The sequence below is a fragment of the Neovison vison genome, chromosome X (assembly GCF_020171115.1).
Source record: "Neovison vison isolate M4711 chromosome X, ASM_NN_V1, whole genome shotgun sequence".
Classification (NCBI taxonomy): domain Eukaryota; kingdom Metazoa; phylum Chordata; class Mammalia; order Carnivora; family Mustelidae; genus Neogale; species Neogale vison.
This window is the reverse complement of record NC_058105.1, coordinates 83,844-155,932: the sequence shown is the minus strand read 5'-3', so window position 1 is coordinate 155,932 and position 72,089 is coordinate 83,844. Positions and strand designations below refer to the sequence as shown.

Genomic DNA, 72,089 nt, shown 5'->3' with positions numbered 1-72,089 from the left:
GAGAGAGAGAGAGAGCATGCACAAGCACACACAGAAGCAGGAGGAGCAGCAGAGGGAGAGGGAGAAGCAGGGAGCCCGATGTAGGGCTTGGTCCTAGGACCCTGGAATCATGACCTGAGCAGAAGGCACATGCCTAACCAACTGAGACACCCAGGCACCCTGAAACAAATTTTTTTTTGGAAACAAAATACTTCATGAGGAAGTTAGCTAAGAAGATACTGAAACACTGCAATCAGGCATTGTTAACAGCTTTGTGGTGAGTAAGTTATGGTTGTAGAGATGTAAAAAAGCTAATCAATTGGAGAGATTTTAAGAATCTCTCTTTCATTGTATATATGGGTTGAAGGAGAAGATGAGTTTAATTTATAAGCTTATGGCTTGAGTAGTTGAGTTGACAGTATTAGCATATTTGAGTCTGAGACCCCCAGAAGATGAGCAGTTTTGAGGGGAAAAAAGATAATTAGTTCAATTTTGAGCATACTGAACTTGAGGTAACCAAGATTCATGCAGATATAGAGTATGAAGTTGGATATAGTCTTGAGTTTGAAAAATAGTGGATTCTGGAGATACAATTGTGAGATTCATCAGCATATTGATGGTGGTTTGTCATAAGAATGAGTAACAGACATTTCCTAAGTAAAGGGTGTAGAATTGAACAGCAAAGGGCCCTGGAAGAGTCCTGAATATCCAACATTGTAGGGCCATGTTGAAGAGAAGGACTTAGAAAAAGAGACTGGGAGGTAACTATATAAATAGGAGGGAAACCAGGAAAATACAACTTAATGGAAGCCAAGGTATAAAATAACTTCAAGGAAAGAAGGGTCAATTGTGCTGAAAGTTTATAGATCTGATAAAATGAAAATTCATGTTTAATTTTTGTATATACATTCTAAGTGGATATAACTAGCAAATAAGGTATTGTTGCAAAATGCAAAGAACATGATGTTTGACTGAAACAAACCTGGTTTTAAATCCTCAGGAAAGTAACATCAGCAATGTGGTGGAACAGGAGTTTTAGCCCTCATCCCCCACAAAGAAAGATTTTGACAACCACCCATGGACAAGAATACCTTTGTGGATGTACAGAAATCCACAGAGAGGTTCTAGCACCTTACTGTAGTTAAAAAATCCGAGAATAGACTCATTGAAGAAGATAACAAGAACACTTTTACTTTACCTGTGTAATCCCTCCCCAAAGGCAGCACAGCTCAATGCCAAGAGAGAACCCCTCAGCTTGTGATTTTTCCTATGCGGGAAAGTGAGTCTCTGACTTCCTTAGCTGCTCCATTCTCATCCTATCCACAACACTCAGGACATTGGCATATCTGAGTAGTCAGGGGGCAGCAAGGAGCAGGGAAAAGGGGTGGAGACTCAGAATAACTGGAGGGTTGAAGTCAATAAAGAGTCATGATTCTACAACTCACCTCACATAATCTGCCAAGAGGCCCACTTGTAAACCTTGTATTATACATCACCTGTAGTCTCTCCCAATTATTCCACAAGTGACAACTACATCTCCATGCATCCCTCACCCCTTTGGAGCTGGTGCTGACCCCCTACTCCCACAAAATACACATGCAAGCCTCTATGGATTGTGCACAAGCACATACTGGTGGCTCAACTCTGCTGGGTTGGGAGATGGTACATAACATTAAATGCTTCAGGGCACTGACTAGGGAAAATAAATGGGAGGCTCTCATTACATGGCTTTGTAGAACTGAGAAAGTGCATACAATCCTAAAACTAACCCCCAAGAGAGATCAAGAGGAGTGGTGTGGGTACATCCATAAGAAAGGACCGAGAGACCCCCAGACTGCCTAGCTAGGCTAACTGATGAAGGTCTTTCTCTCTCAGAGCCAATCAGTAAAGACCAGAAGAGGTGACTGCTTTAAATGCAAAGATGGCAATGCAAGAATTCAATAAATATGAAAAATCAAGGAAACATAGCACTACTAAAGGAATGTAATAATTTCCCAGTAATCAACCCCTCCAAAAATGGAGATCTATAGTTTAACAAATAATTCAAAAGAATTGTTTTAAGGAAGGTCAGAAAGCTACAAGAAAACAGGTAATGCAATTAAATCTGGAAAACAATTCATGAACAAAAGAATTTTAACAAAGAAAAAATAAAATCATTAAAAAAGAACCAAATAAATTCTGGAGCTGAAGATTATGATGAAAGAAATGAAAGATACAATAGGGCTTCAATAGCAGACTTGTGAAATGGAAGAAAGAATTTATAAACTTAAATCACTTGAATTTATCCAATCAAGAGGGAAAAAAGAATGAAGAAGAGTGCAGGAAGCCTATTGGATCTATAGGGTACTATCAAATGAACTAATATATGCATTATGTGACTCAGAAAAGAGAAGAGAAAAGAGCAGATGGATTATTTAAAGAAATAAAGGCAGAAAATGTCCCAAATTTTGGGAGGAACATGGATATCCAGAGGCAAGAAAGTCAAACAGTCAAATAGGATCAACCCAAAGATTATACTGAGACACATAATAATCAAATTCTCAAAACTCAAAGAGAAAAAGAAATTTAAAAGCAATAAAGCAAAAGCAACTCATCACATACAAAAGAAACCCCATTAGACCTTATAGACCAGGAAAGAGTGAGATGATACATTCAAACTGCTGAAGGAAAAAAAAAAATCTGCCAAACAAGAAATGGAGAGATAAAAACTTTCTCAGAAAAACAAAAATTGAGGCAGTTTTTCACCACAAGATCTGCCTTACAAGAAATGCTAAGGGGGGTTCCTTTGGTTGGAATGAAAGGATGCTAACTAATAATATGAAAACATAAAAAATTATAACTCAATGGTAAGGGTAAGTATACAGTCAAATCAGAATACTCTAAGACTATAATGGTGGTGCTTAAATGACTTTTAACTCTAGTATAACAGTTAAAAGACAAAGGTATTAAAAATAACTAGAAATTTAAATAGCTAGAAAATAAAATAACTAGAAAACAAATAAATTTAAATAACTTTAAATTTGAGTAACTAGAAAATAAAATAACTAGAAAATAAATAAAATTAAAATAACTAGAAATTTGAATAACTAGAAATAATTTGAAAATGAACACACATTATAAAAAGATATATACTGTGACATCAGTAACATAAAATGTGAGGTAGGAGTAAAAGTATAGAGTTTTTGTATGCAACTGAAGTAAAGTTTTTATCAGCTTAAAACAGACTAGAAGACATTCTTTGTAATACTAATACCACAAGGAAAACACTTCTAGTAGATACACAAAAGATAAAGAGAAAGGAATGAAGGCATACCACTACAAAAAAGCAATCAAATCACAAAGGATGACAGAAAGAGAGGAAGAAAAGAAAAAAGGGAAATATAAAACCATCATAAGACAATTAAAATGGCAAAAGTCCTGACCTACCAATAGTTACTTTACATCAATTTAGATTACTTCCAGGGCAGAGGTCACCGGCAGACCTGACTAGACCTGGGCTTTGGTCTGTGAAGCATGTTCGGAGTCCATGAGTACCTTCTTTCAGGCAGTGAGCATCAAGAAGGTCCATTCCACCAACTTCAACTGCTTGGTGATTGTGTGGATGTTCTGTTCGGAGTAGGCATTGCCTGATTATGTATAGTGACCACCTCATGGCCCAGGAAATGCTCATCACCTTGCCCCTCACATCCAGGCCAGGGCTGCAGCAGAAGAGGGGACAAGCCAGGTGCTGGTACCAGGCACTGATAGTGCAGAAGAGACCAGAAAGCAGATTTTAGCTTGAGATCGCTAGGACACGTCCCTAGGGCCACAGAGCAAAGAAAATAAAAAGAGCAAGAAAGCTAGCTAGTGTGAGCCAGAGCATTTCTGGGACAAGACACATTCAGAGAGGGGTCTCAGTCATCTTTCTGTATCAGTAGCATGTGCCACTTTTAATCCACTCCCTTGTGGAACTTCTCTTCTTTTTTTTTTTTTTTTCTTAACCATGAAAGTGTACTACTCTAATCCTTCATTTTCTTCTCTATTTCTGGGGTATCTCATTATCATAACTTGAACTACCCTCTTGGGTTAAATCCTACAATTTTGTTTGGCTTTAATTTCAATTACTGAGCTATAGTCAGATTACGTACTCCAAATTTCCTCTAAATCCCACCAACATTCTTTGTCCAAAACAGAACTGATAATCTTACATGCACATATATTTGCCTCTCCCCGACTTCCCCATTCCTTTTAAAGACACTTCATCTGCTCAGCCACCTAGGCTGGAAACCACAGCATTATATCTGGTTCTGCCCTCTCTCTTTCGTGCATATCTAATCAGTAAATTCAGAATATTCTATCTTACACAAAAGCTTTGGAAATGTTCTCTCTATTCCCATTTCACCCTACTGTTGTATTTTCCCACCCAGTCTCCCTTTCTCTGATCATTTTTGCTGCTGTTTAATTTCATCTTTCAAAGTACATCACTGGTTTTATGTATCTCTACTACTTGTCGCACACTGTGCCTAATGTGTTTTTCATACTGGGTTACCACCAACTTAGTGTGGATCATGAAATCAATTTAGGGGATTAAATCAGCCTTTAAAAAACAAAGTAAAATAGAATAAGAAGTATCAGAGTGCATGGCACAGGGAATGGGAAGTATTCTTTTAAGAAATTTAACTTTTCAGCATATAATCATGAATATATATGTAAAATATGAAGTATGTGTATGTGTGTGTATACTTGGTTGAAGGAAAAAATGGTTAATGGCTACCGGTTTAGAGAACTTCAAAATGCTCAGCCTGGCAATCAATGATCTCTAGACACTGGTCACTGTGTACTTTGCCAAACAAATACATTTTCCATGACTTCGCTACAGCATTACTGTACTTCTTCTCACTTAAAAGGGTGTTATCTTCAAGAGCTGACCCTAACCCTTTAAAAAAGAAACTACCAAAAAGCAAACAAACAAACAAAAAGCCCCATAGGAGGTAGTATAGTATAGTAAAGAGCCAGAATTCCTGGGATTGAAATCCTAGCTTTGCCTGTAAGTAGCTCTGTGACTGTGAAAAAATTATTTAGTCTCTCACTGTCTGTTTTCTCATTTATAAAATGGGTATGATAGTACCTATCTCCTAGGACTGTTCAGAGAATTAAATGAGTTGATTTCTGTAAAGTGCCTAGATCATTACCAAGAGCATAGTAAGTGTTATCTAGGAGGCCTTATGCTATAAGGATACTGACAGCCTAGATTTGAGTTCCCCAGCTGCATGCTTAACTAGCTGTTATTTCTGGCCAGACTGTACCACTCTCCTCATCTGTAAAAATGGGGATGGTTCAAACATTGTTGCAAAAATAGAACGCTGGCTATGTGAACTTGAGGTTTGGGTTGTTTTCTCTGGGTCCCCAGCACTTTGCATAGTGCCTGATACACAGAGTGCAATAAACATTTGTTGAATTTACAAATTAAAAAATCTAAATTGATTAAATTTTTCCAATCAAAAGACACAGTGCCTGAAAGGATTTTTAAAAACCCACATGTACTAACTACAAGATACTCACTTCAACTGACAACTGACAACTGACACACATAGGCTGAAGGTGAAAAGATGGAAAAAGATACTCCTTGAAGATACTGAAAGAGAACAGGGGTAGCTATACTTCTACCAGGAAAATAGACTTTAGGTCAAAAACTGTCAGAAGAGACAAAGAAACTCATTACATAATGATAAAGGGGTAAATTTATCAAAAGGATATAGCAACTGTAAATACATAAGTATCCAACACTGGAGCACCTAAATATGTAAGAAAATGACTGTGGACTCTGAGAAACAAACTGAGGGTTTGGGAAAGGAGAGGGATGGGGGTTAGAAGAGCCTGGTGGTGGGTATTAAGGGGGGGCATGTATTGCATGAAGCACTGGGTGTGGTGCATAAACAATGAATCTAGGAACACTGAAAAAATAAAATTAAATTAAAAAAGAAATGGAGAAATAGTAGTAATAAAATAATAGTAGGAAACTTCACTTTGAACAACAGATAGATCTTCCAGATAGGAAATGGATAAGGACACAGAACACTTGAATAACACTATAGACCAAATGGGCCCAACAGATATATACAAAACATTCCATCCCTGGCAGAATAAATATTCTTCTCAAGTGTACATGGGACATTATCCAGAATAGATATGTTAGGCCACAAAACAAGTTTTAATAAAGCTAAGCAGATTAAGATCATATCAGTACCTTTCCAACTACAATGACATGAAACTATAAATCAATAATGAGAGGAAAACTGAAAAATTCACAAATATGTGGAAATTAAGCTACACATTCCTAAACAACCAATGGATCAAAGAATTTAAGTGGGAAATCAAAAAAATATCTTGACACAAATTAAATGGAAACACAAAATGCCAAACTTATGGGATGCAGCAACAGCAGTTTTAAGAAAAAAGTTTACAGTGGTAAGTGCCTATATTAAGAAAAAAAAACTCAAATAAATGACCTAATTTACTCCTCAAGGAGCCAGAAAAAGAACAAACTAAGCAAAAAGTTAGCAGAAGGAAGAAAATAATGAAGATTAGAGCAGAAATAGATGAAATAAATTAGGAAACAAAAAATAATCAATAAAGGTAGGAGTTGTTTTTTGAAAAGATAAACAAAATTAGTAAGCCTTTAGCCAGACTACCAAGAACACATAGCCAGACTACCAAGAACACAAGAGATAAGATTCAAATAAATAGAATTATAAATGAAAGAGTAGACATTACAATTGATACTACAGAAATACAAAGGATCATATTAGACTACTCTGAACAATTACAGGGCAACACATTTGATAACCTAGAATAAATGGATAAATTCCTAGGAACATACAACCTACCAAGACTGAGTCATGAAGAAATTAGAAAAATCTGAATAGACCAATAATGAATAAGGAGATTGAATCAGTAATCAAAATCTCCCAACAAATAAAGTCCAAGATTAGATGGCTTTTACTTGTATATTCTACCATAGATTCAGGAAGAATTAATACCAATCATTCTCAATCTCTTCCAAAAAAATTGAAGAGGATGGAACATGGCCAAACTCATTTTATGAGGCGAGTATTACTCTAATATCAAAGCCAGGTAAGGACACTACAAAAAAAGAAAATTACAGGCCAATATCCCTGATGAACATAGATGCAAAAATACTCAACAAAATACTAGCAAAATTAATTAAATAACATATTTAAAAGATCCTATACCATGATCAAGTGGGATTGATTTCTATCCCAAGGATAGCAAGATGGTTCAACATATGCAAATCAATAAATGCAACACAGCATAGTAACAGAATGAAGAGTACATATTATATGATCATCTCAATAGATATAGAAAAAAGCATTTGACAAAATTAAACATCCTCTCACAATAAAAGCCTCTCAATAAATTAGCAATCAAAGGAATGTATATTGGGGTAGGTCACTGAGAGGGTGTGATCACTGGTTGATCCATGAGCTGGATCCTAGCAATTGAAGGGTCCTCATCCCCTCCCCAGTCCTTTGAATGTGCATTCTGCTTGCCTTCCTTGCTCCCAGAAGCTGTCCTAAAGACACAGCCTTGAGATAGTGATATGGTATTGAGACCATCTGGAGAGTATATTTGACTGAACTCAGTTAAGGCATCTATATAAAATTTCACGATTTGGCAGGTAAGATCTACTCATCTTCAGACAAGCCTCCTATGTAACTTCCCTTGCTTATTAAATCTTCCACATACCAATCTGGAGTGTTCTGACTCTTTCTTTGGTCTCTCCCTGCCCTCTGCACATAGGGGCTGGTTTCAGATTATACCCAAGAAGTTCCTGAGGTTGTGAACCAACAATGTATTTCAACATAATAAAGGGTGTATATGACAAGACCATAACTAATATCAGAGTAAACAGTAAAACAGTCAAAAGCTGAATGCTTTTTCTCTAAGATCAGGAAGAAGACAAGGATGCCCACTCTCACCATTTTAATTCAACATAGTACTGGAAGACTCTGCCAGAGCAATTAGGCAAGAAAAAGAAATGGAAGGGCACCTTGGTGGCTCAGTGGGTTAAGCCGCTGCCTTCTGCTCGGGTCATGATCTCAGGGTCCTGGGATCGAGTCCCACATCGGGCTCTCTGCTCAGCAGGGAGCCTGCTTCCTCCTCTCTCTCTCTCTGCCTACTTGTGATCTCTTTCTGTCAAATAAATAAATAAAATCTTTAAAAAAAAGAAAAAGAAATGGAAGGCATCCAAATAAGGTAGAAGTAAAAATATACTTTTTTGTAGATGACATGATTTTATATAGAGAAAACCCATAGACACCACCTAAAGAACTAAACAATGAATTCAGTAAAGTTTCAGGATACAACACTGACATAAAAATCAGTTGCATTTCTATACACAACCAAATATCCCAAAATGAAATTAAGAAAACAATACTAGTTGCAATAGTATCAGAAAGAATATCTAGGAATAAATTTAACAAAGGAGGTAAATGATCTGTACACTGAAAACTATAAAACACTGATGAAAGAAACTGAAGAGGACATAAATGAATACAAAGATATCCTGTGTTCATGGATTGGAAGAATTAATATTGTTAAAATGTCCACACTACCTGAAGCCATATACGGATTTAATGCCATCCCTATGAAAATTTCAATGATATTTTTCATAGACATAGGAAAAAAATCATAAAATTAATATGGAACTATAAAAGACCCCGAATAGCCAAAATATGCTTGAACAAGAAGAATGGAGATGGCGGCATCACACTTTCAAAAGGTATTACAAAGCTACAGTAATCAAAACAGTAAGATACTGACATTAAAAACAGACATCTGTATCATTGGAGCAGAAAAGAGATACAAGAAATAAATCCATACATCTACAGTCAACTGATCTTTGACAAGGGTTCAAAAACACACAATGAGAAAAAAAAATCTCTTCAATAAATGATGCTGAGAAAACTGGATATCCATAAGCAGGATAATGAAATTGGACTCTTATCTCATGCTATATACAAAAATTAACTCAAAATGGATTGAATACTGAAACATAAGACCTGAAACTATGAAACTACTAGAAGAAAACATAGGGAAAAAATTTCTTGACATTGGTCTGTGCAATGATTTTTTTGGACATGACCCTGTATTAGTCAGGTATCTCCAGAGAAAGAGAACCAATAGGATAGATAGTGACATAGATATAGATAGAGATGATACAGATGTGCATATAGAGTATAGTAGTTTGGGGGTGGAGTCTTTTGGGTTTTCCATATAAAGAATCATGTCATCTGCAAAGAGAGAGAGTTTTAACCCACTGAGCCACCCAGGCGCCCCTATTAAATAAAATTCCAACAGTTTCTGTTGTTAACTCTGGTAGGCATTACTACAAATTGAAAAATTTGATCTTAGTTTAGGATTAAATCTGATCCTAATTTGAATTTGAGGGATTAAACAGTTTTTTCATAGTCTTTTCCAGTATTTTCTAAGCTTATCTACATCACCTAGGTCCCTTACTACAAATACAGACCCTCTTATCCCACTCTTAAAAATGTGACTTTGTAGGCCAGGAATCTATATTAACAGCTAACACCTTCAGGTGATTCTGATGTAGCCCTACACATATACTGGTGTCAAGGAATCAGTGTTTTAGTCCAGTGGTTCTGGGACGAAATCACCAAACTCTTGGTGAATGGACATTTACATTTACTTCTTCATGATCCTATAATGAACAGAATTTCTCAAGGTATGGCCTTCCTTGGGCAATACAAACATGGCACAATTTCTATTTGTATCAATGCCAGCAGCTGCCAACCAAGAGAAAGCAAATGATAACAGTATTATTCCTCAGCATCAAGTTTCAAACATTAGAATGCAGCAAAATTTGAAAGAGAAAAGCATTACGACACAACACATACCCTCCCCAAATGAGCACTGGGTATTATATAAGACTGATGAATCACAGACCTGTATCCCTGAAACAAATAATATGTTATATATTAATTAATTGAAATTAAATTAAAAAAGAAAAATACAAATGAAATGAAATGACATGAAAAAAAGAAAGAGAAAAGCAATCACTTAAAGCAAACTTTTTAACAGATTTCAATACAGCATAATCATAAAAATTTATCCTAAAGATCAGCTAATACAACCTCATAATTTTACAGATGAAAGTCACAAAGGTGAAGTCATATGAAACATATTACAACCAGAATTGTTACATATTCAGGACACAATGACTCTTATACTTGCATTTTTGTTTGTTTTTTAAAATTTTATTTTATGTTTTCAGTCTTCCAAGATTCATTGTTTATGCACCACATCCAGTGCTCCATCTAATACTTGCCCTCCTTAGTACCCACAACCAGGCTCATCTAATCTCCCACTCTACTTCCCTTCAAAACACTCAGATGCCATGATACTTTATATGGAAAACCCAAAAGACTCCACCCCCAAACTACTAGAACTCATAAAGCAATTCAGTAATGTGGCAGGATACAAAATCAATGTACAGAAATCAGTTGCTTTCTTATACTCTAACAATGAAAATACAGAATGGGAAATTAAAGAATCAATTCCATTTACTATAGCACCAAGAACCATCAGATACCTGGGAATAAACCCAACCAAAGAGGTAAAGAATCCATACTCAAGGAACTACAGAACACTCATGAAAGAAATTGAAGACACAAAAAGATGGAAGACCATTCCATGCTCATGGATCAGAAGAATAAACATTGTTAAAATGTCTATACTGCCTAGATCAATCTATACTTTCAATGCCATTCCGATCAAAATTCCACTGGCATTTTTCAAATAGCTGGAGCAAACAATCCTAAAATTTGTATGGAATCAGAAGAGACCCCGAATTGCTAAGGAAATGTTGAAAAAGAAAAACAAAAATGGGGGCCTCACGTTGCCTGATTTCAAGCTTTACTACAAAGCTGCGATCACCAAGACATCATGGTACTGGCATAAAAACAGACACATAGACCAGTGGAACAGAGTAGAAAGTCCAGATATGGACCCTCAACTTTATGGTCAAATGATCTTCAACAAAGCAGGAAAAAATACACAGTGGAAAAAAGACAGTCTCTTCAATAAATCGTGCTGGGAAAACTGGACAGCTATATGTAGAAAAATGAAACTCGGCCATTCTCTTACACCATACACAAAGATAAACTCAAAATGGATAAAAGACCTCAGCGTGAGGCAGGAATCCATCAGAATCCTAGAGGAGAACATAGGCAGTAACCTCTTCGATATCGGCCACAGCAACTTCATTCAAGATATGTCTCCAAAGGCAAAGGAAACAAAAGCGAAAATGAATTTGTGGGACTTCATCAAAATCAAAAGCTTCTGCACAGCAGAGTAAACAGTCAACAAAACAAAGAGGCAACCCATGGAATGGGAGAAGATATTCACAAATGACAGTACAGGGGCACCTGGGTGGCTCAGTGGGTTAAAGCCTCTGCCTTGAGCAGAGAGCCTGCTTCCTCCTCTCTCTCTCCCTGCCTCTCTGCCTACTTGTGATCTCTGTCTGTCAGATAAATAAATAATAATAAAAACAACAACAACAACAAAAAAAAACAAATGACAGTACAGAGAAAAGGCTGATATCCAGGATCTGTAAAGAACTCCTCAAGCTCAACACACACAAAACAGATAATCATGTCGAAAAATGGGCAGAAGACATGAACAGACACTTCTCCAATGAAGACATATAAACTGTTAACAGACACATGAAAAAATGTTCATCATCACTAGCCCTCAGGGAGATTCAAATTAAAACCACATTGAGATGTCACCTTACACCAGTTAGAATGGCCAAAATTAACAAGACAGGAAACAACGTGTGTTGGAGAAGATGTGGAGAAAGGGGAAACGTCTCACACTGTTGGTGGGAATGCAGGTTGCTACAGCCACTTTGGAAAACAATGTGAGATTCCTTAAGAAATTAAAAATAGAGCTTCCCTATGACCCTGCAATTGCACTACTAGGTATTTACCCCAAAGATACAAATGTAGTGAAAAGAAGGGCCATCTGTACCCCAATGTCCATAGCAGTGATGGCCACAGTCACCAAACTGTGGAAAGAACCAAGATGCCCTTCAACGGATGAATGGATAAGGAAGATGTGTTCCATATACACTATGGAGTATTATGCCTCCATCAGAAAGGATGAATACCCAACTTTTGTATCAACATGGATGGGACTGGAATAGATTATGCTGAGTGAAATAAGTCAAGCAGAGAAAGACAATTATCATATGGTTTCACTTATTTGTGGAGCATAAGGAGTAACATAGAGGATATGGGGAGGTGGAGAGGAAAAGTGAGTTGGGGGAAATTGGAGGGGGAGACAAACCATGAGACTATGGACTCTGAAAAACAATCTGAGGGTTTTGAAGGGGAAGGGGGTGGGAGGCTGGGTAAACCTGGTGGTGGGTATTATGGGGGGCACGTATTGCATGGAATACTGGGTGTGGTACATAAACAATAAATTCTGCTACACTAAAAAGAAATTTAAAAAATAAATTTAAAAAACTTAAAAAATCCCTCAGTTTGTTTCTGAGAGTCCATAGTCTCTCATGGTTTGTCTCCCCCTCCAATTTCCCCCAACTCACTTTTCCTCTCCACCTCCCCATGTCCTCCGTGTTATTCTTATGCTCCATGAGTAAGTGAAACCATATAATTGACTCTCTATGCTTGGTTTATTTCACTCAGAATAATCTCCTCCAGTCCCATCCACATTGATAAAAAATTGGGTATTCGTCCTTTCTGACAGAGGCATAATATTCCATTGCATATACGGACCACATCCTCTTTATCCATTCATCCACTGAAGGGTTCTTTCCAGAGTTTGGCGACTGTGGCCATTGCTGCTATGGGCACTGGGGTACAGATGGCCCTTCTTTTCACCACATCTGTATCTTTGGGGTAATTATCCGGTCGTGCAATTGCTACTTGCATGTTTTTAATGAATCAATTATGTCTACTACTTGAATTCCTTAAGAGAATGTATTTCTAGTACCTAGCATACTTTTTAGCACATCATGCCTCCGTAAAAGTTTGTTAAACTGTTCTGTTTAATTTCAGGAAGTCAAAATAGAAGTCATGGTGATAACAGGAGACAAACCATAAAAGACTCTTAATCTCATGAAACAAATTGAGGGTTGCTGGGGGCTGGGGGAGTAGGGATGGGGTGGCTGGGTTATGGACATTGGGGAGGGTATGGGCTATGGTGAGTGCTGTGAATTGTGTAAGCCTGACGATTCACAGACCTGTACCCCGGGGCTAATAATACATTATACGTTAATAAAAAATTCTATTTAGAGTATTTGAAAGCTGTAAATACATATGCAACACAAAGAAAACCAAGGGATCTATATCTATATCATCTATATCTATATCTATATCTATCTGTATATCTATCTATCTATCCATCTATCCATCTCTTTTAGGCACTGAAGCCCAGGAGATAGGAGCAGAAATGGAGGAGGATTAGGGAAGCAAATAGATTGTGTACAGACCTAGGGACTGTTCGATTTAGGTAATCAACACTAACTGCTCACCCCTCTTTTTGTTCCCTCTTTTTAAAAAAAAATCTTTTATTAACATGTATTGTATTATTAGCCCAGGAGTACAGGTCTGTGAATTGCCAGGTTTATACACTTCATAGCACATACCTTCCCCAATGTCCATAACCCCACCACCCTCTCCCTTCCCCCCTTTCGTTCCCTCTTAAAGGGCTTCTGAAATTTATGCAAGAGGGGCAGACAGGAAACCAAGACCTCCATAGACAAACCTTGGCCCCACTCAGTTTGTGTGCTGTTTGGAGCCTCCATTTCCTTTTCTGGAAAATGAGGTTGACAATAATAATAATTAGTTTGCAGCATTACTAAGATGATTAAATGCAGTAATATATATTTACCATAGAATACTATTTGGTACCAGAGAAGTGTTAGCTCTTCTTCTTAGCATGCATTCTTTCAACAAACTGTAATTGAGCATCAACTCTATGCTACCTTGAGGAGGTACAATGATGGACAAGAACAATAAAGTTCCTTCCTGCATGGAATTCATATGTTCTATTATTGAATAAAATTAAATGGGGGCAGACAATAAACAAGTTAAACATTGAAAAATTATTTTGAGCATATATTTTGTAAAGAAGACAAAACAGAAAAAAATGTTTATTGGTCATGGAGAGTCCATCTGAGGAGGGGCCATATAAAGTTGGGACCCAAATTACAAGAAAGATATGTGCACAGATCTGGAGGTTCAGCCTTCAGTGCTGAGTAAACAGCTGGTACAAAAAGTCAAAGATGAGAACATACTTGATCTGTTCCAAGGTGGAAATCATGCACTTGCAATATGATCATGCCTTGGAGATGTATTTTTACCCCTGCACATGTGAAGATAATTTATATGGGCATCTTCATCCTCACCAAGTAAGAGTTGGAGAATGAGGAAGATGTAGCTATATGTCTTGGATGTTCTCTCATTATAAAACGAAAAAGGTCAGCTTATGTAGAGAAGTAATCCCAATCCCTTCCACCAATGAATGATTAGTTAATTGCTGAAAGCTTGAAGAGTCAAAATCCTGAAAAACTGGGATTGAGTCAAGGTGGAAAAAACCAAACGCCAAGTTACAGGTCTCTTACCTAGGGACACCGGGCTTTTGGTTTGCTACTCTATTAGACTGTGGATTCTTGAATTTTAAAGGAGGATAATTTCCAATCAGTGCTTTATATCCCTCCATTTGATCAGTTTTATAACTTAAACCTAATCACTCACTATCTGATAGCAATATCTACCTCAGAGTCATTAGTATCCCTTATTTTTGACTTGGTTATAAAGATAAGATAACTCAAATTAGCCCTTTTTGTAATCTGACATCAGTTTTCCTTTAGAAACTTTAAAACTGAAGAAAACGAGTCTTGTTAGTGCTGCACTTCCATGTTCTGCACCAAACCTCAGGCTTGCCCTTGGTTTGGTTCTTTTTAGAATGTTCACGTTCTGTGAAGCAGGCCTTTTCTGTTACATACCATTTGGAGTTAGTCATGCCATTAAATATAAAATTTGGTGAATTTAGTGAAGAAAATTTCTCCAGAACTAAAATTTCATGGATAAAAGTCAAAAAGTGAAATGGTTACAAAGTTTAGAATTTCCTTAGAGTATTCTGTATGTTTCTTGGAAACATAAATAACTAAATAAAGCATAAATGAATAAAAGGGAAAAAATAAAAGTCAAACAGCCAAGGGAGGTAAAATTGATAACAGAACAAGAGGAGGAATATATACCAACTTAGTAAATAAAATGCTTAAGTTATTTTGCCAGACCAGGGCAGATATTTCTATGTATGGATGCTCAGGGGTTTTCAGAAAAGGCTAACGAAATTGCTCTCTAGGTGCAAGTTGATGTCAACTCTTTATGGCTGACAACAATGTTCCCAGCATTTTCACAGTATCATATCACATCACCTAAAAAGTAAAGCATCTAAAGTAACTGCTGAAGATTGTCTTGAAAATGAGAAGCCAAATCTGAGTAGATGCACTCATGGGGGTGCATCTCTGATGAACCTCTATAATCTGCAACCAAACTAGAGGCACACTGTGACAGAAGAATGTTGTCCTGGAGAAAAAAAAAGATATGTAAAGAGAGATGGGTTATCAGCTTTACTTTGTTACAGTGCTGGGAGAAGCAAGAAATTAGATTCATGGAATCTGTAATTAGATTATATGGAACTTTGAAAACCCCCTTTGTATATATAAATTTCCTATGTGTATATAAAGTTAACAAAAATCCACTGACATCTGGCAGGTTGTTTGGGAAATGGCTCTTGGCAATTAGAGAGAAAAATGTCTTACCAGAAAACATTCTATTACTGATAGCTGCACATAGATACAGGAGGTTTAAATTAAAACAGTCTATAGGGTTTTTCCCCCTCTTATTACCATGGCTATGTGTAGCCATTAGACTGAGAAACAATAATTCATCAAAAGCTGGATGCTGAAAGTGTCTGTTCTAATGCAGATGTAAATAAATGGCGAGAAACTTCATTGCTGTGTGGGAAAGACACCTCAGCACTAACTAACTAACCCTAACCTGGTGTTGGAACCAGTGATGGCTCAGAGAAACAGAGCAGGATAAAAGTGATGACTCTGACTGAAATGATCCACAAAGAAAAAAATGAACTCTCCCATACTCAAATGTCAATGATTTTGTAGATATTGATAATGTGTTAGCTCCCTCTGCTGATTGGAATTTCAAAGGAGAACAGGCACTCTTGAGGTAGGACCATTTTGAACACAAAACAAAAAGGAAATTTGCCCAAGACCAAATATCCAGGAGAAAAGAAGCATAAACAGCCCTGTGGATCAGTGATGGAATGCAACAATGTACATGATTTTGATGTCAAAGCAACAGTCACTGGATTTGTCTGTGAACCACAAAATAACACATCAGGGTTCAATCCTATTAAGCGGAATGTAAAACCAGGGTCTCCCAGATAGGGTTAGCACTAGCCCAACAGACATTTCTAGAGCCTCTAGTAGTACATGAGAGCTGGTTTGTAATCCAGACTCCATTGTTTCTTAGCTTTGTAACCTTTGCCAAGACCAGAAGATCTCATGTACAAAATTAGGAAACTGGATTAGGTTATCTAAACCATTAGTTCTACAATTCCAGGCTTCGTAGCTGCAGGAACTGAAATAGAAGTTGAAACCTTTACTCCATACACTCAAACAACCTAAAATCATCAATCATAAAGAAGTGATTCCATTCTTCAATAACTTGATGAAATAGTAACAGAATCTGAATTTGAAAACTATAAAATTACAAAGCCACTATTTAAATAGTTCTGTATGCACATTAGTGTATATATCCAGAAGCATTTTTCTTGGAAACTACCCAATATATTTTTAAAACTGTAGATATTAATTTATTACCAGGATAAATGGTGTATTGGCATGCTAAATAAGGCTAATTAAAAAAAAACTTATATAAGATCATATCGCTGCTCTGCTCTAACCTCTCTAATGATTTTCTGTTATAAAAGAATAAAATCCAAATTCCTTCCAACTTCCACAGTCTTGCAAGACCCTATGGCCATAAAATAAGACATAACAGAACTCCAAGCACAGAGATCTAGTACAAAGATCATAAAATGGGAAGGAGCTCACAATATTTAAAGACCAGAAAGAAACCTGGTGTGATCTCTCCTCCTCCCACTCTTCACTTCTGCTACCTTCCAGTCACTCTGGCTTTATTTCTGTTCTCTCTTACATTCTTGTGGCTGATTCCTTCTTGACTTTCAGGTTTCAGCTTAAATGTTACCTCCTGAGAGAGACCTTCCCTGATTTCCCAATGTAAAGGCTTGCGCTAGAAATACAAATTTTGGAGCACAGATATATTCCTTTAGATAAGCTATATTACTTTAGATAGAGCCCTAAAATCTCTAAATTGAGGCAACATTTAGGGTTCACATAGTTCTTAACTCAGGACTGTCTGGTTCCAAAACTCGTTCTCTTTCTAGGACACTATTCCCTCTCACAAAGAATAGGTACTAAATAAAATTAATACTAATATGAAAAGTAAACCTTTGCAGTGGGCAGATAAAGGTGAAAAAAGAAGAAGTATATACTTTAATGAAAAATGAAGAAGTGATATTTGAGATAGGTATTGAAAAATAAATAAGATTTAGACAGGAGAGGCAGCATGTACAAAGGCACTGAGACATGAACGAGCATGGTACTGAAGTGTTAGCTCCATGTAGGCAAGGACATTGTCTGTCTTTCTCACTGTTATATCTCCAGGATATATCATAGGCCTGGCTCACAGTAGGCACTTAGTAAAGTAGGCACTTAGTACATATAGTGGAAGGAATGGAAGGATACATGAATAGTGAATGCCACCATAGAGAAGCAGGCTTGAACACAGAATGTTTTGGTGAGAGAGACAGAATATGAAGCAGGAGAGGTAGAGAGAGGCCAGATAATGGAGGGCCTTGAATTCTCTGTTAAGAATTTTAGACCTTATCCTCTATATAATGGGGATCCAATGAAGGTTTTTTTTTTTTTTAAAAGAAAGACTTATTTATTTATTTGACAGAGAGAGATCACAAGTAGGCGGAGAGGCAGGCAGGGAGAGAGAGAGGAGGAAGCAGGCTCCCTGCCGAGCAGAAAGCCTGATGCGGGGCTCAATCCTGGGACCCTTAGATCATAACCTGAGCCAAAGGCAGAGGTTTAACCCACTGAGCCACCCAGGCGCCCCTCCAATGAAGGTTTTAAGTAGGATTTCAAAGTGATCAGATTTTGTTTTAGATAGAATAATCTTAAGTGACAAGAAGGGGCGGGTGGGGAGATTGTGAAGGAGACACTATCGGTACAGAGACAATCCTTCTGATTTCTGGTGCCCTGATCATTTTAGTTATGATTCTCTTAATGTACTTCAATTTGTCTATAGCCCACCCGGAGCTGATAACAATAACTAAGGTATGGTATATTCTGCACATATTATTAGAACCATGTGTATAGTGCCTCATGACCAGTACTTTTTTTTTTGACATGCTTGGAAAAATACAGAGGAATGGAGTAGAGGTAATTTGCACAAACTATCTCACCATTTATCATTTTTCCTTTTCTTTCTCCCTGATTATAAACTAAATAAAAGTAAATATTAGTTATCATTTTGTAAGACCAAATGAGGGAGAACCAATGACAAACACAGTGCTTGTTTGATAAATACTTACTGACATCAAGTGCTTACTCTCTACCTGACACTAGTGTTCATTAATCATTGCAACAACCCTTGAAGACAGGTGCTGTTATTATACTAATTTTAAAGATGAGAAAACTGAAGCTTTAAAAGTGAGGCAGTTAGGAGATAGAATTAATATGTCTTGCTGATTGTTTGGATGTGAACTTTGAGGGAGTGAAATCACTCAAAATGATGGCCAACTTTCTAGTGTGAGCAACTGATTTTGCACGGTTGTGCTATTCACTGAGGTGGGATTAGAGGAGAAGGAGAAACAGGTTACAGGAGAGGGTAGAGTTGAAATGTACTAGGTCATCTGAGGACTACATTAAGTTTTAAGTGCTTGAAAGAGATGCCCAGCTGTCATTAAATATTTCAGTCTGGGTTACAGGAGTCTTTTTCTGGGCTTCCTATATGTGGGAATCCTCAGCATACAGATGATAACCAAATCTGTGGGGATGGGGAGATTACCCAAGAAACGTGTGAGCATAGAGCAGAGCACTATGGGTCATGAACATTTCAAAAGAAAATGAGGAGCTGCCATAAAAGTGGGAGGGGAATGAGGAATGTGAATCATCTTAGAGATAAAAGAATAGAAAGTGCTATGAAGTGAATGTTTGTGCCTCTACCCAATTTATATGTTGGAGTCTAGCTCCTCAATGTGATGGTAGCTGGAGGTGGTGTCTTTCTGAGTTAATTAGGCCAGGAGGATGGAGCCCTCATAAATGAGATTGCTGCCCTTGTAAGAGATGTGTGAGAGCTGATGTCTCGCCTTCATGTAAAGATACAGCAAAAAGACAACAGACTGTAAGTCAGCAAGCAGGTTCCCACCAAAACTTAACCATACCAGTATTCTTGTCTGAAACTTCCCAGCCTCCAGAACTGTAAGAAATAAATTTCTGTTGTTTAAGCCATCCAGTTTGTGATATTTTGTTAAAGCAGCCCATACTAAGAGGATTTAAAGAGGAAAATAATCAATGTAGAATCCTGCAAGTATGAAGTATGGTAATTGTTGAGAAGGGTCTATTGTTTTAGCAACACAGTTGAGAATTTTGACTGGAAAAGAGAGGTGGGAAAAAGACCACAGGTTAAGTTTGTGCGGTGACAGGTTTTGGGGGGTGTGGAGTTGAGAAAGGTGACTTCGAAATGTTTTAGATGAGAGAAATTCTGCCATTCTTTAAATGCTGATAATAAAGAGCAAGTAAGCAGGGAGCCATTTGAGAAGTCATGAGAAGGAAGGGTTCATCAGTGGAGCTAGACTCAGCTGGCAAGAGAGAACAGGAATGTAAAGGGGAAGGGGCGAGGGGGCTTAGATCAAACGAGAGAAGGCGAAGGAGGAACGGTTATTATTATTATTATTATTATTGCAAAAGAATGGGAGAAAGGATTATTGAGGGGTCTAAGGAGGTTAGGAAATTTCGTGGCGAAAGTAGGGAGCTCCTGCGACACGAATTCTACTTTGTGCAATAACAGGAGACGTTACCTGTTTAGAATAAGCACAGAGATGTCGGGGCAAGCTTCACTCTTCATCTATCCCACCAACTCAATGCTGGTGAACTCTTTGTGGCCCTGCATCCTTCCTTTTGCCGGAGGAACTCCTTGATGATGTTTACCACAAGTTATTGACTGTGAGACAGACAGAGCGATACGCCAGTTGGAACTACCACTCCCAGAATGCAGTGCGGCTACTGGGAAGTGCCGGGGCTGGGAATGCAGCAGGTCCCGCCCTACAATCCATTTTCATTGGAGGAACGCTCACATTCCCAGGAGGCCGCGCGCGGGCGGGGCGCTTTACGCGGAAGCCGGTGGCGTCCGGTCCCAACCTCCTCCGGGAGCGGGCAGTCGGTGGTCCGCCCCTGGCTTACGCCGCTCGATTTTGAGCCTACGCGCTCTTAGGGGGGTGCCCGGACAGGTAAATGGTACAGGGCGCGCTCGGCAGAAGGCGGGGAGATGACGGCGGAGGGAGGGCAGAGGTGTGGACGAGAAGGTGGTGGGGTGGAGTGAGGAGGCAGTGCAAGGGTGACTTGGGCTTCTCTGGTGTCGACGGTTCGAATTGTCGGGCAGGTTCAGTTTTGTGCCGCTGAAAACGTCTCGAATTAAGGAGTGTTAGAATGCGTCACTTAAGTTGTTGCAGGAGGGAGAAATGTTAACTTTCCCTCAGTTCGCATTCTGCAAGACCTTTCTTGAGCATTTGAATCTTGAGATTCAGTCTTTAGATCTGAGTCTTCTAAAAACTAATCTCTACGCCCTTGTTTTGATGACGTCACTTTTGGGTTCACCTACTTCTGAGCTCCTTCGTGTGTTTGTACACCTCCGCGTGCCCTTCACCACGCATTGTTTCATTCCTCTTCTTCGGTTTGGATAAGGACTCAGTATCTCTACCCAAACCTATTTCCACAGCTTCAGACCTGTGTGTTATTGTAATAATTGGCCAATATTTAACAAACTCGGACCATGTACTAGACTCTTTCGTAAATGTCTTAGATCTCCCTCTCTCATATCCACCCACAAATGATCAGTTGTCAAGTCTTTTTCTTTCTCTTATTAATTGCGCTCAACTACCTATACCTCCATTGTCCCACCCTTGATCCGAGAGACATGTTAGGCCTTGGAATAGCTGTGGCTGAGAGCAGACTCACACACATGTTTAATAAGTATTTATTGAACAGCTAGTATGTCCTAGAGACTCTTCTATGGTTAAGGGATATAGCTAGAAACAAGTCGTAAGAGATCTCTACTCTTAAGTAGTTTACATGTTTGTGTGTGTGTGTGTGGGCGAACAGGAATAATCCGGATGATGTGATGTGGTAGTGATGGTTAATGCAAAATAGAACAGGTGGTTGACTTGACAGGGTAGGCTCCTATCCCCAGAAAGTCAGAGGGATTGAATTTGATCTCAGAACAGCACCATAAAAGAATATTTGTAACACCAGCAAGAATACAGCAAGTCTGTAACCAGACTTCAGGCTTTTCATAAACACCTCTTCTTTTCCTCTGCCATATCAGTATTTGTTCTTCATTCTTCTGTCTCCTCCAAGGTTATTACATCAGAATTGGTGGTTTATCTGTCATTGGATTATTTCCTCCTAAAACCCTGACAGAAAGTTGGGGATTACAATAGATTAAAGCAGTTGAACTGTTTTATCTTAATTAAGGAGGTAATTTAGTAATCAAAATATCCTTCTTGGGCGCCTGGGTGGCTCAGTGGGTTAAGCCGCTGCCTTCAGCTCAGGTCATGATCTCAGGGTCCTGGGATCTAGTCCCGCATCGGGCTCTCTGCTCAGCAGTGAGCCTGCTTCCTCCTCTCTCTCTCTGCCTGCTTGTGATCTCTCTCTGTCAAATAAATAAATAAAATCTTTTTTAAAAAATATCCTTCTTACCAGGTCTTACTGAATATAAAGTTACTGTTGTTTAAACCAAAACATGATCAGTATTCATTCATTTATTTAACAAATATTTGAGGGAAAATTATATGCCACGCACTGTGCTGGGCACTGTGAGCTGGTGAGGATAAAACGAACTTTGCCCTCTCTTCCAGAGGAGTAATTATAACAGTATGTGGAGGAAATTCCCAATAAATAGGCTGACACCTGCATTTTTTCTTTACCCAGTGAAATAATCACAAACTTCTAATAAGTCTGAATAAATTTGTACATTTTTAGATTATTCACTAGTTACACTTTATTGCAGTTATTTATGTCTGTCTTTCCCATTGTACGATGGCTTCCTCTGTTACTGGGCTTCATATCTCCGGTGTTTACTCCTTTGGCTGTCATATAGTAAATCCTCAAAAAATATGTGTTGAACTGAATTAGAAAAATGATTTGATCCAATACATTGATTGTTTCATTTACACAGGCCTTCTTTATACAAGGTCATTGTACTTATTCCTAAAACTTCTCATTCACCAAATGTGGACCATTCCATCTCATCAGGCCAGTTTACCTTCCCTGGTTTGTTCTCACTTCTGTGCCTTCTCTTGTTCCATACCTCTTCCATAAAATGTGTTCCCATCTCTTTCCCGAGCACTTTCCATGCCCCCTCCCCATTTAACTTAATGGGCCAATTTCATAGTATGTGAGGGTGGAAGCAATCTAATGTTTCCTTTGAAACATTCTGCTAATGAACTGTTGCAAGGATTAACACAATACATTCCTTTGCAATAATATAAATAATGATACAGAATGCATTCTTTTGATTTTGTATTGACTGTTACCATGTGCTATGTGAGAAGTTAATTCTTCCCCTTTTTTCTGTTTGGACAGTTGCACAACCTTTATTCATACAACACGTTTTAGTGTCATTTGGTTTCCATGTAATACAGACACATCTTTAAATATTATTTTCTCCTTAGCCTGAGATAATTATTATTTTGTCCCTCTGTCACTTTCTAAATGTCAAATCTTAATTCTTAAATAAAAGATTTCTATTATGCAGAGATCTTTCCGTTGTAAATTGTTTTTTTTTTTTTAAAGATTTTATTTATTTATTTGTCATAGAGAGAGAAGCGAGAGCAAGCACAGGCAGACAGAGTGGCAGGCAGAGGCAGAGGGAGAAGCAGACTCCCTGCCAAGCAAGGAGCCCGATGTGGGACTCGATCCCAGGACGCTGGGATCATGACCTGAGCCGAAGGCAGCCGCTTAACCAACTTAGCCACCCAGGCGTCCCCCGTTGTAAATTGTTACAGTAAAAGATAAATTTTGTCTTTGATTAAAAAACACAACAGGAATACAAGAGTGCTTGAGTCATGATTGTGATAATGATTTTAGGATGTGCCAGCCTAAGAGCAGCCAGATATGCTTCTAAGACATTAAAAATTCGGCACTGTCATTTTAGAGAATTTCTTAGCTTTTTGGCCTTTATAATGCAAATGCAGCATGGAATTGTGTGTCATCATTTATAGGGTATACATGTATATCTGGAATATTAACAGACATTTTTTAATGTTATCAAAATAAGAATATAGAATTTAAAAAATCCTAAGAACACATAGACTTGAATGTAGAAAAACTGACTTGGCCCTTTTCTTTACTCACTTCCCTAAAACTATCTTCATCGTCTATTTGAAGATGCCTCCACTGAGGAGCAGTGTTTTCATTGTTGCTGTGTTATATGTAACTTGTTCTTTATTTTTATTTTTATGTATTTTTTTCTAGAGAGGGACATGGGGAATGGGGAGCAGTTTTTTTTTAAGATTTATTTATTTGAGAAAAAGAGAGAGAGAGTGTGTGTATGTGGGTGTTTGTGTATGCATGCGCGGGCATGCGCGCGCGCGCGTGTGTGTGTGTGTGTGTGTGTGTGAAGGATAGAGGAAGAGAGAGTCTTAAGCAGACTCTGTGCTGAGTGTGGAGCCTGACATACCATGACCTGAGCCAAAACCATGAGTTGGTTGCTTAACCAACTGTGCCACCCAGGTGCCCCAAGCAATTTGTTTTTAACACAGGTAATCCCTTACTTACAAATGGATATATTTCAAAAATTCCTTTTTAAAATTTTTTTTGAAGCTTCATGCCTTTTTCTTTGTAAATAATGCTGTTCAGGGCATTTCAGTTATTATGCCAATTGGTAACATCTTAATCTTCAATTTGATGGACTTGAAAATCTTCACAGTTTAATAATTCTTCTGTAAAAAAACTACATCTAGAATTCTCAGTTGGATTCCCCCATGACATATCTTTTTTTTTTTTTTAATCCTGGCAACTGAAACAAAAGTGTCCTTTCCTTAGAATCTTCTTGTAGAAGTAGAAACAGGCCTTTCTAACTCCAAGTTATTGGAGGTGGCCCTTCTCTCTATGGACAGGTTTCTAATGAGAGTAAGGAGAGAGTGGTGTGAATATATGGAGAGGGAAGAGTAAGAATGATTTGGGAGGAACAGTGAGGTTCTCAGATGTTTTGTGTCCTCAGAAAAGATACGTTGAATCTTGACAGATGGTACCTGTGAATTTGACTTTATTTGGAAATAAGGGTCTTTGCAGGTGTAATTAAGATGTAAGTTAAAATGACGGTCATAGTGGAGTGGGTGTCCTAATAAAAGACAAGACCCAGAGATTTCTATATGAAAACAGGACACGCATGAAGAATACCATATGACTGTGGAGGCAGAGATTGTGAAGTGCTGCAGCTGAAAGCCAGGGAATGCCAAGGATCGTCAGCAGACTACCCCAAGCTAGAGAGAGATAAGAAAGGATTGTCCACTATAGATTTCTGAGGGAGCCTGGCCCTGCCGACATCTTGATTTTGGGCTTCTGGCCTCCAGAAGTAGGAGACAATAAATTTCTGTTGTTTTAAACCTTTGTGGCTTTTGATACTTTGTCAAGGCAGCCACAGGAAACTCATACAGGATTCTTAGCAGGAAGGAAGTAAAGCTGGGATAACGGCTCTGGGACCAAGCAAAGCATCAGTAAGAGAATGGAGGGACAGTGTTGAGACACGTCTTTCCTTTATATATCATTTTTTTCCTTCTCTTTCTTCTCTGGCCTATCTTTTTCACTCTTTTTTTCTTGCATATTATATTTATATAGCATTTTATGGTTTATTACACTTTCACATACTGCTAGTAATTAGCAGGGGCAGGTTTTCACTTTAAATGTAGTATTCTTTCACAGTTCTTTCCATTATCCCAATTTTCAAGCGAAATGAGAAAAAAATTATCATATGATCTTGCTGATACGTGGAATTTGAGAAACAAGGCAGAAGATCGTGGAGGAAGAGAGGAAAAAATGAAGTAGGATGAAACCAGAGAGGGAGACAAACCATAAGAGACTCTTAATCTCATGAAACAAACTGAGGTTGTTGGGGCAGGGGGGAGGGATAGGGTGGCTGGGTTATGGACATTGGGGAGGGCACGTGCTATGGTGAGTGCTATGAACTATGTAAGACTGATGAATTGCAGACCTGCACCCCTGAAACAAATATGGTATGTGTTAATTAAAACAAAAAGACATTACAGATTCAGGTGATGGGGATTAAGGAGTACCCTTGTGAGCACCAGCTGTTGTATGGACGTGCTGAATCACTGAATTATACATCTGAAACTAATTTTACACTGTTAACTGGAATTTTAAAACTCAAAGGATATTACAGATTCTATTGCATGAGAGTTACAGTGGGGGCACATGAGGCTTGATAATAGGTGACTTTTTAACAGTCTAGAAGAGAGTAAGAAATTCCTATTACTGGCATCTGAAAAGAAAGTTTCTGTTGCTATGTACCTGATATTTAACAGGTATTTTTTAATTGGGCGCTGATTTTCTTGAACAAAACACTGCTTCCCTGTAAATACATCCATTGTTCCTAATTATATTCCAAACAGTGCACTCCCTGTTCTGGGTGACTGTACTTCATGTAAACTTGAAGGCCATTGTCATATTCCCTCTAAGTCTTCTTTTTTAAATATTTCTAGTTTATCTAGCTATTCTTCAAACGATAGAATGTCCAGGTCCCTTACCCATAAAGTCGCCCTTCCATCCAGTCTTGAAATGCTGTACTGAGAGTTGAACTCAATATTCCACGTATGTTCTAACCAGCACACAGGGTATAATGGCAATAGTACTTAAAAAGATCAAAGCACCCTATTTTAAAATGTGATTTAGGATTATGTAAGCATTTTAAGCAATTACCTAATGTTAGTTCATAATGAACTTACAGTCTACTAAGAAACTAGATTTTTTTTTTGTATTGTTGCCAAATTCAGTTTTCTTCTTGAAGCTATTAAGGTACTGAAGCTGCTACACTTTCATCTGTATCAGGGACCATATAATTTCTCATCTCTGTTTCTCTTTGTGTTATTGTTCCACTCTACTGCATATCTGTTGGACTAACCAATGACTTCCTTCTTTATAAAATTTCAGTGCCTCTTTATAGTCTTCCTACTGTGCATCAGTAAACACAGGTAGGAGCTGACATGTGTTCCTTCTTGACACTTGCTTTCCTTTTGGCTTCCAGGCCACCACAATCTTGTGGCTTTCCTCTCACTTTCTCAGTTGGTCCTTCTCAGTCTTCTTTGTGGGTCCCCGTTCTGTTCATCTGTCTTTCCCTCAGTTATTTGTTGTGCCTTCAGTTTTGTCTTTAGTTTTCCCTTAACTTTGATTGTGCCCTGTTTTTTTTCTATATGCAAAATGTCTTCAGCAAATAGATCATGTTTAAAATGACAGGTATAGATGAGCTCTTCTTGGGATGAGAGAGCATAGAACCAAGACCCATGGAAAGTCATCATTTGGAAGTCAGCTAGAGGAAGAGGGCTCAGCAAGAAAACTAGGAGCAGCCAGACATGTGGGAGTGTTTCAAGAAGGAGGGTTAGTCAACGGTGTTGACTATCCCTAAGAGGTCAGATAAGTGAGAATAGAGAAGTGTCCACTGAATTTTGCAGCATAGAGGCTGTTGATGATCTTAGCAATCATGGTTTTGTGGACCGTTGAGGGCAAAACCCAGTAAGTTAAAGAGTTAAAAAGAAGTAGAGAAGCAGAGATAGTGTATAGACTATGATTTTAAGAAATGGAGCAGTATCTGGAGCATGTTATAGGGTCAATTGAGGCTTTTAAAAAAGATCGAGGGAGTTAATGTATGAGAAAATGATTTGGAAATTGTAACTTACTACATATGTGTAAAGAGAAATCCAGAAAGAAGATGGCTAAGGACACAATTCTGAGGAACACCCTTCTTTAGAGAGTGAAGAAACCCTGAGAGGTGTTCAGCTCAAGACACAGATGAGTACTTCTGCTTGATGTGTGGTGTTTCAGTGCTGGGATTCCAAGAAGGAATCTCTGGATTCCCTGACTTCAGGCACTTTGTGGTCTGTTGCTGTTTTACAAAATATGGTTAAGTGAATCACCTGCATCTAGATAGGCTTGTCTTAAATATGTTATTCCAGGGTCTTACCTCAAGTCTACTGATTCAGAATTTTAGGTGATGATGCCAAGAGTTTGAATTTTTAACAGTGACTGTCACTCCCCCACCCACGAGAACTCGTTCACCTATAGTTTAAGAACCACTGGCCTGTTGGATGGAACTGAACATGTTAAGAAATAACATTGAGTTGAAGAGTTAGTAGAAGAACAGGAAGGTACTTGGACATCTCTTTTTATAAATTTATACCATTATATAAAAGAAATAGGGCTGTTGGGTGGAAAAATAGTACAAATACATTAACATGAGAAAAATAACCTTAAACTCTTCCTGTGTTGTTTTAGAAATGTTTTGTTTATGAAGGATCTTAACATAATTTAAAGAACCATTCCTCTTGTGGAAGGTTTGGTTTCTTTTCAGTTTGTTTCTATTATGGATAATGGCTTTATAATAGAGGCAGTATATACTGTATGGATAAGATTATGGGTTCTAGAACCATTCTGCCTGGGTTTGAGTCCCAATTTTTATTATTTACTAGTTCTGTAATTTTAGGCAAACTGTGTAAGTTATCTGTACTGCAGTTTGCACATTTTAGTAGAAGTATCATAATAGTGTGTAATTTAATTGATGTAAGCATTGAGTGAGTTAATAGTTGTACAGTGCTTAAAATGGTGCCCAATACACAGGCACTTAATAAATATGGGCAAGGGGAGTTAGAGAGGAGAAGGGAGTTGAGGGAAATTGGAAGGGGAGGTGAACCATGAGAGACTATGGACTCTGGAAAACAATCTGAGGGTTTTGAAGGGGCAGGGGGTGGGAGGTTGGGGGAACCAGGTGGTGGGTATTGGAGAGGGCATGGATTGCATGGAGCACTGGGTGTGATGCAAAAACAATGAATACTGTTACGCTGAAAATAAATTTAAAAAAATTTAAAAAATAAATATGGGCTATTAATATTGTTAATATGTATCTTTCTGAATCTAGAGTCAAACTTCTGTTGAACCATTAGGATAAATTTTCAGGGTGGGATTATTGGATATGTGGAATTAAGAAACAAAACAAAGAAAAAGAGACAAAAATCAGACTCTTAAATACAGGGAACAAACTGGTGATTGCCAGAGGGGAGGTGGGGGGGAATGGGTGCAATAGATAAAGGGGATTATGAGTCCACTTATGGTGATGAGCACTGAGTAATGTATGAAATTGTTGAATCATTGTATTGTACACCTGCAACTAATATCACACTGCATGTTAATTATACTTCAATTAAAAAAAGGAAGAATCCCCTCTTTATGTCCCTTTACTGTTTATGGTAATTGCTTTTCAAATGGTGATATCCAGTTGTGCTGTATAATTTGTTAATGTACCTTATCTATCAATGTGTGTATAACATATATGTTACATTTTATATATACACATGTGTACATATTTTGTGTGTCTCTCTATATATCAGTATGGGTTAGGGTTGTAAACTTGTACAAGACTATGACCTTTTAATTAAGCCTATTATTAAGTGTCTTACATTATTATTATAGCATCTTGGGCAGTAGTGTCTCCAGGTACCCAAACAAATGGAAAGATATTCTGTGCTCATGGATTGGAAGAATTAATATTTTTGAAATGTCTACACTACCCAAAGCAATTTTCAGATTCAGTATAATACCTATCAAAATACCAATAGTATTTTTCACAGAACTAGAACAATTAATCCTAAAATTTTATATGGAACCATAAAAGAACCTAAATAGCCAAAGCAGTCATGAGAAATAGAACAAAGCTGAAGGTATCACAATCTCAGATTTCAAGATATATTAGAAACCTTCAGTAATCAAAACAGTATGGTGCTGGCATAAAAACAGACACATAGATCAATGGAACAGAATAGAGAGCCCAGAAGTAAACCCATAATTATATGGTCTATCAATCTTCAACAAAAAAGGCTAGAATATACAACAGGGAATAGATAGTCTCTTCAACAAATGATGCTGGGAAAACTGGACCACTGTCTTACACCACACACAAACTCAAAATGGATTAAATACCTAAAGGTGAATAACAAAACCATAAAACTGGAAGAAAAATAGGCAGTAATTTCCTCAACATGGGCCTTAACACCATTTTTCTAGATATGTCTCCTGAGGCAAGGGAAACAAAAGCAAAAATAAACTAATGTGAATACATCAAAATTAAAAGCTTTTGCACAGCAAAGGAAACCACCAACAAAACTAAAAGGCAAAAAAAAAACACTAAAAGGCAACTTACTGAATGTGAAAAGATATCTGCAAACGATATGTTCATAAGTGATTAGTATCTAAAATATATAAAGAACTTACACAACTCAACACCAAAACCCTGCACATAATAATCCAATTAAAAAAGTGGACACAGGACCCAAATAGACAGTTTTCCAAAGAGAGCATACAGATGGCCAACAGACACATGAAAAGAGGCTCAGCATCATTAACCATCAGGGAAATGAGAATGAAAACTACAGTGAGATACTGCTTCACACTTGTCAGGATGGCTAGTATCAAAAAGACAAGAAAGAGGTATTGGCAAGGATGTGCAAAAAAGGGAACACTTGTGCACTGGTGGTGGGAATGTAAATTGGTGCAACCACTGTGGAAAGCAATATGGAGCTTCTTCAAAATATTAAAGATAGAAATACCTTATGATTCAGTAATTCTACTACTGGGTATTTACCAAAAGAAATGAAAAACTTACTTGAAAGGATATATGTACCTCAGTGCTTATTGCAGCATTATTTACAGTAACTAAGATACAGAGGCAACCCAAGTGTCCATTAGTAGATGAATAGATAAAGAAGATATACATCATATATACATGCACCACATCTTTATCCATATATACATATATGGAGATATACACATACAATGGAATATTATTAGTCATAAGAAAAAATGAGCTCTTGCCATTTGCAACAACATGGATGGACTTAGAAGGTATTTTGATAAGTGAAATAAGAAGCAAATACTGGATGATTTCACTTACATGTGGAATCTAAACAAATGCTTAAAATACCTGAAAAGCAGAATCAGACCTGTAAATACAGAGAACAAACCATGCCCCTTCCCTCTGTCAACCATCGGTTTGTTCATTTATGGAATGAGTAAGTCATGGGAATAAGAGGTACACCATAGGGAATATAGTCAACGTGTTGTAATAGTTCGGCATGGTGACAGATGGTAGCTACACCTGTGGTAAGCATAGCATAAATTGTAGACTTGTCAGATGACTGTGTTGTCTACCGGAAACTAATGTAACATTGTGTGTGAAATATACTTCAATTAAAAAATAAGTGAATATTGAAAAAAATACTGTTTTCAGGTAGATGTTGGTAAATGATGATTTTCTTTTGAAAGATCTTGTCAAAGAAATACTCTAAGTTTTGTGTGTCTTTTTTCCTTTTGATAGATTGAAGCCATGGCCATTCTTTTTGCAGTCGTCGCCAGGGGAACGACTATCCTTGCCAAACATGCTTGGTGTGGAGGAAACTTCCTGGAGGTGACAGAGCAGATTCTGGCTAAGATACCTTCTGAAAATAACAAACTAACGTACTCACATGGCAAGTGAGTTCTGCTCTGCGTGGGTAGAGGGTGAAAGAAGTAAACTGTGTCATAATCAGAATGATAGAAAACTAGAAAACAAGGTTCTTGGTAGAAAATTTGAATAAACAGTAACCTTTACCAGCTTAGACAATGGTCTGTTCTACTCATTATAAATTTGAATTTAAATTATTTTTCATCATCAAAGTGATATTAATATTTTAAAGAGAGGTATGATAATGTTACTTGTAAAAAATAACTTTGTTATAGAGCTTTAGGATATGTGCTACATAATATTTCTATGTTCATTCTTTCAGTAAATATTCATTGAGCACTTGACTGTTGCTGGGTACTGTGCTTGGTGCTGGGGATACAACAAGAAATTACACAATATTTGCCCTCATAGAGGTTATAGTTTAATGGAGGAGACAGTCAAGTGCATAGATAATTGTAGTAGATGGTGGAAGGTAGTGCTAGAAGGAGCAGCTGGTGGAGAAGCATGGAGTTCGGGAACTGCAGGTGGCATTCTGTGACTGGTGCCCAGCATGGTGAAAATAAAGCTGGAGAGACAGGTAAAAGAGCAATCATATAGGGTCTCATAAGCCATGTTAAGAGATTGACTTTCCTTTGTGGGCAGGCACTGAAGGTTTCCAGCTGGGTTGTGACATGGTCAGATTTTGCTTTAGAAAGATCACTCTGGTGGCTGGTCAGAGAATGGATTGGGGAGGGCATAGGTGGGAAATCTTAGTAATCAGATAAAAAGTGCCTCAACATTCCTCATCAATACTTAAAAAACTTTCGTTATTTAACCTACCCTAATTTCCTTAATTCCTATCTCAGAAGGAGGTTCTTATTACTTTCCAAAGCTAGCTCCTTGTATAATTTAGGATCTAGGCTAGTCTAAACTACCATAAGAGAGATACCCAAAATACAGTGTTACTTAAATGAGATAGCCGAGACAGGAGTACTTCCAGGCTTCTGGGGTGGCTCTGTCGTTTTCAGTTAGTGTCTTCGATTAGCTCTGGCCAAGGCAGCTCCTTTAGTTCTTGTTAACATCGCATGCCTGGTATTTTTTTAAGATTTTATTTATTTATTTGACAGACGGAGATCACAAGCAGACAGAGAGAGAGAGAGAGAGAGAGAGAGAGAGAGAGAGAGAGGAGGAAGCAGGCTCCCCGCGGAGCAGAGAGCCTGATGTGGGGCTCGATCCCAGGACCCTGGGATCATGACCTGAGCCGAAAGCAGAGGCTTAACCCACTGAGCCACCCAGGCGCCGCTACATGCCCGGTATTTTTAAAGGCAAAGCCAGAAGTAGGGTGACATTTTATTGTTCAGAAGTTTTGGCTTATGTTTTATTTTCTCTACATAGTTATGTAGCTAACCTAGCTGGAAGGGAGGCTAAAATTTGTCATAGGTGTGCAGCTGTATGTTTAGCTAAAATTCTGTTACTCTACAAGAGGTTACAGGATATTAGGAGACAACTTGGAATCTTCCATTCTACTCTTTTGGGCCTTTCAAATATCTGGGTGTACTCTTCTCAAACAAAGAGCACATATCCTCTCTGTAGGAGATGGCTCTAAAACCTTATCTGGTCACTGTCCAGTTCAGAGAGTCTGGGTGACACACAGTCTTCTCCATAAGGCCCAGGAGTGGCTCCTGTGGTAAGTCATATAAGAAGAGAAGTCATATGTTCTTCCTGCTCCCCCTGCCCAACCCAATGGACAGTGGTAGAAGTAGAAAAACATCACCAGCATCGAAGTTACAAACTCACAGTTAGAAAAGGGAAGAATGAGAAACACATAGAAGTCACTGCTTCCTAGCAGTATTCCAGTAACTACTTCACAGCAATTTCAAAGACTCCCTATTCTGATCCTGGAGTGGTTAGTGGTTCTGGTTCATTGGAGGAACTCCCTTGTTTTTTCTCCCTGAATCCTGGCTTTGTTCTCCAGGAGGCTCTTCCTTGTCCTTTATCATCTGGCCACATCCAAAATGGGTGTTAGGGTGTCATCTTTTGGAACTCTGCAGGTTCGGTAGTCTGCTGCCTGCTGGTATAGTTTAGAGGTCCAGACATTGTTGGGGTCAAATAATTCCAGCTTCTTGTGAGTATGGCTTAAGGCGTTTTCAAAAACTTACTAGGCTTATGGTCACTGTGTTCCTTGTCAGTTCCCAGGAAAATGCCCAGGGAAAGCACATTCAGTCCTTTCAGAGGCAAGACTGGGAAGTGGGAATATACCTTCCACTCACATTTTATCAGCCAGAAATTAGTCACATAGTCCTATCTAGCTACGAGGGTCCGAGAGTATGTAATCCAGTAAAGGTGCGATTCTAGTACAAGAAGGCTACCCTAACCCTAACCCTGATCCTGTCCTGCCCAGTATCCTCCGGAGTGAGGTGCCATCACCCAGTTTTTCCTTTTATTTATTTTAACCTTCTGCCTTGGTTTCTTTCCTATAACCATATTTCATCATCTTGATTAAAAATATCTCTTATTATTGTACATTGAAAGAAAATGTCCATTTTACTGTGAGACAGCCGTTTCCCTCTTGAAATCCAGTCTTCCCCTTGATGCTTCTTTCTTCTTTAACAACATCGCCAGCCATTCAGTTGGCTAACCCTAACACTGAAGAATCATATTTGATTTCCTCTCCAAATCCTTGCCATTGTCCTGCAAGAAATTTTTCAATCCATTCCCTTTCCTCTGTCCCCACTTGTCATAGTGTTCAGTTTAGGCCTTCATTGGTTTTCATTTTTAATAGCCTCCTCCTAACTTGCTTTTCAGCTTCTGGTTGCTCCCTCCTTAAATCTGTATTTCACATTCCTATGATTAAACTTTCTTGCTTAAAACCTATTGCTTTTAGAGTAAAGCCCAAACTCTACCTTCATAATTTTGTCCATTCCTGACCTTTCTACACTTACCTGTATAGCAGTCCTTGCCATTCTCTGACCTAGCTCTATTATTTCAAGCTTTGTTACGTATTTCATGCTTTTGGACTGTCTCTCCCCTCCCAGCCCCCTGGTAAGCTTTTGCTCATTTTACAGGTCCTAAATGAGATGCTGTCTTCATTATTATTTAATCCTTCTAAAAGGGTAATTCTGATCACATCCCTTTTCTTCAGCAGTTACTCTGTGCAGTCTAGGTAAAGTTTTTTAAATTAAATTAAATTTTTTATTTCAGTGTTCCAAGATTCATTGTTTATGCACCACATCCAGTGCTCCATGCAATCCGTGCCCTCCTTAATACCCACCACCAGGCTTCCCCAACCCCCCGCCCCCTCCCCTCTAAAACCTTCAGTTTATATCTTGGAGTCCACAGTCTCTCATGGTTTGTCTCCCTCTCCAGTTTCCCTCAACTCACATGGTAAAGTTTCTTAATGACTCCAGAGACTTTTTCAATATCTGCCCCTGCTTCCTTCTCTGGCCCCCTATCTCACTACTTTAGCTTTCAGTTTTGGTCTCCAGCCTTGCTTAGCTATTTGCATTTCAATGCTGGGTTCTTTCGCTTTTCCTATTCTTTGCAGTAGCCATTACCTTTTACTTGAATATGTTTATTTTTTTTTTAAAATCTGACTTTGCCTTTCTGAGGTTAAATATTTCCTTTTCTAGAAAGCCTGAACTCCAAGACTAGGCCAGGTGCCCTCTTTTGCTTATCTCCATAGCATCCTTTGTTTATTCATACTGTAGCACTTACCACACCATATTATAACTGCAATCTTTACTTTTTGTCTCTGTCACCCGACTGTAGATTCCTTGGTGGCGGGACCATGCCTTGTGACTTTTTGTTGTCTTTGTACTAAGTTACTTCCTAGGGTACAAATTTTCTGGAGAAAATGATGACTTCCATTTTGGACACTGTATTTAAGTTGTCTATTGTACGTCCAGTTCGATGTGTCTAATAGACAGTAGTGTATGTAGGCCTGGAGCTCAGGAAGTAGGTGAGATCTAGATTTGGGAATCATCATCATAACTGTGGTAGCTGATAAAAACAACAGGACATGACAACGGATGCCACCATCCAGGGACTGTGTGTAAGAAGAGCAGGGAGCTGGGGATGTTGGAAAACATCAATAGAGAGGGAAAGAGACTGCCACGTGAACCAGGCAAGCCTGGTGTTGGGAAATCCAGTGGAGAGAAAACACTTTTCAGAAGGAAGTGGTCAACAGTATCATGTTTCAAAGAGAACCACTGGATATGGTGATGTGGAAGTTATTGATGGAATTGACATGAACAGTTCTAGAGTAGTGGAGGAAGACATTTTGCCCGAGTTCCCATACCTCCTTATAATTCATATCAAGCCTTTATATGAACATTAAAAGTATAAATCAGCAGTACTCCTATCTGTCCAGTTGCCCAAGGTAGAAATCTGGGAGGCAAAATTGAGTTATCCTTCTGCTTCATTTCTAGTAGCCAGTTAGTCGGGTTCTGTTCTGTTTCTTCTTCTATTTCACACTCTAATCATGTGAGCTCATTTGACTGTACGAAACCCATTATGTGCTTTTTTTTTTTAAATCTTCAGGCCTTTGTGCTTGTTGGTTTTACCCTCTGGAAGATTCTTTATCTGCTCTTTACCTTGCCATCTCTCACTTATTCTTCAGGTCTTGACTCAGGCATCACTCGTTCCAGGATGTCTTTCCCATTACCCTTTGCTAAACTCTGTTAGGTGTCTCCTTTATGTTGCCAGAGCACCATATGGCCTTTTCCTCCTCCTCCTGTTTCACCATGCTGCTTGGTAATTCCCTGCACTGTGATCTTTGTGAAGGCAGGGACTGATGGTTTTGCTTACTTGTATCCTCAGCGCCCAACCCAGTAACTGGCTCAAAGTAGATGCCATACAAATGCGAGTGGTGAGTGTTTGGTAGAAAAAGTGATTCCTCTGAGATCTTAAAAGAAGGCAAGGAAGACATATGGCTCATTGGAAGTTAATCTTAATTACATGTCCCTCCTAAGATGTCATCTCTTGTAGAGGCCTTAAGAGTCCAGTTATGCTTTTGTAGCTATCATTTTAATGGGTAATGTGCATACAGTTGTGCTACTTAGGGTAGAGACTTTCTTTTAATGTCTTATATATTCGTACCAGTTTGACTTGAGAGAAACAGGTGTATAGGGGAGGAGGAGAGGGAGCATAGATAGTATCTGTAAATGATATGGTCACATTGGTAGTACTAAATTTGCTTATACATAGATAGAAGATGGAAATGAAAGAGATATTGCTTAATAACCACAGTAAGTTTTATATCTTTTATCCTACAGTTATTTGTTTCATTACATCTGCCAAGACAGGATTGTATATCTTTGTATCACTGATGATGTAAGTAACTTGAAGACATGTTGCTATTTAACTATGTGTACTGTTAATAAAGTCAGTTCTTAATTATCTTTAGTAGGTAAAGTTGATGTAATTATAACTGTCCATAGCTAGAAATTTTTTCTGTACTTTGCATTTATCATATGAAGCAGCAAGTGACAAGAAGAGTTGATGTCTGGGTATATGCAAATCAGCTCAGTTTCGGTAGAGAGTTTTAGCTTAACCTCTTGCAATTTCTGCATTTCTCCTATTGTGTAGTGAGAATTGGTCATAATTATGACCCTTTGATATCAAATGCTCTCAAAATTTATTTATCTGAAATATTAAATAGGTTATTTTATTCAATACTGAATTTTAAAATTTAAATTCAATTAGCCAACATGTAGTACATCATTAGTTTTTGATAGAATGTTCAATGATTCATTAGTTTTATATAATACCCAGTGCTCATGTCAATAGTGAATTTAATGTATGTAAGTCTGGAAAAGAAGATCATGATATGTCATGATCAACTTTGTAAACCTGTAGTTCACTTTGGTAAGTTGTTTTTTGAGTATTTGTAGATTCTAGGTTCTAGACCAAAATGCTCTGTAACTTAACAGTGCCATTAAGGTCATTTTGTCTGCTGCCCTTAGTGTCAGCTTCCTCCTAGTACATTCCCCCATGGTTGCATGGAACCACATGCTTTCTTATTTGTGTCCGGAGAAGAGGAACTGTGTCTTTTCAAATCTCTTATTGTAAGAATGAGGAAAGTTCTCAGAAGCACACGGTCCTCTCCCCATCCTTCAAAGTGAACTTCTTTTCATGTCTTAATTGGCTAGGACTAGGTTACATACTTATTTCTAAATTGAGCAACGACAAGAGACATGGAATTGACATGATTACCATAGGTCAGGGTTTTAACCTTTATTGAGTCACAGACCCCTTCGACACTCATGGACCTCTCCCAGGATGTTTTGAAATGTATGAAATACATGATTATAAACAAAACCAGTTATATTGAAGTATAGTATTCAGAGTATTTTAAAAATTGGTACAGTAATATGTATGCTTTTTTATGAATTACATTAAGTGACAAGATCTAGTCATAGGTCTGAGAACTAATAATTTTGAAGTGAAGAATATAAATGATATTTTGAGATACTGGAACTGGTGGTATGTGAAAAAAAGGTTTCCATTGGTGACAGTCATAAGTGCTGTTTGGTACTATTCTGGTTTGTTACCTACACTCAATTTAAAACTTCAGTTAAAACTTAATGTGATTTAAAAAAAAAAAAACTTAATGTGATTTTTCTTCTACTCAAGTACAAGGACCCCTTGAATTTGGACCACTGACCCCAGTGTAAGAACCCTTAGGTTAGACTAATCATCTTGGGTTAAATGGAGATTAGTGTCAACCATAGAGATCATCATAATGATTTATATCTCTAGTTTCACAGTGTTTTCTAAAATTATTTTAAAAATCCAGCTATATCTGAAATAACTGATGTGAAAAAGGCTTGGAATAGATAAGAAATATAACTACATTTGGGTTCATTAGAGTTGAGTTTTCTATTTCTTCACTGGGACCAGACAAGAGTACTTCAGTTAATCTTTTCAAGTATACCATCAATATTCAAAAAACTCAATTCAAAGTATGTATCAGTAGTGTTATCTTTGTGTGTGAAAGACCATACTATTATTATGGATTTATTAAGCATCTTCTTATATTGGGCCTTCTCACAGGTCCTGTGAAAGATATGGAGGAAGTAAAACCCAACTCTTACTCCTCAACCCAACTAACCTAGATACTGTTATCTTTAGTTGGCAGTAGTCAAATAAATATATTTGGATTGGACTCTCAGTTCTTTCTTTTATTAGTTGTTTGACCTTTGGCAAGTTACCTTTTAAGAGCCTTTGTTCTCTTATTGTAAAATGAGATCAGTGCTAGTTCTTCTTCGTGGAATCATTGCTCAGTAAGTGTTAGCTGTTCTTATGGTTGTTGTTAATCATATCATCTCTGTTTACTTTCTGATTGAACTCTGTGTTGGTCTCTTTTCAGGATTTTGAACGTTCTCGAGCATTTAATTTTCTGAATGAGATAAAGAAGAGGTTCCAGACTACATATGGTTCAAGAGCACAGACAGCACTCCCATATGCCATGAATAGCGAGTTCTCAAGTGTCTTGGCTGCACAGTTGGTAAGGTCTTTTTCAGGATATAGTATTTTGATTCATACCTTCTTTATAACCTCCAGGCACTTTGAATAGAGGGGACCCTGACCTGCAAATATATTTTTCTGATTGTGCTGTTAAATGGAAACATAATAAAACTTCCCAGATAGAAAAAATTTAAATAATCAGTGATACTATCTATGTAGTGTTCAAAGTATCTAGGAATGGGAGAAGACATTAAAGATCATCTACTTGAGCTACCCATCTAATGCATAAATCCATTCAGTATGCCAAATGGCCTCTTAACTGGTACATTAACCTTCTGTCCTCCCATGAGGCACCTGTAGTTTTTTTTGTTTGTTTGTTTTGTTTTGTTTTTTGTGGTTTTTTGTGGGTTTTTTTTTTTTTGAGTGAGAGAGAGTATGCGTGTGGCAGGGGAAGGAAAGGGGGAATGGGGGGAGAGACAGAGAGAGACTCTCAAGTAGGCTCCACACTCAGCATGGAGCCCAATGCAGGGCTCAGTCTCACGACCCTGAGTTCAAGACCTGATCTGGAACTCAAGAGTCAGATGCCTAACGATTGAACCACCCTGGCACCCCAAGGCAACTGTAATTTTTCAACAGCTTAACTTAGTCATTTGAAAGTCTGCTCATCTGTATGAATACCAAACCGTCAGCTCAGTGAAGTTCTGCATATATATACACCAGTGAAATACCACCCTTTTCAAAATGACCCTCCATGACCCTGCAAGTTCCTGATGTCCCTTTGTAGTCATTCGCCTCCCCAACACTCTGCCCCAGGCAACCACTGCTCTGTCTCTTTTCTGTCACTATGAATTAGTTTTGTCTTTTCTAGAATTTCCTATAAGTGGAAGTATGCATTACATACTCTTTTGCGTCCTGCATGCTGTGTAAGACTTTTGACACTCATTCATGTGGTGTAAATCAGTAGTTCCCTTTTTTGATAAGTAGTCTTGTATGCATGTACCACAATTTGTAATAAATTATCAGACTTTTTTCCAAATTGGTTGTGCCATTTATATTCCCCCCAGCGGTTCTAGTGTTTCTGCATTCTCGCCAATGCTTACTATGGTCTATCTTTTTAATTTTAGTCATCCTAGTGGGTGTGTAGTGATAGCTCATTGTGGTTTTAATTTGCATTTCCCTGATGACTAATGATGTTGAGACCTTTAAAAATGCTTCCCTTTTAGCCATGAAACACTTTGAGTGCAAAGAGACATATGTTCTATCTATGATTGTATTGTGAATGAGAAAAAAAGAATTATTGTAATTGAATACTTTACTTTTCACTTCTTCATGTGTTCCTTTTTAATACTTTTTGAGTGTTACACTTCTTTTTTTAAAAGATTTTATTTATTTGAGAGAGAGAGAGCACAAAAAGTGGAGGGTCAGAGGGAGAAGGAGACTCCCTGCAGAGCAGGGAGCCCCATGTGGGACTCAATCCCAGGACACCAGGATCATGACTTGAGCCGAAGGCAGATTTTTTTTTTTTTAAGATTTTATTTATTTGACAGAGAGAGATCACAAGTAGGCAGAGAGGCAAGGGGGGAGAGAAAGAGAGAGAGAGAGGAGGAAGCAGGCTTCCTGCTGAGCAGAGATTCCGATGTGGGACTCGATCCCAGAACCCCGAGATCATGACCTGAGCTGAAGGCAGAGGATTAACCCACTGAGCCACCCAGGCTCTCCAAAGGCAGATGCTTAAATGACTGAGCCACCCAGGTGCCCTGAGTGTTACGCTTCTAAATATGCATTCTTCTGGGGATGAAGTTCCTTTAAATAGTTATGTCTTTATTCAGTCAGTTCATTTGTTTCATACTTCTCACTAGAAAACATTCATATATGTGAAACTGTAAAACATCACCAACCAAAGGGCTCCTGGGTGGCTGAGTTGGTTAAGTGTCTGCGTTTAGCTCAGGTCATGATCCTAGAGTCCTGGGATGGAGCCCTGCATCAGGCTTCCTGCTCTGTGGGGAGTCTGCTTCTCCCTCTTCCTCTCCTCCTCCCTTTTACTCATGTATGTATTCTCTCTCTCTCTCTCTCTCTCTCAAATAAATAAATGAAATCTTTAAAGGAAAAAACAAAACAAAATATCACCAACCAAAAATATACCAATATATAGTCAAAGGTAAAGGGTGAGCTGGCAGCAAAACTCTCAGCTTAACCAGGCTGTCATTGGCTCCATATGTATGTGTGACTCTCTGAATAAATCTGTGCCAGGATTGTCATCTGCAGATGGGGATAATAATAAGAGCATCTTCATCATGGAGTTTTTGGGTCGGTTAAATAATGTTCTCTCTTTGAAGCATTTAGCACTGTGAGGTGACTAGAATATTGTATATTAGGGACTTGATGGATGCCTATGGATAATAGTTTCAAAATATGTACTATTAGCAATGTCTTAGATTTCTAGGTCCTATTAGAACCCAATTAAAATAGGATGCCTGCTCTGATCGCAACAGATAGAAGAATAGATGCTCAGAAGGTAGGGCAGCGTCTCCTCATCATACCCAAGAAGCGGGGAACAATTTAGTGTGCTTTTCCCTGCCTTGTTCTCCCTGCCCCAACTATGGTCTTTACTCCTTTCTTGTCTGAGCACAGATTATATGAACCTGTACTTCTTCCCCAAGAGTCTCAAGTATATATATGTATTGATATATTATTATAATACATTTATTTTATTTAAAATAAGGTGATACTTTTATACTATAACACTTACATGGTAACATTTTTTTATGCTGCCTATATTTTTCCCTAGGCCTGATAACAATTTTTAAGTGAAATGGAATGTATCTTTTGTATCAGTACAGGCATAATTCAATAGCATTCCTTACTGTCATTCCTCTTCTTTTTGTTTTTCTATTGTAAATGATGTCTGAGTAAGTTAAATCTTGTTTTCTTATAGAAGCATCACTCTGAGAATAAGGGCATAGACAAAGTGGTGGAGACTCAAGCCCAAGTGGATGAACTGAAAGGAATCATGGTCAGAAACATAGGTATGTTTCATGGCATAGTCCACATGCAAAAATGATAATAGATTACTTGATTGGGGTCACATTAGTCAAGAAAGGCTGAAATAGTACTTCCTGAATCTTACTTTTGAAAACTGTCAGCTAAGATATGGATATTACCTATCCATGATACTGACTCCTATATGAATGTTTTTTTCTTAGTACTTAAGACTTTTTCATTCTAATTTGTTAGTTGGCTTACCAAGAATAATTTCCGAGACTCTTGCAACAGTTCAGCAATTGAGAATAAAGTAGTTTTGGCTGGAGGTACTTAGGTAGCTGATGTTATCAGTAGGTACTTAAAGTATGACTCTTTGACTTCCTCAGAAAGTTTGTAGCACTTGATTGAGAGAAAGAATTGGTCCAAAAAAACTCTTGTACTCTTCAAATAATGAACTGTGATATAAATTGTCAGCCTATGTTTTGTCAGGCTCTTTAGCACATTAAAATAATCCAGAGAAATGTATCATTTATTTTTTAATTGACTATGCAATTGTATTTAGATTTAGGATGATGCTAGTTTTTTAAAAGCACTGGTTCTCAAAATGTAGTCCCTGGGCCAGCAGCATCAGCATCCCTTGGGAACCTGTTAGAAATGCAAGTTTTGGGGATCCACCCCAGAGCTATTGAAGCAGAAACTCTGTGAGTGGGACCCAGCAATTTGTGTTTTCACAAGCCCTCCAGAAGATTCGAATGCATATTGAAGTTTGAGAACCACTCTTTCTAAGGGGAATATCTCAGACAATGTCTTGTATAAAATTGGATGAAAATTATTATGTTATTGTTTTGTAAGATACTTAACAGATATTGTCAAATTTCATAAATGTCAATTCACTTATAATCTTGGATTTACTATTTGAATCACTGGTACATTTATTATTAGCATAGGTACAGGCTGTAAAGATATTTAAGAAAAAAATACTCTTGATCCCAGCATCCTAAAGGTTCATTTCCATTTTATCTTTTAAGATATATAGATAGAGATATATCTATATCTATATATATATCTTATATATCTTACCTATATATATATATATATATATACACACACACACACACATACACACACACATATATATATACACACACATATATAAAATAATAGCTTATATTCAGTTTTGTTGAGGTAATATAATATAGTGACCAAGATTTGGAGTCATATTTGCCTGAGTTTGAGTCCTGATTTCACTTCCAGCCTGCTGGTAGTCCTTGGTCAGTCCTCTGACTTCTTTGAGCTTTGTTTCCTAATCTGCAAAAAGGAGATGGTAGAACCTAAGGTCACCAGGATAAAGGAAATACTGTATGTAAAGCATCTTGTACGGTGCCTAGTACAATACTAAGAGCTGAATTATTGTTAGCTATCATTAATCTACTTTATGCTCATATAGTATTTCATTGGGTTATATTATAGGTTAGAACCATCCTTATTTTGGACACTTCGGTTCTTTTTTTTTTTTTTAAAGATTTTTATTTATTTATCCGACAGACAGAGATCACAAGTAGGCAGAGAGGCAGGCAGAGAGAGAGGAAGGGAAGCAGGCTCCCTGCTGAGCAGAGAGCCCGACGCGGGCCTTGATCCCAGGACCCTGAGACCACGACCCGAGGCAGTGGCCTAACCCACTGAGCCACCCAGGCGCCCCTGGACACTTCGGTTCTTAAGAGCAATGTTACTCCACATAATTGTTTTATAACCAAAGAGCTTGCACTGGCCTGTAAGTCAGTGCTGTGTTTCCTTCACTGAGAACATCTTGTTACGAATATGTCAGTTGGACTGAACTGTGTGCTTATGGACTTGGTTGAAGCATTAGCAAACACTCGTTAGGTAGCACTGATTTAGAGGTTTGTGTTATAATAGCAGTACTGCTATAAATGATTTTGTGCCTATTTTTCTTATTTTCTTGAGATTAAGTCCCAGTAATGAGATTAATAATCAAAAGGGAGAAACATTTTTTAAAAATTTTTATTTTCATTCCAGTTAGTTAACATCTAGTGTAATATTAGTTTCAGGTGTACAGCAGAGCGATTCAGCAGTTCCATACTGCACCCAGTGCTCACCACAAGTGTCCTCCTTCATCCCCACCACCTATGTAACATTCTCCCACCGAACCTCCCCTCTGGTAACCATCACTGAGTTCTCTATAGTTAAGAGTCTGTTTCTTCGTTTACCTCTCTGTTTCTTTTTTTTTCCCCCATTTGTTCATTTGTTTCTTAAATTTCACATACAAGTGAAATCATATGGCAGTTGGCCTTCTCTGACTTATTTTGCTTAGCATTGTAATCTCTAGCTGTATCCACATCATTGCAAATGGCAACATTTCATTCTTTTTGATGGCTGAGTAATATTCCATTGTGTGTGTACGTGTGTGTGTGTGTGTATACATATACCCCCTCTTCTACATCCATTCATCAGTTGATGGACATTTGGGCTCTTTCCATAGTTTGGCTATAGTAGATAATGCTGCTATAAACATTGGTGTTTATAGCATGTCTCCTGTCAAATCTGTATTTTTGTATTCTTCAGGTAAATACCTAGTAGTACAGTTACTGGATCATAAGGTAGTTCTATGTTTAACTTTTTGAGGACTCTCCATACTGTTTTCCAGAGTGGTTGCACCAACTTACATTCCCACCAATAGTGCAAAAGGGTTCCCCTTTCTCCACATCCTCTCCAACACATGTTGTTTCCTGTGTTGTTGATTTTAGCCATTCAACTGGTGTGAGGTGGTATCTCTTTGTAGTTTTGATTTGTATTTCCCTAATAATCAGTGATGTTGAGCATAAAAGGGAGAAACATGCAGTTCTTGATATGTTTGTCTCTTAGCTATTTGAAGTAATTTCCTTTCATTGATTTTAGTTTTAATTGTATGTCTAGATGCAGACTAGAGAATCAGCTGAATAAACTAATATTTCTTTTCTGGTTTTGTTACCAAATTTATTCATTTCACCCAAAAGTGAATCAGCCAACTACTGTATTTTTATTGCAAATGCATGAAGTTCCCAGAAAATGAAACTACTAAGTCAGCTTCTTTTAAATGATTTATTTTTAGGATTACTGAGATAATCAAATTAAAATGTAGCAAAAGCATTTCTAATCATCTCTCTTTGATTTTTAACAGATTGGTTTTTTTAACAACTTTATTGAGATAAAGTCATAGACCATACAATTCACCTATTTGAAGTATACTATTCAGTGATTTTTAATATATTCAGAGTTGTGCAACCAGTTTGGGAAATATTGCCAAGTTCAATAATATTAAACTTCTGATTTATGAAGATGAGATGTTTTTTCATTTATTTAGGTCTTCTTTGATTTTTTTCAATGATATTTTGTAGCTTTTGGCATATAGATCTTACATGCCAAAGACTGCTTGACCAAGTGTTGGACCATCTCCTCTGAGCCCTCTATTTGACTAGGCCTGATTCTTGGGCTGTGTCCCAGGTCTACCTGAGCCAGTCTTAAGTTAATCCCCTACCCTTGATATCTGATCACCTTTGATAGCTGATCAGGTTCCTCATCCTCTGCCTTTGATGAATAAGTCCTTGGCTTGCCTTTAGGAAGATTATTTTAGGGTAGTTTAGACCTAAGATAAATAAAAGGGTAGAACATTACCCTTGATTTTTTTCCTCAGTAATTTTTCATCTACTGACTACCCCTTTACTCTGCTTGTTGGCTAATAAATCCCCCTTTGTTCTTGTTTTTTTATTTATTGAGATACAATTTACATAAACATCATGTGATTTAAGGTGTACAACATGTTGATACATATATATATATATATATATTGCAGTATGATTACCACTTTAGCTTTTAGCTAACACCACTATCATATCATATCAATTGTCATTTCTTTTTTTGTGGTGAAAACATTTAAGATCTAGTCTCCTAGCAATATTGAAGTATATAATACAGTATTTTTTAGTATAATTGGTGCTGTACACTGGATCTCCAGAATTTATTCATCTTCTAGTTGCAATTTTGTACCCTTTAACAACACTTCCCCAGTTTGTCCATCTCCCAGCACCTGGTAACCGCCATTCTGTTCTCTGTTGCTACAAATTTGGCAGTTTTAGATTCTTATATTACTTATAAGTAATATATAATACATGTCTTTCTCTGTCTGGCTTATAGCACTAAGCATAGTGCCCTCAGGATCCATCTGTGTTGTCACAAATGACAGGGTATCATTCTTTTTTGTGACTCAGTAATATTCTGTTGCATGTATATATACTTCATCTTTTTAGACATTTATCCATTGATGGACACTTAGGTTGTTTTTGTATCTTGGCTATTGAGAATAATGCTACATTAAGCATGGGCATGCAAATGTCTTTTCAGTATCCTGTTTTCATTTCCTTTGGGTATATACCCAGAAGTAGAATTGCTAGATCATATTATAGTTGCATTTTTAATTTTTAAAAAATATTTTATTTACTTATTTGACAGGGCACGCACAAGCAGGGGGAGCAGCAGAGGGAGAGGGAGAAGCAGGCTCCCCGCTGAACAGGGAACCCGATGCTGGGCTCAATCCCAGGACCCTGGGATCATGATCTGAGCGGAAAGCAGCCACTTCACCAACGGAGCTACCCAGACACCCCGTATTTTTAATTTTTTGAGGAGCCTTTATACTATTTTCCATAGTGGCTGAACCAGTTTATATTCCCACCAACAGTGCATAAGGGTTTCCTTCTCTCCACATCCTCACCAACACTTGTGATTTCTTGTCTTCTTGATGATAGCTATTCAAACAGGTGTGATATCCACAGTATCTCATTGTGATTTTGATTTGCCTGTCCCTGAAGATTAGTGATGTTGAGCAACATTTCATGTGTCTGTTGGCCATCCGGATGTCTTCTTTGGAAAAGTGTCTATTCAGTTCCTTTGCCCATTTTTAATAAGTGTTTTGTTGTTGTTGTTGTTGTTAACTGAGTTGTATGGATTCCTTATTTTAGATATTAACCCCTTATCTAGTATATGGTTTATAAATATTTTCTTCCATTCTGTAGATTACCTTTTCATTTTGTTGATTGTTTATTTTGCTGGTCAGAAGCTTTTTAGTTTGATGTAGTTCCACTTGTTGAGTTTTGCTTGAAGACGAGTGTCAAAAACCTTCTCCTTTGTGTTTTCTTCTAGGAATTTAATAGTTTTAGTCTTGGAATTTAAGTCTTTAATCCATTTCAAGTTATTTTTTGGAAGGTGTTGTAAGGAATCCAATTTTAGTTTTCTGCATGTGGTATCCAGTTTTCCCAGCATTATTTGTTGAAGAGGCTGTCTTTTCCCTAGTGAGTATTCTTGGCTCTCTTGTGACATCTTAGTCAGTGATGTATGTGGGAGTTTGTTTCTGTGATCTCTGTTCTGTTGCACTGGTTCATGTGCAACATGTGTTCATCAGGGATATGTGCAACATGTGTTCATCAGGGATATTGGTCTATGGTTTTCTTGTGTTCCTGTCTGGATTTGGTGTCAGAGTAATGCTGGCCTTATAAAATGAGTTTGGAAGTATTTCCTGTTTGGTTTTTTTGGAAGAGTTTGGGAAGGTTTGGCATTAATTTTGCTTTAAATGTTTGGTATAATTCACCAATGAAGCCATCTGGTTTTAGGTTTTTCTTTGTTAGGAGGTTTTTGGTTACAGATTGAGACTCCTTACCCATTTTTGGAAAGTTCAGAATTTCTATTTCTTCCTGATTCTGTCTTGGTAGGCTTTATGTTTCTAGGATTATATCCATTTCTTCTTTATCCAGTTTGTTGTCATGTAATTATTCATAAGAGTCTCTTATGATCCTGTGTATTTCTGTAGTATCAGTTGTAATGTCTCCTATTTCTGATGTTATTTGAACCTTCTTTTTTCCCTTAGTCTAGCTAGAGGTTTGTCAATTTTGTTGATTCAAAAAAAAACCCCAGCCATCAGTTTTGTTGATCTTTTCTATTTTTCTGGTTTCTATTTCATTAATTTCCACCTTGGTCTCTCTTTATTTCCTTCCTTCCACTATCTTTGGGCTTAGTTTTTTCTTGTTTCTGGTTCCTTTTGATTTTTTTCTTTAATCCATTGTTTGTTCAGGAGTGTGTTATTTAGCTTCCACATATTTGTAGATTTTCCAGCTTTCTGCTTGTTGATTTCTAGTATCATACTACTGTGGTTGGAAAAGAAACTTGGTATGATTTTCTTCCTAAAATTGTTAAGACTTGTTTTGTGTCCTATCATCTGACGTATCCTGGAGAATGTTCCCTGTGCACTTGAGAAGAATGTGTATTCTGCTGCTGTTGGATGGAATGTTCTGTGTATGCCTGTTATGACCACTTGTATGGTTTAAGTCATGTTTCCTTGTTGATTTCTGTCTGGATGTTAGCCATTGCTAGAAAGAGGTGTATTGAAGTTGCCTGCTATTATTGTATTATTATCTTCCTTCAGATCTGCTAGTATTAAGATACTTAGGTTTTGGGGGGTTTTTTTGTTGTTTTTTTTTTAAGATTTTATTTATTCATTTGACAGAGAGATCACAAGTAGGCAGAGAGTCAGGCAGAGAGAGAGGGGGAAGCAGGCTTTCTCAGCAGGGATGCTGAGGCAGATGCGGGGCTCAATCCCAGGACCCCGAGATCATTACCCAAGCCGAAGGCAGTGGCTTAATCCACTGAGCCACCCAGGCACCACAGATACTTAGGTATCTTAATATGTAAGTATCTAACCCTGATATTGTGTGCATATATATTTATTTTTTTGAAGATTAAATTTTATTTTAGAGAGAAGGAGAGTGTGAGAGTGGGGGGTAGGGGCAGAGAGAGAGGGAGAGAGGGAGTCCCAAGCAGACTCCCTGCTGAGCACAGAGCCCAATGTGGGGCTCAATACCATAATCCTGAGACCATGAACTGAGCTGAAATCAAGAGTTGGACGCATACTTAACCAACTGAGCCACGCACACCCCTGTGTGCATATATATTTAAAATTGTTGTATCTTCTTAGTGAATTGACCGCTTTAATATTGTATAATGACTGTATTTATCTTTTTTTTTAAGCATCTTTGGTGTACCTTCTTATTTTATCCCCACTTTCTTTTGGTTTCCACGTGAATGGAATATCTTTTTCCATACCTTCACTTTAAGCCTATGTGTGTACTTAAATCTGCATTGAGTCTCATGTAAGTAGCATATTGTTGGGTCTTTTTTATTTTTAATCCTTCCATCACTCTGTGCCTTTTGATTGGTGAACTTATTACAGTTAGAGTAATTTTTACTAATTCCATTTTATTCATTGCTTTCTAGATGTTTTGTTATTTTGTTGTTCCTTTTTCCTTCCATTTCTGCCTTTTTATTTTTTCCTTTTATTTCCCCGCCCAGAACATACATACATATATATATATATATGTATGTGTCTGTGTATCCCAGAAAATATCAGTAAGTTTTAATTGAGATGTAGTTGACACACCATATTACTATGTTGGATCACTATGTATTTTCCCCTTAGGACCGCCTTTGCTGTATCCCATAGGTTTTGGACCGAAGTGTCTTCATTCTCATTGGTTTCCATGAATTGTTTCAGTTCTTCTTTGATCTCCTGGTTGATCCAAGCATTCTTAAGCAAGGTGGTCTTTAGCTTCCAGGTGTTTGAGTTCCTTCGGAACTTTTCCTTGTGATTGAGCTCCAGTTTCAAAGCATTGTGATCTGAGAATATGCAGGGAATCATCTCAGTCTTTTGGTATCGGTTGAGTCCTGATTTGTGACCCAGTATGTGGTCTATTCTGGAGAAGGTTCCGTGTGCACTTGAGAAGAATGAGTATTCTGCTGTTTTAGGGTGGAATGTTCTGTATATATCTATGAGGTCCATCTGGTCCAATGTGTCATTCAATGCTCTTGTTTCTTTATTGATTTTCTGCTTCGATGATCTGTCTAGTTCTGAAAGAGGCGTGTTAAGATCTCCTACGATTAGTGTATTCATATCAATATGACTCTTTATCTTGATTAACAGTTTTCTTTAGTAATTGGCTGCTCCCATATTGGGAGCATAGATATTTACAATTGTTAGGTCATCTTGGTGGATAGTCCCTTTAAGGATTATGTAGTGTCCTTCTGTATCTCTGACTACAGTCTTTAGTTTGAAGTCTAATTTATCTGATATGAGAATCGCTACCCCAGCCTTCTTTTGAGTCCCATTGGCATGAAAGATGCTTCTCCACCCCTTCACTTTCAGTCTGGGTGTATCTTTATGTTCAAAATGGGTCTCTTGTAGACAGCATATGGATGGGTCCTGTCGTTTTATCCAATCTGCAACCCTGTGCCGTTTTATGGGTGCATTTAGGCCATTCACATTGAGAGTGATTATTGATAGATACGTTTTTATTGACATCGAGTTACCTTTGAAGTCTTTCTTTCTGCAGACTGTCTCTATATTTCTGTTCAATGCTATTCTTGGGATTTTTCCTCTTTTATAGAACCCCCCTTAATATTTCCTGCAGTATCGACTTGGTGGTTGCATAGTCTTTTAAGCCTTGCCGGTCTTGGAAACTCTTTATCTCTCCATCCATTTTGAATGTCAGTCTTGCTGGATAAAGTATTCTTGGCTGCATGTTCTTCTCATTTAGTGCCCTGAATATATCTTGCCAGCCTCTTCTGGCTTGCCAGGTCTCTGTGGACAGGTCTGACGTTATTCTGATGGGCTTCCCTCTGTAAGTAAGGAGCCTCTTTGCCCTGGCGGCTTTCAAGAGATTATACCTACAATTATAATTTCTCAATTTGACTATCAGGTGTCGTGATGTTTTTTTGGAGTGTATAATCTTGGGTGGAGACCGTTCAGCCTCTAGTACATGAACGCTGGTTTCATTCGCGAGATTCGGAAAATTTTCATGAAGGACTTGTTCCACGATATCTTCTAGACTTCTTTCTTTCTCCTCCCCTTCAGGAATTCCAATAATTCTGACGTTGGAACGCTTCATGGCATCATTTATTTCCCTGATTCTGCTTTCGTGGGATCTAAGCTGTTTGTTCCAGGCTTCCTCCTGATCCTTTCTCTCTATCTGTTTGTCTTCCCGATCACTAATTCTATCTTCTGTCTCAGTTACCCTAGCTTTGAGAGAGTTTAGATTAGATTGGAACTCATTGAGAGCATTGTGGACCTCCTCCCTGGTAGCTTTAAGCTCCGCCCTAACATTGTGAACATCCTGTCTGGTCGCTTTCAGTTCGGCCCTAATCAATTCTGTTTGGTCATCCATGGCTTTCTCCAACCTAGCTATTGCCTGGATAATTGTTAGCCTGAATTCTCTTTCCGACATATTGTCTATGTTGATAGCCGTTAGGTCTGTTGCAGAAGGTCCATCCTCTGTATTTTTCTTCTGTTGGGCATTCCTCCTCCTAGTCATTTTGGTGGGAGAAGACTGAACAGATGTAGCTGGATGTATCAACTCTGGTGCAGTCAAGGTGCACCCTGGAACACTTCTTGACCGCCTTTGATGGTTTTTGTAGTATTAAAAGAAATCAAACCGCACCCTGATCTCCGTCTCAGAGAGAAGCCTCAGTCTGGGTGCAGAAGCTGAATAAATTCCCCCTTGGCCGCTGGCAGAGCAGGTTCCAAGTTGTAGACCCTGGGGGCGCAGGATCTTTTGCCCGTCCCCAAAGCCAAGGCAGTGGCGGCTGTCTGGGAGCTCCTGACCGCCAGAGAGGTTCCAAGCAGCGATCGCACACTGAGATTTTGCCGCCGGCCCGGGCTGGGAGTGTCCGGCTTGCGCGCACCTCTTTTCAGAGGCGGCTGTGGGTCGGGCGCGCGTCTGGGGCACTGAGAACGGGGCGCGGGTCCGTAAGCCGCAGGCTGGGCTTTTGCGCACCTCTGTCCGGGGAAGAGCTTCGCGCACGCGCAGCTTAGACTTTGAAACAATGGCGCGGGTCAAGAAGCGCCCCCGGGCCTTAGAAACCCAGGAGAGCTCGAGGGACGTGCGCGCGCATCTCCAGCTTTGTGGTAGGGCTAGTGCGCGTTCCGCAGACCGGCGCGGCTCCCATCCCCTCACAGGAGCCGGAACCCCCGCGCTCTGGGGGCGCTGGTGGCTTAGGGACCAGGAGCCGGTTTCTCCGCCGCACTCTCTCTGCCTCCGCGCCGGGGAGGCCGTCTGGGACCGGGGACTTAAGCCCCTGTCCCTAGCCGCCCCGATTCCCACAATTTGCCCCCGCGATCCTTTGCTCTTTTGGAGTGCTTTCAACCAGTCTCCAAGTTACTGCTGGTCCCCAGACGCAGGGCACTCTCGCTCGTATCGGGGTATGACTTTCCCACCGGTCGCCACTGGTGGCTCCCTCCCCCTTTGGTTTATCTTCCGATATCAGTCCGCCGCTCCCATGCCGCTTTACCTGCTCACTGGCGTCTTCTGCCCCTGTAGAGATCCAGACGTGTATAATTCTGATCTCAGGCTGATTTCATGGGTGATCGGAGTTCTTTGGTAGGTAATCAGCTCACTTTGGGGTACCAGCTGAAAAGACGCCTCTTCCTAGTACCCCGCCATCTTGTCCCCCCCCCTCGGGCCCCCTTGAATACTTTTTTAAATTTATTTTTTATTTTCAGCATAACAGTATTCATAATTTTGGCACCATACCCAGTGCTCCATGCAATCCGTGCCCTCTCTAATACCCCCCACCTGGTTTACCCAACCTCCCACCCCCCGCCACTTCAAACCCCTCAGATTGTTTTTCAGAGTCCATAGTCTCTCATGGTTCACCTCCCCTGCCAGTTTCCCCCCACTCCCTTCTCCTAACTCCCCATGTCCTCCAATTTCCCCCCACTCCCTTCTCCTAACTCCCCATGTCCTCCATGCTATTTGTTATGCTCCACAAATAAGTGAAACCATATGATAATTGACTCTCTCTGCTTGACTTATTTCACTCAGCATAATCTCTTCCAGTCCCATCCATGTTGATACAAAAGTTGGGTATTCATCCTTTCTGATGGAGGCATCATACTCCATAATGTATATGAACCACATCTTCCTTATCCATTTGTCCGTTGAAGGGCATCTTGGTTCTTTCCACAGTTTGGTGACCGTGGCCATTGCTTCTATAAACATTGGGGTACAGATGGCCCTTCGTTTCACTACATCTGTATCTTTGGGGTAAATACCCAGGAGTGCAACTTCAGGGTCATAGGGAAGTTCTGTTTTTAACTCCTTGAGGAATCGCCACACTGTTCTCCAAAGAGGCTGTACCAACCTGCATTCCCACCAACAGTGGAAGAGGGTTCCCCTTTCTCCACATCCCCTCCAACACATGTTGTTTCCTGTCTTGCTAATTTTGGCCATTCTAACTGGTGTAAGGTGATATCTCAATGTGGTTTTAATTTGAATCTCCCTGAGGGCTAGTGATGATGAACATTTTTTCATGTGTCTGCTAGCCATTTGTATGTCTTCATTGGAGAAGTGTCTGTTCATATCTTCTGCCCATTTTTCGATATGATTATCTGTTTGGTGTGTGTTGAGTTTGAGGAGTTCTTTATAGATCCCGGATATCAACCTTTTGTCTGTACTGTCATTTGCAAATATCTTCTCCCATTCCGTGGGTTGTCTCTTTGTTTTCTTGACTGTTTCCTTTGCTGTGCAGAAGCTTTTGATTTTGATGAAGTTCCAAAAGTTTATTTTCACTATTGTTTCCTTTGCCTTTGGAGACATATCTTGAAAGAGGTTGGTGTGGCTGATATCGAAGAGATTACTGCCTATGTTCTCCTCTAGGAGAATGGTCGAGTTTCATTCTTCTACACATAGCTGCCCAGTTTTCCCAGCACCATTTATTGAAGAGACTGTCTTTCTCCTAAAGCGGTTTCAAAAAATTGAAGCAGAAGGAAAACTTCCAGACTCTTTCTATGAAGCCAGCATTACCCTGATCCCCAAACCAGGCAAAGACCCTACCAAAAAGGAGAAATTTCAGACCAATATCACTGATGAATGTGGATGCTAAGATTCTCAACAAGATTCTAGCCAACAGGATCCAACAGCACATTAAAAAGATTATCCACCATGATCAGGTGGGATTCATCCCTGGGCTACAAGGATGGTTCAACATTCGCAAATCAATCAATGTGATAGAACAAATTAATATGAGAAGAGAGAAGAACCACATGGTCCTCTCAATTGATGTAGAAAAAACGTTGGATGAAATCCATCATCCGTTCCTGATTAAAACGCTTCAAAGTATAGGGATAGAGGGAACATTCCTGAACCTCATCAAATCTATCTATGAAAGACCAACAGCAAATACCATCCTCAATGGGGAAAAGCTTGCAGCCTTCCCGTTGAGATCAGGAACACAACAAGGATGCCCACTCTCCCCACAGAAATAGACCCATAACTATAGAGAACAGATGGATGCTTGCCAGATGGGAGGGCGGTGGAGGATGGACAAAAGGGGTGAAGGAGGGCGGGAGGTACAGGCTTTCAGTTATGGAAATTGATAAGTTATAGGGATGAAAGTTAGAGATAGTCAATGATAGCACTGTATGGTGACAGATGGTAGCTACATTTGTGGTACGCATAGCATAACGTAGAGAAGTTGAATCACTGTGTGGTATACCCAAAACTAATGTAGGACTGTGTATCAGCTATACTCAAATCTTAGAAAATTATAATTATTCAATATGTTTGTTGTAACTACTCAGATTTCCTATTTCTTCTTGAGTATGGTTTGGTGGTTTATGTCTTTCTAGGAATTTATCCATTTCATCTTAGTTATCTAATGCATTGATATACTCTTGTTCATAGTATTCTCTTAGGATCCCTTTCATTTCTGTGAAGTTGATAGTGATTATTTCAGTAATTTGAGTTGTCTGTCTTTTTTTCTTGGTCAGTTTATGCAAGGTTTTGTCATTTTTTTGGTCTTTTCCAAAAACCTATTTCTGGTTTCATTGATTTTTCTCTAGTGTTTTCTGTTCTGTATTTAATTTTTTTTCTGCTCTGATATTTTTTTCGTTCCTTCTGTTAGCTTTGGATTTAGTATGCTATTCTTTTTCCAGTTCATTAAGGTAGCAAGTTATTAGTATGAAATCTTCTTTTCTTAGCCTGTTCAGGCTACTATTTAAACTATCCAGTCTACAGTAATTCTTTAATAACAGAAATTCATTTTCTCACAATTCTGGAGGCTTGAAGCCCTAAGATCAAGGTGCCTGCCTAGTTAGATTCTGGTGAGAACTCTCTGCCCAGATTGCAGAAGGCCTCTCTTACTATGTTCTCACATGGTAGAAAGTAAGACAGAGAGTAAGCTCTCTGGTGTCTCTTCTTATTGTACACTAATTTCACCATAAGCTGTGATGGCCTCATCTAAACCTAATGATACCCTAAAGTCTCCCATCTCTAATACCGTCACATTAAGAGTTGGGGCTTCAATATATGAATTTCAGAGGAACAGTTCAGTATATAACATCCTCTCTTTAATGTAGGTGTTTACTGCTCTAAATTTCCTTCCATGCACTGCTTTTGCTTCATCCCATAAGTTTTCCTTCTGCTATTGATTTCTAATATCATTCCATTGCTAAGTCCAATAGCTGAGCTCCCCTACCCCCCACCAAAGTAAGTTTCTGACCTCTCTTCTTTTTCCTGTGTATGGATCACAGTTTCCTGGTTTTTCCCCCGTATCTCTTAATTTTTTGTTGAAAACTAGATGTTTTAGATAATGTATTACAGCAACTCTAGGTACTGATTCCCATCCTACAGGGTTTGTTGTTTGGTTATTTGCTTATTGACTAGGCTGGACTTTTTCTTTGAACTTTAGTTTTCCCACAGTGTGCTGTCTCTAATGTAATTTCTCAGAAGGATAGCTTTGAGGATGTGTAGTCACACTGGAGTGACACAACTCTCTTTGAGTTTCTCTTTTCCTAGTCTCCCTGTCAAGCTTCTAGCTTTGCCTCTGTTGGTGTCACACCCAGATGTTAGCCTCCATTAACTGCAAGCTAATTGCTGTATTTTGGTAACAGTTCCCCCAGACATTAATTGATCCAGTGCAATCTAACAAAGCTTCTAATAGAACTTCTGCCCTATGTGTAGGGCTAGATGAAGGAAAGGAACCTCAGACCTATCAGGCATGCCTTGTGGGAATAGAGCTTCTGCATTATGGAGCTAAGGGTAGGATGGGATGGGAGAAGAAATGTTAAGGACCTACCCCTGCTGGAGAGAAAGCATAGCTGTTGCAGGGACCTGGAGAGGAAGAGCCTCCAGGCTTTACTTGCCTAGAGTAGAGCTTCTGTCTCAGCTAAGCGATTGCAGGTCATGGCTCAAATGCCATAGACTCACTGTTCTTACTAGAATTAGATAATTTTTTATGTTTCTCCATTTGCTATATGCCCTTAGGACATTCATAGCTTTCAGAGACGTTAAATGATGGTGGCTTTTGTTTTCATAATTTTTCAAGTTGTAGTTGTTTTGTTGGGAAGAGGGTCTGTAGAATTTCTCACACTAATTCTGGAAGTGTCCAACTCTAACTCATTTTGAAGGCTCCATTTTTTAAAACTCTCAGATCATATGCTTAATTTAGGGTTTGTAAACTACGATTTGATTCTTGGATCAAATCTGCATAAAGTTTTATTGGAATACCATCACGCCCACTTATTTACATAATGTCTTTGTCTAACAGAGTTGAGTAATTGTGACAGAGACCATTTGGCCCAGAAAGCCTAAAATATTTAGTATCTGGCCTTTTACAGAAAAAAACTGCCAATCCCTACTTTAGTTGATCAGCTTTAATAAAGTCTTTTATTACTTAAAGATAAAAGTGCTTCTGTAATAAATATGTGTTGTTGTCAAGAATACCAACTATAATTAAAATCAGATTTGGTTTAAAGATAAAAATAGCAGGTTTGTAATATAAACATTTTCTGGTTTTTCCAACATTTTTAGATCTGGTAGCTCAGCGAGGAGAAAGATTGGAATTATTGATAGATAAAACAGAAAATCTTGTGGATTCGGTGAGTATGGGAAATGGTAATATTTTTCAGTATCTAAATAAAGTAGAGAAACATTGATGGCTAACATAATAGGGGACTATGTTAAATTTAATAATTTACAGGGTTTTTTTCCTTTCTAACTCCATATGTGGTTATATTGTGATGGTAAGGATAACAATGAAGCATAGAATAAGTCACAACCCATTAAAAACCATTAAGGAAATTTTGCTTTGGAAAACATAATATACAGAAACATTTTTTTTAAAGCTTTAGGTTGATGCCTTTACAGTTAGCTCATTTGCTTATACCATCCTGTTTCTGTACATTTTGTGAAACATGAAACAAATAAATGTGCAGGCCAGTTGTAATCCAGTATGAATCGTGAAAACTGGACAATCAAGTTAACTTTCTTGCTTACCATAATAGCTGAGTCAAATTGGGAAGGGCCAGTGAACCTTAAAAGTCAGTGAGTCCCTGTGATCTACTTATGCTACAGTTATGTGTGTCTTTGCATTTTCTATCTGGATAGTGGATGGGGGTTTTCAGGAAAGATGATATATAGTGAATAGATGTGAATAGATGAAGGGCAAAGATCAATTAAATTTTAGGTCTACACAATTATAAATTTAAATGCAGAGTAGTTTACACCTTGAAATGGATTAGTGAGTGATCATGTGTATTCCTACTGGCAGCTAGATTATAGTAGTTAGGAGTACAAGCTCTACAGTCAGAGCTTCCTGGGATTGATTCCCCTCTCTGCCACTTAGTAGTTATGCAGCCTTAGACAAATTACTTCACCTCGCTGTGCCTCAGGCATCATTGTTAACAAATGGAGCTATACCTCATTAAATCAGATAATGCACACAAAAGGCCTAACACAGGGTCTTGTGCACAGTAAGAGCTATTTCAGGTTTATTGTTATTGTTAGTTTTATAGGGACATCCATTAACAGTAGTTCTTAGGAGGATAATAGTTTAACGTCAAAGCATATGGTAATTGGAGGAAGGGTGGTACCATATAGCAGGTCAAAATAGCAGGTTTCTATAATGGCTCACTTTGTAACCCATTGCTGTGGGGCAAAGAAGTATCTGATCCCAGATCTGCAGATCAAATTCTTAATCCATGAAGATTACTCTATTTAGCTAGAATAGTCTGTTTAGCCAGTGCTAGTATAGCCTATAATTCCCAAGTAAGTCTTTAATTTCGTTGACTCTGTGACAAAGAATAACAAAAGGTACTAATTAATTAACAGATGTATCTCTTTATGGAGGCATAACATATAAGAATAAAGTGCAGAATGTGTACCACTTGGTTATTTTTTACACATATGTCTATATGCATGTAACCGCCACTTAGGTCAAGATTAAAAAAAAATTCCAATATTGCAAAAAGCTGCCTCATGCTTTTTCCTATTACTAATCCACAATAGGGGTAACCATTTTAGGACTTACATTACCCTAGATGATGTTTTGTTTGTTCTTAAATGTATAGAAATGGATTCATAATGTTACATGCTAGCTTCTCTCTGACCTCTTTCACTATTATGTCTATGAGATTCATTCATATTGTTCAATATGATAATAGTTTATTTTATTGTTTTGTACTATTCAGTTGTATAAGTCTACCACTACAATTTGTTTATCCATGCTCCCCTGTTGGGAATGTATTCTAATTCCGGATTCTCTGTTTTGTCCCGTTGATCTGTTCATTTTTTTCAGTCTTTTTTTTTTTTTTTCCTGTGTTTCATTTAGGATAGCTTCTGTTAGTTTTCTTTTGTGGTTTGTAATCTGTTATCCCCACCTCATATATTTTTCATCTCTACAGTTTTGATTTGTTTTTTTTTTTATATTTTCCACATGTCTCCTTTGCATGTGCATGTTTTCCTCTACCTTCTCGAATAGATGAAGTATATGTACAATTGAACTGTTAATTCCATGTTTGGTGAACTTGGGCATACATCTCTGTTGGATATATACCTAGAAGTGGAATTGCTGGGCTACTAGGGAATTTTGTTGTTTAGTTGCTTTAAACTCTTGGTGGCTGGTGGGAATGGTTCAGTAGATATTGAAAAGTCACTGTTGCAAAAGAAAATGGATAACTAAAGGAGCAAAGTTTCTTGAATTTTGGGCCTCATACAAGTAAATACATATTTTCTGATGAAAAGGGAAAGATTTTTATGGCTCAGAAGATCCCAGGATTATTTTGGGCAGAATAGGCAAATGTGTTTGCAACCAGCTGGTTAGAGGGAACCTTTCTTCCTGGAAGCATAAAGAGGAAAAGGCTTTCACACTAGCAGGAAGAGCCACTTCTGATTCCTGACACTACATGCAATACTTTGGTGGGCAAGGAAAAGGGGAGAAGCTTTTCCATTGGGCTCGTATTACTTACCGTACCCCTGACCTAGTAGTTCTGCTTCTGTAAACTTGTGATCATCAATAGCTAATCTCTACCTGTGAAGAGAGGAATGAGTTCATGATTGAACATGATTAATGAAAGTAAAAGTTTTATAGGTATTACTACAAATCGGTCTTGTAGTCAGTGCCAGGGATCAAATAATTCATATTTTTCCCCCTAGTCTGTCACCTTCAAAACAACCAGCAGAAATCTTGCACGAGCCATGTGTATGAAGAATCTCAAACTCACTATCATCATCATCGTCGTTTCAGTCGTAAGTTTTTGTCATTTTAGTGTGTTATTTTATTTTTCAATCTTTAAGAAACTGGATGCTAGAATTCTTTCTCAATGATTAGCTGTCCTGTGAAAACAGTCCAGAAGTTTGTACTTAAACCCCATCTTCCTATTGAGAATGTTTATATGTAAGGAATTAGGCAAGGCATTCCAGATATTCCTTGATATTTAATGTTTTTTTTTTCAGTACTGAAATGGGATTCTTTTAAAATTACGTTTTGTAATTGACTCCATATTTTCTAATTATATTCCTATTTTCTAGCTGATTGAATGCTTCATTTCTTTATTTCTGTTTTCTCTTTTCTAATTGATCTGTTTTTCTGCCTGGCAACTTTGTAAAACTCTTACCTAGTTATAATAGTTTGTCAGTCTATTCTTCTGTATTCTGATTCTTCTGTCAGGAGTCAGCAAATGTTCTATAAATTGCTAGATATTGTAATAAATATTTTATGCTTTTCAGGCTGCATGTCGTCTCTGTCATATATCCTTTTTTTTTTTTTAACTTTGAAAAGTATAAAAACCATTCCTAGCTCACAGGCCATGAGCTCTAATTTGCTGACTCATGCTGTAGGTAAATTATGATGCCATCTGTTAATAATTTCAATGTTATCAAATTTATATACACATTATATATAATTCTACATAGTTACATGTAGGTATGTATATATGATTTGCAATTACTAGCAATGTTGGATAATTATGGTACCAATGGGCATCTTATTTAGTTCCTGGTTTTAAGTGGAATGCTTCTAAAGAGTGATATGTAGGGGCACCTGGGTGGCTTAGTCAGTTAAGCATCTGCCTAACCCTACCAGTGGGGAGCCTGCTTCTGCCTCTCCCCTTCCCCCCACTGTTTTCTCTCTCTCTCTCAAATAAATTAAATCTTTTTAAAAAAGAGTGATAAGTATTATGAATTCTTGTTAGATTTTTATTGACAAGTTAAAGAACTTTATTTTTGTTTCTAGATTGCCTGAAGTTTTAGTCAGGAATAGGCATTTAATTTTGGGAAATGATACTTCTCTTCGCAATGTGTTGACAATATGACTATCTACATTTAGTAGTAATATATAGAATTACATTAATAAATGTACTTTCACTTCTGGGGTAAATACTAAGTGGCCGTTACGTAGTATTCCTTTAATGCATCATGAGTTCAATTTGCTAATGTTTATTTAGTAGTTCTCATGTTTATAAATATAAGTGAGTCTATATGCTGTTCTTTTGTAAACCCCTATGTCAACAGATATTGGACATTTTTGAACTACCCTGAATGTCTGGTAACTTTTTTTTTTTTTAAAGATTTTACTCATTCATTTGACAGACAGGGATCGCAAGTAGGCAGAGGGGCAGGCAGAGATAGAGGGGAAGCAGGTTCCCTGCTGAGCAGAGAGCCCGATGTGGGACTCGATCCCAGGACCCTGGGATCATGACCTGAGCAGAAGGCAGAGGTTTTAACCCACTGAGCCACCCAGGTGCCCCTGGTAACCTTTTTAATATGCTTAAATTCCTTTTTTTTTTTTTAAATTACATTTGAGAGAATTATTCAGCTCACTCTTCACCTGCAAGCTAATTTTCTTTTCAGCTCTGTTCATCCTATGTATTTATTTTTCATATCTATGCTTCAGATTTCTAAGAACTCTTATTCTTTAATTTTTTTAATGGAATTGTCCTTGTTGACATATGTACCCTCTCTTTTTGAATTTCTCTGGATATAAAGAATACATCACAGGGAATTAGCTTATGCAATGGTGGGAGCTGGCTTGGCAAGTTCAGAATCCTCAGGGCAAGTTCAAAATCTGTCAGGAAGGGCAGTCTGGACCTCTGGGGCAGGAGCAAAGGTATAATTTGTAGACATAATTTCTTATTCTTCAAGGAAACCTCAGTTCTGACGTTAAGGACTTCTAACTGATTGAATCAGGCTAGGCTGTAGGGTAATCTGCTTTACTTGAAGGTAACTGATTTATGGGCTTTAATCACATCTACAAAATACAGTGACACCTAGGTTAGTGTTTAATTGGGTAACTGTGTACTATAGCTAGCCAAGTTGACACATAAAACTGATCTTGGAGAAACATAGTTATGTTTATCTGTAATGGGATTATTTTTGTTTTTAAATGAATTTTATAGGTATTTTTAAAGCTTTATTTCTAATATGGTAAGTGTTGTTAGTTATAATCCCCCTGTGTAAGAGCTCTTTGGAGTCCTCAGTAATTTTTAAGAACCTGAAGAGGTCCTGAATGAAAAGTGTGAGAACTGTTGCTCTAAGGAGGATGAGAGGGAGATGCTTTACTTTGGGGGTAGTTTATGGCTGGGTGAAACAGCCTTTCTCCTCATCCTCTTGCCATTTGCAGAAACCCGAAGTTAACTCTGAGCGGATACCTCTGACTCAGCTCCACTTTTCCTTGACCCATGTTGAAAGACCTCCACCTTAGATAGCTGCATTTACCTAACAGAAGAGCAGCCACAGATCTGTTGAAAACTGCACCATAGCCTAGAATGTCTCCTTGCTCAGGAGACTCAGGTAGCACATTCTAGGCTCCTCAGCTTAGCTTCTTCCTTCTACTTGGGTCTATGAATTTAGATTGATTTATAAAGCTGAATTGTTGTTAAATCCAGATTGTATTTATTGATCACTTATATACATAGCACTGCTCTTAATGCAGTATCAATCTTTCCCAAAAGCTCTTGTTGCCTAATATATTGTACTTCAGATTTAAAAATCCTTATATTTCAGCTGTGGCAAATAGTCAACTTCATGTCAGATTGGAATATCTCTGTGTGTGTGTGTGTGTGTGTGTGTGCGCGCACGTGCACGCAAATTCATTAAGAACCAGAATTTGCTGTAAACCACCACCCTCCCTCACATTTATAGAGAAGTAAGGTAAAAATACCCTGCTGACTTTTGGGAGCAAGCATGGAATTCATAAGTGTGTTTTTTTCCCCTAACATTGAGTAATGAAATCAACCATTGAAGAGATAAAAAAAAAAATTATAATTTAAAGCAAGACAAATGATGAAATCAATGCAGTGAACCTAATGTTTAAAATAAATCTATTTGGGGCGCCTGGGTGGCTCAGTGGGTTAAGCCGCTGCCTTCGGCTCAGGTCATGATCTCAGGGTCCTGGGATCGAGTCCCGCATCGGGCTCTCTGCTCAGCAGGGAGCCTGCTTCCTCCTCTCTCTCTGCCTGCCTCTCTGCCTACTTGTGATCTCTCTCTGTCAAATAAATAAATAAAATCTTTAAAAAATAATAAAAATAAAAATAAAATAAATAAATCTATTTGTTGGAATTTAGTAATGTGAACAAGCATACTATTAAAAAATACTTCAGGGGTGCCTGGATGACTCAGTTCGTTAAGTGTCTGCCTTCAGGTCTGCCTTCAGCTCAGGTCGTGATCCCAGGTTTCTGGGACCTAGCCCCGCAATGGGCTACCTGCTCAGCGGGGAGCCTGCTTCTCTCTCAGCCTCTGCTCCTACCCCTGCTTGTGCTTTCTCTCTTTCTCACTCTCTCAAATAAAATCTTTAAGAAAATAAAATAGGTGTGTGTGTGTGTGTATTTCAAAAACCCAATACAGTTAAAAAGTTAATGATTTTAATAGGAATAGGGTTAGGGTTAGCATTTTTACTGTGTTACTTGTATCATCAGCTTTCTTTTGATTTGGTAATTGTAATTGTCATGTCATTATTCACCAAAAGGTTAATAGCAACATTTCTTGCTCATGGGTGATAGAGATACATAATCTCTCCTCAAACTTTTAAATATTTCTAATCATCCTAATAATGAAAAGTAAGATGTGTATAAAACCTAAAAATATGCTTCATAAAAATAATAAAATCATGCCTCAGGAGAATTAGGATAATTTGTGATCTTGATAATTAATGATGATTCTGCCTGGTTTCCAATAAGAGAAACAACTCCACTGCTTTTTCCCCCAATGAAGAAAGTATAGTGGAGGGGCGCCTGGTGGCTCAGTGGGTTAGTTCTCTGCCTTTGGCTCAGGTCATGATCCCAGGATCCTGGGATTGAGCCCCGCATTGGGCTCTCTGCTCAGCGGGGAGCCTGCTTTCCCCACCACCCCGCCCGCCTGCCTGCCTCTCTGTCTACTTGTGTTCTCTCTCTGTCAAATAAATAAATAAAATCTTGGGGCACCTGGGTGGCTCAGTGGGTTAAAGCCTCTGCCTTCGGCTCAGGTCATTATCCCAGGGTCCTGGGATCGAGCCCCACATCCGGCTCTCTGCTCAGCAGGGAGCTTGCTTCCTCCTCTCTCTCTGCCTGCCTCTCTGCCCTACTTGTAATTTCTGTCTGTCAAATAAATAAATAAAATCGTTTAAATAAATAAATAAATAAAATCTTCAAAAAAAGAAAGTATAGTGGAATTCAAATGTGTTAGAGTTCTATCAGAAAGGATCCCTTTAACTCCACTTCTGCCTTTGAACATACTTTATTGGTGTATTATATTACTATACAACTGCTACTGTAATGGAACCAGTATCTGTTTATAGGTTTTTACCTTGCTTTATATATTATTTATGAGTCTGTGATGGATTCAAGAAAATAAAATTGCCTTCCTTCTCCCTCTAGGTGTTCATCTATATCATTGTGTCACCTCTCTGTGGTGGATTTACATGGCCAAGCTGTGTGAAGAAATAAAAAAAAAAAAGTTGTCATTAACCAAGGATATGAGACAACAAGGAGTTAAAAGCAATCCATGTGACTTAAGCCTTTGAATACTGACAGATGGTGTCTGCCAGTATCTTCAGCTGTCTTCTGTTTCTTTTTTGTTTTTAAATCTTGTTGTATGTTTCCAGATTTATCTTTGTCTAGTTTATTCTAGTGTACTTCAGATTTAACCATTTATTGCAGCAGTACCTTTAAAAAGGCTTTTGTTTCTTTAGTTTGTTAATTAGAGTCATCTATTTAGAGAAACAGTTTTATTTGTAATTGCACAGAGCTGTCACCAAGGTAGAAACCACCAGTCTTACTAGCTGTCTACTAAGACTTTGGATGAACTTTGTATTCCAGACACAGAGAGCATCGCTAACATCTCATCTTTTGCTATTGAAGAGTTTTAGGTGCTTGAAAACAATTTAAATGGAAAATCGTTATTTGGGGAATTGTAAATAATTTGTTGGTGCTGCTTGTTTCTAGGAGCCCATGCAGGTAAGGTTTTAAACATTTTCTGTCAGTCATATGGGGAACATTTTGCTAGCCCATTAGAAATATACAGAATTAGCCTTTTCCTTCTAGTTTTCACTTTCAGGCAGAAACTTCTGACCTTTCACAAACCTTACAGAGCATGATATCCTCTCTTTCCCCCATTGCACTTGATTTGAAAAGATGATGGCTTAAATATTGTTGAAGATTGTGGGTTTTTTTATACTTATTTCTTTTTTGTGGATATTTAGGGCAATTGTATAGTTAATAGAACAGGTGGTGGATGAGATGGCGAGGCAAATTCTTCTGGGTTAGGTTTAGGGTTAGGGTTAACCCTAACCTAACCCTAACCCTAACCCTAACCCTAACCCTAACCAGAGAAAAATAAGACAACCACGGTGGTATACTAGTGTTTAGGTGTGTGGGGAGAGGTAGTATGGGACATTTTTTTCCAGTCTGGGCAAAGCCCAAACTGAATATAGTCAACAGTCAACTCTAGGGTTTGGGTTTGACTTCTGTTGAATAATAGTTTCAGTATCCTTTATGGATTAATAAATTCTGTGATCTATCTTTGAAGAATTCTTTTGTGAAACTGGAGAGTAGACAGTATGATATGTAGAAATAATACCAGCCAGTTTTTAACATCCATTTAACTGCAGTGTGGGAAAACTGGAGTGTAATCATATGCTTGGCTACACTGGCATCTGTTACCTATTAATGTACTTTTGGTGTGTATATGAAAGGATATTTGCTGCCCTAAATCATTTATTTATCAATAAATGCCAGTAAGTGGAAATTATATTACATTTGACTATTTTCCAAATGAAAGAGCAAAGTAGTCTATAAACCTAGCCACCTGTGTAATCCTAGTCATGTGCCTTGAATATATATGTGTCTCATAATATGGCTCTTGCTACCTGTTCTTCCATCTAAACCTTTTGATTCATGCTACTAGATTCATTTCTTTGACGTATACTTTAGGCCCACTGGAACTCTTTTCTTGATGATCACACATGGCGCAAATGTTTCTTGCTCTTCTTTATCAACACTAATGCCTTTTAATTATATCAGCATTTCCTATTGGAAAAACACTTTTGTTCCAGGAAAACATTTGGCATTCTTGAGTAATAATTTCCAAATGTCTTTAATCCAAAGAAGACTTAAAGCTTATTTCCCTTTCTTATACACACCTGAATAAAAATGATGTGCATGTTTTAGGAATAAATTACTTAACTGTTCATTTGTCTATTTATGTATAAGAATGCTTTTTAAAGCACATATCTTGTTTTAAATGACGCACAAACTGAAGGCATTAATAAAATTTAAGAGTAATGTAATGAGCTTTAGAATTTCCTCCTGGAATCTAATTTCTTCTGATGACATTTTGCCATAGTTCACTTACACTAAAAATACATTAAGAAATGTGACCTGGGGAGGAGTTAAGATGAAGGAGGAGGAGGGGGACCTTATACTTGCCTCATCCCTTGAACACAGCTAGATAAATATCAAATCATTCTAAACACCTAAGAAATCAATCTGAGGATTGACAGTACAGACTGCAACACTAGTGGCAGAAAAAAGGCCACATCATGGGAAGTAGAAGATACGGAGACATGATTTGGGGGAAAAAAGAATTGCAGGTGGTCTGGAGAGGAGGCAGCCCTGATCAGGGAGAGTAGAGGGAAGAGAGAGAAAGAGAGCAGTACACAGAGCATTGCATAAGACAAACACTTGCTCAAAACCATTGACAGGGAAAGCAAGAGGGGCTGATGATTGCAAGTTTTTATAAGCAGCAGAGCTCAAAGTCTGAAGTTTTAGAAGTCCATGCAATCTCTGGGGTCATGCCTGGTGGGCTTAACCATGCTCTTGTGGGGAAGGAGGGCAGAGGCCCAAGTGGATATCGTGGTCCAAGGATCCCCTGGGTAACACCAGGAGAAACGGTTCCTCTTCTTGAAAGTCCATTTGGGAGAGGTGGCATGGCCTATCTGGAGACAAAAGAGCTGGTGGGCACCATTAACCCTAACCCTAACCCTAACCCTAACCCTAACTAGCATCGGAGTAGAGGCACCTGCTGAGGGCAGCTAACCTGGACACTGGCTTTTTACTGCACTTCACCATAAACTCCCAAGCCCCTGTGCATTTGTGTGACTGCCCTAGGACAAACTGGCACAGCCAGAGCATGGTGGGAATCTCACTAAGAGGATCAGCACAGGTCTGTGCCACACCTAGTCCCTAAAATGTAGGGTTTTGAAACCCAGCTGGTGAACCTGAGATAAAATAGCACTGTGCTGCCAGGTGGGCAGACACTTTGGACATAGGGTGAAGGCAGGGATCTGAGGGACGTCTGGGACACGTGAAGGGAGATTGTCCGCTCCTCTGTGAGGACTTTTCTGAACAGTGACAGGCATGAACTCCCCTCTCTGGGTCTGCTATGACCAAGATGCAATACTGACTGGACGTAATGACCACAAGGATGGAAGTATCAGAGGAATGAATAAGTAATATAAAAGATAAAATTATGGAAAATAATGAAGCTGAAAAGAAGAGGGGAAGAAAAATATTGGATCATAAATGTATACTTAGGGAACTCGGTGACTCCATAAAGCGTAGCATTTGAATCATAGGAGTCCAAGAAGAGAAGGAAAAGGATTTATTTGAGCAAATTATAGCCAAAAAAAACTTGCCTAACTTGTGGAAGGAAACAGACATCCAAATCCAGGAGGCACAAAGAACTCCTATCAAAATTGACAAAAGCAGGCCAACACCAAGCTATATCATAGTAAAATTTGCAAAATACAGAGATAAGGAAAGAGTCCTGAAAGCAGCAAGGGAAAATGAATCCTTAAGCTACAAGGGAAGACAAATAAGGTAAAAGGAGATCTCTCCATAGAAACTCGACAGGCCGGAAGAGCGTGGCATGATATATTTAATGTGCTGAATGGCAAAAATATGCAGCCAAGAATACTTTACCCAACAAGGCTGTCTGTCTTTCAGAATAGGAGGAGTAGTTGTTCCCCAGACAAAAACTAAAGGAGTTCATGACCACTAAACCAGTCCTCCAAGGAATACTAAGGGGGGACTCTGAGTGGGGAAAAAAGACCAAAAGCAACAAAAAGACTGGATGCCTGACTAGTTTTTAGGGCTTTTATCTCTATGGTCTTTTCTCAAGTCTGGCTAGTATATGTATAATTGTTTCAAATTATGATCCAAGCATATTACTTATACATGTTTTGATTAGATCCCTGGCTGTGACCTCTTCTTGTTTTTTTTTGGGGGGGGCGAGGAAGAATTCCTCCATCTTGGCATCTTTTCTGGGTCTCCTCTTGTGTGTTAGGAAAGCCTATTATGTGTCCTGCTCCTGAAAATAATGGCAATCAATAAAACTAAAAGGCAGACTACATAGTGAGAGAAGATATTTGCAAGTGACATATCTGATAAAGAGGGTTAGTATCCCAAATCTATTAAAAAATTGTCAAACTCAACACCCAAGAAACCCAAATAATCCAGTTAAGAAATGGACAAAAGACATGAATAGACATTTTTCCACAGATGACATCGAGATGGCTAATGGACACATGAAAAGATGTTCAACATCAACCATCATCAGAAATACAAATCAGAACTACTATGAGATACCATCTTATGCCTGTTAGAATGACTAAAAGGAACAACACAAGAAAGAGTAGATGTTGATGAGGGTGCAGAGAAAGGGGAACCCTCTTGCACTGTTTGTGAGAATGCAAACTGGTGTAGCCACTGTGGAAAACAGTATGGAGTTTCCTCAAAAAGTTAAAAGTGGAGCTACCCTATGACCCAGGAATTGCAGTACTAGTTATTTACCCAAAGGATACGAAAATACTGATTCAAAGGGACACACACATCCTGGTTTATAGCAGCGTTATCAACCATAGCCAAATTATGGAAAGATCCCAAGTGTCCATCGACTGATGTGTTCATAATGAAGATATGATATATATGATATATCTATCATACATGTGAATATATATATATGTATGTATATATTTGATATATAAAATATATATGCACACACAATGGAATATTACTCAGCTAGTGAAATAAGTCAGAAAGACAAATACCATGTGATTTCACTCATATATGGAATTTAAGAAACAAGAGATGAATGTAAGGGAGAGGGGAAAAAGGCAAACTAGAAGAGATTCTTAACTATAGAAAACAGAGTTGATGAAGGGGATGTGGGTGGGGGATGGGCTAAATGGATAATGGGTATTAAGGTAGGTACTTGTGATGAGCACTGAGCATTATATGTAAGTGATGAATCACTAATTTCTACTTCGGAAAATCTGTATTTCACTACATGTTAACTAGAATTTAAATAAAAACTTGAAAGAAAAAAAAATGTGACCTGGACCCTTTCAGTATAGAGCATTGGTCTCAGGTGTATATACTTCCTTCAAAACCAATAGACACAGAAGAAATTTATATATTTATGCATATTTTATATATATAGTATGTATATATTCTATAGTAAATATATAATTATTAAATAATTAAATTTAATTAATTACATATAATGAAATATTATATAGTAAATATATAATTAAATATTATATGTGTGTGCATGCATATGTATATACAGCCACCACAACTATATCCTTAGACCATGGTTGAGATATAAGTGAAAAGAACTCAAGGGAGTGTAATCCATTTTGACGTGATTCTGGAAAAGTCTTTCTAAAGTTGAATGAGAGATTCTGAACGAAATGCCTCAAAGGAAGTCATAAGAGGGTAGGAGATAGTCATTCAAACAGGGCTAGCTAACAGGGTTAGCTAAACAGAAAAAAAAAAGAAGGACAAAGATCAAATGTACAAAACGTTGGGCCACAACAAAACAATAATCAGCTACTTGAACCTAGGTAACTGAAGTCAGGAATGAGGTAGAATTTTTTTGTTGTTTAGGCTAAGGCAACTCAAAACATCACATTTAACTTCTGCCCAGGCCTCATGCAGGTTTCAGCTGAAGTATTCCTTCCCTAATCAGACACAGAAAAAAAAGATGGCCATGTATTTAGTTGTTATGAACAGAGAATGAAGTGGCACAAGCTAGCTATTTCTCTGTACTTAAAAACCTTGGCTGTGAGGTCAAATGGTGACACAATCCATATTTTCCTTCAGAATGAATGGATATGGCTTACATCAGATAATGTTTCCTCCTCGCTTTACTCTGGAAAAAAAAGAAATGGTTTTTTACTTTTACAAGAAATGCTTGCTTTACTCTGCTGGTACCTACCTTTCCCAGCCTTGGGACATATGAAGAAATTGGGTTGCTTCCTAAAGTATCTTGAAGGAAATGGCTGTAACAACAATAATAGCAGCAGTAGACTCTCCTACAGTGTCCTATATTAAAAGCAGATCTATCTCTGACTGCTCCATCTTTTTAAGTAATAAAGGAAGTGGTGTGGTGATGATTATGGTGGTGTTTGATCTATGAATCACTTTGAAATCACTGAGGAGGGGCACCTGGGTGGCTCAGTGGGTTGGGCCTCTGCCTTCGGCTCGGGTCATGATCTCAGGGTCCTGGGATCGAGCCCCGCATTGGGCTCTGTGCTCAGCAGGGAGCCTGCTCCCCCCCCCCCGTCTGCCTCCCTGCCTACTTGTGATATCTCTGTTAAATAAATAAATAAAATCTTTTTTAAAAATCACTGAGGAAAACACAAGGCAAATATTACAGAAGCAAGGGGTTTAATATAAGATTTAAGCTTACACAAGTGTCTGACAAACCAGGAAGGGAAAATCTGGAAGGGTTAGGGTTAGGGTTAGAATAGTCCCAAGCTTTTCTACTTGAAGCACTGGCACTTGTGGACAGGTTGGAGCTTGCTGGAAAACCTGAGAATCCCTACATATCTGTTTGCCAAAGTAACTGTGTGAAAAAGGTCATGTGGAAAAATTAGTGGAAGCCACAGTCTCAGTAGACTGGATGTGAAGTACCTGGCTTGCAGTCATGTACTTGGTCAGTAGAATCAGCAGACAGGAAGATGTAGTGGATGTTGAGTGGAAGAGATTGAGAAAAATCTGTGGCACACTAGGCACTTTAGCACCTTCGTGTCTGACTGCCCTAACCTTCAGAGAGTGTTGGACTCCACTTCCTTTCTGCTTCCCAAGTATCACATGAATTCATTTCACTGGCAAAGCATAATCCTAAAATCATACAGGTAAAGAAGTTTCTGTAAAATTCCCAGCTTCTGGCAAGAGCATTGGTTCCAGTCCAGCACAGCCAGTTCCTCCTAGAATCATTCATAAGATCATTTCAACTGCTTTACCTCATGAAGAAAGACCATTTGGGTAAGTTAATACATTCTTTTGGTCAGGGTACATTGTACACAATTGGAGATTCATGCTGCTTATTAAACCAAAACATTATCTAAATCTGAAATATGTTGTGACTTTACATCTCTTTTCCAAAGAGAAGGAAAACCATGACAACACTATATGAAAAAATTCATATGCACAGGTTGATTCCCTGATTTACCCTTTTTGTTTCCATTCTACTTTTGGAACAAAAAGAAAACTTTTGAAGGTCTCATGCACAGAGAGGGAACATGAAATTCAGTAGTGCCCTCTACACACTTTCATTTCTGTGCAAGTTGGAGTAACAAGGACTGTATTTACCCTCTGTTCTTAAATAACCCCCCTAAAAGAAGAAAAATACATGAAACAACAGTTTTTAAGACACGACTCTAAGCAATGTAAGGCAGTGATACTTCAAAGAGGTGAACCCATTAATTGCCCCAGCTTATTAGGTTGAGATGGCACCCAGACAATTACATAGTGAGGAGGAACCCAGGAAAAGGCCAGCAGACTCCCTAAGTTGAAACACATCTGAGATTTCCATGAAGACCAAGATACATAGTCTCTGTAGAGCTGGGTATTGGAGAGGAAAGAGCTGCAAAGAGAGGACTCCAGAGATCTGAGGAAACTACTCAAATGCAAGGCAAAGAACCCACAAAATATTACAGGGAACGGTATCCTACACTCACACAGGGAAGGAATTTTGCCTGTACCTACCAGGCAGACTGGAAAATCTTATGACTTACAGAGGATTTGGAAAAGTATTCAGAAGGGTGTGGCCTAGACCAGGATTTCTCAATCTTGCCACTGTTGACATTTGGGACTAAATATTCAGGATTAAGGTTTAGGGTTTGGGTTGGGGTTAGACGTGGGTTAGGGTTAGGAGTTAAGTTCTGGGTTTCCTTTCCACTTCTCCATTCTTTGTACTGAGTTCCTCATAATAAATGTCACACAATGTCACAATAGAGTATGCATTTCAAAGCGTTGACAAAGAAATAAAATATTTCAAGAAACCTATTGATAAGACAAGAAATCTTTTTCTATTGTATTGTCAGAACCCTTCAGTGATTTCCTTTTTTCAGTCCTCTCCTAGTTCATTGCCTCTCACAGTTTAAGATCATAGCTACATCTTGCTTCATTGCAATTTTAGTGCAAAATAATAGAAGTTGGCTTCTCTTCATCTTTCGTTTCCCTTCCCACTAACCTCTCCCAAATGTTTTGGCACCTCAAAAATTACTTATGTTAGACTTAGTTGTTAGGGTAGAGGTTAAGTGTTGGAGTCTAGGAGTCTGGATTAGGGGTATAAGTAATGGGTCAGGGAGTTACATTTAGAGGTTAGAGAATTATGGTTAGGATTATGGTTAAGCATAACTGGCATTCTTCCCGGTCTTCCCTTT

At 38.4% G+C, this 72,089-nt stretch overlaps 1 protein-coding gene across 1 annotated transcript; it reads left to right on the top strand.

Moving 5' to 3' along the window:
* The first annotated feature begins 20,525 nt into the window (after nt 1-20,525).
* Nucleotides 20,526-65,711, top strand: VAMP7 (vesicle associated membrane protein 7). Its single transcript, XM_044235112.1, has 8 exons — nt 20,526-20,655; nt 31,023-31,177; nt 36,401-36,458; nt 38,497-38,634; nt 41,530-41,620; nt 56,477-56,544; nt 59,099-59,191; nt 63,793-65,711. The coding sequence occupies exons 2-8, from the start codon at nt 31,032-31,034 to the stop codon at nt 63,859-63,861; spliced, it is 663 nt and encodes a 220-aa protein (XP_044091047.1). The 5' UTR covers nt 20,526-20,655; nt 31,023-31,031; the 3' UTR covers nt 63,862-65,711.
* Nucleotides 65,712-72,089: the final 6,378 nt, after the last annotated feature.

What these genes read in the sequence shown, in the direction of transcription:
- VAMP7 (XM_044235112.1), top strand. Translation starts at nt 31,032, where the DNA reads ATGGCCATTCTTTTTGCAGTCGTCGCCAGGGGAACGACTATCCTTGCC. An exon ending in CAGAAAATCTTGTGGATTCG is followed by an intron (nt 56,545 to 59,098) that starts GTGAGTATGGGA and finishes TTTTCCCCCTAG; the next exon opens with TCTGTCACCTTCAAAACAAC. An exon ending in TCATCATCGTCGTTTCAGTC is followed by an intron (nt 59,192 to 63,792) that starts GTAAGTTTTTGT and finishes TTCTCCCTCTAG; the next exon opens with GTGTTCATCTATATCATTGT.